General features: G+C 42.7%; 2 protein-coding genes across 4 annotated transcripts in view; one reads left to right on the top strand and one right to left on the bottom strand.

Moving 5' to 3' along the window:
* Window positions 1–20,260: 20,260 nt before the first annotated feature.
* sacs (sacsin molecular chaperone) lies at window positions 20,261–55,633 on the bottom strand. The gene is made up of 12 exons (XM_079514818.1): window positions 55,503–55,633; window positions 55,164–55,286; window positions 53,491–53,641; window positions 46,744–46,834; window positions 46,569–46,654; window positions 44,731–44,842; window positions 43,418–43,564; window positions 40,415–41,616; window positions 38,823–39,112; window positions 37,467–37,558; window positions 34,501–34,530; window positions 20,261–33,355 (listed from the first exon to the last, which is right to left on the bottom strand). Exons 2-12 carry the CDS (start codon window positions 55,187–55,189, stop codon window positions 21,801–21,803), a joined length of 13,782 nt encoding a protein of 4,593 aa, XP_079370944.1. The 5' UTR covers window positions 55,190–55,286; window positions 55,503–55,633; the 3' UTR covers window positions 20,261–21,800.
* A 3,932-nt stretch (window positions 55,634–59,565) lies between these two features.
* Window positions 59,566–72,089, top strand: part of LOC306932522 (tumor necrosis factor receptor superfamily member 19-like) — a 36,115-nt gene continuing 23,591 nt past the window's right edge. For 2 of the 3 annotated variants that reach the window (XM_079514358.1, XM_079514356.1), the window contains exons 1-5: window positions 59,566–60,222; window positions 60,898–60,973; window positions 61,462–61,581; window positions 70,295–70,473; window positions 72,014–72,089. The exon at window positions 72,014–72,089 is cut by the window's right edge and continues 10 nt beyond it. In XM_079514358.1, the coding sequence (XP_079370484.1) occupies window positions 60,911–60,973; window positions 61,462–61,581; window positions 70,295–70,473; window positions 72,014–72,089 (438 nt within the window). In that variant the 5' untranslated portion in view covers window positions 59,566–60,222; window positions 60,898–60,910. The remainder of the gene's footprint in view (window positions 60,223–60,897; window positions 60,974–61,461; window positions 61,582–70,294; window positions 70,474–72,013) is intronic. The other variant, XM_079514357.1, reaches the window with a different exon arrangement.

The raw sequence follows: 72,089 nt of genomic DNA, 5'->3' as shown, positions 1-72,089 counted from the left end.
AGACACAAATGTAGAATGAATTACCGGTAAACTAAAATGGTAAATGGTAAATGGTGCATTTATATAGCGCCTTTATCGAAGGCGCTTTACATAGATTGTGCATTACATTCACCCATGCACACACACATTCATACACCGATTGCGGCGGAAGCCATGCAAGGTACCAACCAGCACATCGGGAGCAATTTGGGGTTCAGTGTCTTGCCCAAGGACACTTCGACATGTAGCCAGGAGGAGCCGGGATTCGAACCGCTGACCCATGGATCATTGGACCACCTGCTCTACCTCTTGAGCCACAGTCGTTCTACACTGTAGATAATACATCTACAGTGTATGTCGGCTACTAAGGCTGTACCCTAGCCCTGTTTTTTAGAATTTTCGAGCGAACCTTCGAATCATTCGTTTCTAATTAATTTGAAAAATAACCTTCGAGCTCCGTAACTTTGGGAAAGTGTCATATAGTAGCTTGTTTACAACTTCCTGTGCATAACTTCCTATATAATAAGAGCCACATGTAATGATTAGTCAACACTAGTTTTATTTCTAAGTCTACTTACAGGACATTAACATCACATTTGAGTTCCTTTTGAATGCCTGTCAGATTTCTCTACATAACTGTCTCAGCAAATGCGCCTTGCATGCCTTTGATCTACGCGCAGAAAACATTTTTACGACGTATGCGCACTGGCGCATCGGTTGTGTGGTCCCCTGATTGAACATCTAACAGACTAAACATGAAACATGTAAACACAACATGAACATAGTACTCTTATTATGCATATCGCATTCTCACAGAGAAATATTTTCGAGTTAAAATAAATAAATAATAATAATAATTTAAAAAAAACCGAATGGTTCAAGCCCATTAATTAAGATTCGAGTGCCAACCCCGAATGTTCGAGGACAGCCTTATCGGCTACACAATAACCCAACTGAAACGTATTTAAGAGTCGCAGCACATGTATATAGCACTCCCTAGTCCCTTCACAGCTGGGTACGACAAAACAAACAGCACACCAGAGGCCTACTCACGGATCCATCATCTTCTATTTATGTGACCAAAACAAAAGCATTCCAGCTATAAGCTATCATCAGTGTCACGCTGATTATGCTTATTATGGAGAACACCTGCCTCAGTGCATTCACTGAGAATTCATTCTTGTGAAGACATTTTGGAAACGATTCTGAAATTCATTTTCTTTCAGCTGTGATTTCTTTCCTTTGAAATTATTCACACTCACACACAAAGAGATGTGAGATAAGCTGACCTGTCAAGGTCCTGGGAATCTAAAGGTCACACAAAGAGGTTAACTACCTCGTCCTAAGTACCTCTAATTTCTTAAAGATGGAGTGCTGCGATTCGTTTTTTTTATTTGTTTAACTTTTTCTGTTTTGTATGTGTCTATGGAGTTAACATTACTCTAACCAGGTGTGGTTAGAATATTCAAATATGTCTTCCTTTTTGGTTTCTTCCTCAAAGCTGAAAGCCTTTGAGTCAAAAGGCTAAAAAAATACACAATTTTTGTGACATCATAACCCTAAGCCATTATCATACAACAACAGTTGTGGGCGAGGCTTAAGTTCAGGTGGGTGGTGCTAAGGTAAAAACCAGGTATACTTAATGAACTAGTGGGTGTGGCCACATAAAAACATAGTTTTAACACTTTCTGTACACTTTTTTTGTAAACACTTCATCTTTAGGCCTAACACACATGCACAACAAGCTGTGGCACAGACAGCTACATACAGTGTTAAGGAGATAGCGGGAAGAGAGCAGCATCTGTTATGTATCTGCTGTAAAGATAACACATCTGATGGAAATAAAATTCCGGCGACCCCAAGGATCGTATTAATGGATAAAAATAAATTATATCTATTCTGTAATGCTAATTAGAAAGGACTGTAAATATATATATCTTCAATAACCCAGCAGGGAGACCAAATACCGTGCTGTATTTACCTTAAAAATGAGTGAGTAGCCCTTTAAATCTTGAATGACAGTCACTCTACCATAAAAAATAGAAGGATACCTTAAAAACGAATTGGAGACAGACGAAATAAAGTTCTGAGAGGAAGTTTAAGGTTTTAACTGTAATTTTTAGTAGGTAATAAAGTCAATTTACATAGAGAATGTGCTACATGGTTCAGATAATAATAATAATAGTACAATACATCACTATAATTTAGAGTATTCAATTGTTCCAATATGGATCCGAACTGCCCCTCTTCACAGCATCTTCCTGGCTTATACTGCATCTGACGTCAGTTGTTGATAAACGTTCATTGGCTGAATAGATAGTTCATTTCCGCAATGTCCCACGGTGGTGCTCGTTGTCGAGCACCCATTGGACCAGCACATGGATGATGAGACTGGTATCGTGTCATCTTCCTTGGTTCAGTCATTGATGGCCATAGACCGGGAAAGCGTGGACGCTGGCGTTGCCAGGCAACCTGTTGATAACTTTCCCTGCACTGAACTTTCGACAGAGAGAAATGCCTGGCTATCTACTTTCTCACTAGGCATCAAGGTCAAATACATGCAGTGTTTATCCAAATAGACCTCTCAATATGCCAGCTAACTTGACTGGGGAAAGACAGTATGGAGACCGAATAAGGAGTCAACAAGATATTAAATGGGACAGATGAAAACATATTTTGGCCATAAACATGGATGACATGACATTTATGATGATAAGAAGAACAACCCGGAGTAAACAGGCAGTAGGCTAAGAGTAAAATGATGATATGGGAGATGACAAAATATGACCTATATGGAACACGGTCTGGGCCCAAGTTCTATATGTGTTGAGCAACAGAATATGATGGAATGGCCAACTTGACATGACGTGTAAACAACATGTCAGAATTTATCTATCAACATCCATCCATTCATCTTCAACCGCTTATGAATATTCATAGTTAGGTTGCGGGGGAAACAGCTCCAGCAGAGAGCTCCAGAAGACTTCCCTCTCCAGAGCAACATTAGTAACTTCATTCTGGGGGATCCCGAGGCGATCCAAGACCATTTTTGAGATATAACCCCTGATCCTTGCAGCGAGGAACTCCCTAGGGAGACCCTTGTGAGGCATCCTTACTAGATGTCCGAACCACCTAAGCTGGCTCCTTTCCAAGCGATAATTAATAGTAATGTTTTTTTTCTTCTCTTGAAAATCATCCCGCAAACCAGATTTGACCCCTTTGCATTTCAGTTTCAGTTTCAGTTCAGTTTATTTTATTGATAGTAGAAAATCACCCCAGGGGGTCTCTGTGCACTTTACAGCATTAATACATCAAAAAACAAACATCAAATCAAAGACACAAATAGCATAGCAATAAAAAACATAGTAAACCAGAAGACAAAGGTTAAAACTGGTATGTGGAAGATGAATCAATGAACAACAATGTCTTATTGTCTTCGTTGTGTTACATTCAGAGATGATTACACTGACTGTATACAGTATACACTATATTATGAGTACGCCTGAATCACTGCCGAGTTGTGTTAATATATTGTTATCAAAAGAGCAGTGCTGTTCTTTTCAATGGTTACACTTTGATTAGTCAGCAGAGAGAAGAGAGATGAAAGTAAAGATAAAGGAAATAAGCATTTAAGTGTTTGTTGTCTCCACCAGGCTGAAGGCATGGGGAGAGAGTATGTTTTGCACTCCGTCCGTCCGTGTGTCCGTGTGTCCGTCCGTCCGTGTGTCCGTCCGTCTGTGAACAGGTAATCTCCGGCACCGTTAACCCGGTCGATGCCAAATTTTGCACACACACTCCCTGGATGCCAACGATGAACCTCTGCCCCAAAAATTCCAGAACGGCCTGTTATAGCGCCACCAGGAGGCCGCTTTGTGCAAAACAAGTTTTTGGACAGTACACCTACAGATTTTGTCCAAACATCACGCAAATTGGTACACAGTCTCTCTAGAGCCATTCAACGAAACAGGTCTTTCAGATTTCTCAGACTCCATCCTGATTGGCTAAGATTGGCTTCCAAAGTTTGCAGGAGTGCTTAGTTTCAAACAAAATGCTGCAAATCATGAACACATCGTCTGATTTCCGTGAAATTGCGCACGCACATTCCCACTAGGCCGAGGAAGAAATGCCACGTTAACATTTTCAACTCAGCCTCATGGTGGCGCTATAACTGGCCGAAAAGTGTTTTTACCTCCAACTGCACGGATTTGTGGATAACTTTGTATGCCAACTCCCTAGAGGCCAAGGAAAAACCTTTGCCTGGAATTTTTCACATCTGCTCTTTATAGCGCCACCAGGAGGCCGACATATGTAAAACACATTTTCTAATATTACTCCTTCAGATGTTATCCAAATTTCACGCAAATCGGTACACATGCTCTCCATAGTCATGTGATCAAGACGGGTTTGTTTGATTTCTCATAATCCACCTTCATTGCCTATGATTGGCTTCTAAACTTTTCAGGAGTAGCCCGCTTTGTACCCGTTTTGTACAAATCGCCACAACTACTCAACGCAGCGTCTGATTGTGGTGAAACTGTGCATGCATATTCCCACTAGGCTGAGGAAGAAATGCCACTTGACAGTTTTCAAATCAGCCTCATGGTGGCGCTACAACAGGCCAAGCCGTGTCACTCACTCACACACACACACACACACACACACACACACACACACACACACACACACACACACACACACACACACACACACACACACACACACACACACACACACACACACACACACACACACACACACACACACACACACTTATATTACTCCTAAACATTTTGCCAAACATCACACACACTCCTATCCTCCTGGTGGGGACCTGTGCCCAGAAGGGCACTTTCTCTAGTTAGTTATGATTTCAACTAAGTGAGATTAGAGGGGTTTCATCTGTGAAATGTTTTATTTATTTCCTTGTTTGTTGTATAATATTTGTTTGTTTTTACACAGAGCACAACGTTGGAAAAAAGTGTTATAAGTATAGACCCAATATGCTTGTGTAGCCCCCAGCCAAGACCCAGCCCGCAACAGCCCTGCCAATCGGGCTCAGCCCTATTGCCAATCGGGCTCAGCCCTATTGCCAATCGGGCTCAGCCCTATTGCCAATCGGGCTCAGCCCTATTGGCATAACAGGTTGCGCATGACAGGTTGCGTGTTGGTCTGGCGAGTGGGAGGCCGGGGTTCAATCCCCGCTTTCCGCGCAATGCTACAATCTGGCGTAGTCGGCAGGACGTGGCGCGTGATATCCTCGTGTGAGGGACATGAGGACGGGCCGGCCCGAGTGCCGTGGACCAGGGGGCACGCAGCGCTTCAAAGACTAAGTATAGAGGAGTCCCAGGGGACATCGTGTGTGGCGGTCCATGGTGTGAAGTGAGAAGCGCGAGGATGCGCTTCAAAGGACTGGGGGGTGATTGTAGCCCCCAGCCAAGACCCAGCCCGCAACAGCCCTGCCAATCGGGCTCAGCCCTATTGGCACGACAGGTTGCGCGTTGGTCTGACGAGTGGGAGGCCGGGGTTCAAACCCCACTTTCCGCACAATGCTACAATCGCAATGAATTTTATTTCCTCATGTTGTAATAAGATGTTGTGAGATCCATGGGCCTGGGCCATGGCTCAGTGGTCCAGGCACCTTGGCTGGTAATCCAGTCTGGCAGAGTGCCGTGGGTTCGACTCCCGACAGCCTTTACTGCATGTCTTCCCCCCATCTCTCTCCCCATTTCCTGTCAGCCTACTGTCTATCCCTCCATGAAAAAAATATAAAATAAAGGCAAAAGCCACAAAAAAAAAAACATTAAAAAAAATTAAAAGATGTTGTGAGATCCTACAATAAATAAAATCAATAAAACAATCAATTAATCAAGTGCCTCAGACAGATCTTTGTCGAAGTAATGCCTCGACAAAACAGAGAGTGCAACACTCACATGGGTGGGGCGGATTAGTGTCGTTTTCTCAGCTAATCCACGCAGGGATCATTTTAATTGCAGAGAATAAACAGTTAACGGATGGATGGAAGAGAATAAACATTAAACATTGTTACAGCCAGCAGGATGGGAGCAGCTCCTCCCGGATGGCAAGGTCAACAACAAATCGGCGATTTGTACAAAATGGGTACAAAGCGGGCTACTCCTGAAAAGTTTAGAAGCCAATCGTAGCCAATGAGGGTGGATTATGAGAAATCAAACAAACCCGTCTTGATCACATGACTATGGAGAGCATGTGTACCGATTTGCGTGAAATTTGGATAAAATCTGAAGGAGTAATATTAGAAAATGTGTTTTACATATGTCGGCCTCCTGGTGGCGCTATAAAGAGCAGATGTGAAAAATTCCAGGCAAAGGTTTTTCCTTGGCCTCTAGGGAGTTGGCATACAAAGTTATCCACAGATCCGTGCAGTTAGAGGTAAAAACACTTTTCTGCCAGTTATAGCGCCACCATGAGGCTGAGTTGAAAATGTTCATGTGGCATTTCTTCCTCGGCCTAGTGGGAATGTGTGTGCGCAATTTCACGGAAATCACACGATGTGTTCATGATTTGCAGCATTTTGTTTGAAACTGAGCACTCCTGCTTGCTTTGGAAGCCAATCTTAGCCAATCAGGATGGAGTCTGAGAAATCTGAAAGACCCGTTTCGTTGAATGGCTCTAGAGATACTGTGTACCAATTTGCGTGATGTTTGGACAAAATCTGTAGGTGTACTGTCCAAAAAGTTGTTTTGCACAAAGCGGCCTCCTGGTGGCGCTATAACAGGCCGTTCTGGAAATTTTGGGGCAGAGGTTCATCGTTGGCATCCAGGGAGTGTGTGTGCAAAATTTGGCATCGACCGGGTGATCACAGACGGACACACGGACGGACGGACGGACACACGGACGGACGGACGGACGGAGTGCAAAACATACTCTCTCCCCATGCCTTCGGCCTGGTGGAGACAAACATGGTAAAATGTGCATAGCTGTATGAATCATACAGATTAAAACTAGGCGTAACCGTAGTGCATAGAAAAAAGGTGTGTTTTTAGCCTTGGCTTAATTATGTCCAGGGAGTTTCTGACATCCATTCTCTACAGATACTATGGCAGCTGATCAGAAGTGCTACCGTGTGCAGACTGCTACTCACTACTCACATTTTTCGTATAAGTATCAATACTGCAATATAGAAATACTCTGTTAAAAGTAAAAGTCCGGAATTCAATATGTACTTGAGAAAAAGTACAAAAGTATTGGCTTCCAAATGTATTTAAAGCACCAAAAGTATTTATATTGAACAAGTATTATGCAGAATTTCCCATTTAAGTTTTCAAATGTATAATAATCGTTTGAAAATAGCAGATAGGCCTAGTTACTTTCCACCACTGAGGAATTGTAAACCCGACTGCCTCGGACATGGTTCTGTGTATGTTTTTCGGCCAAATTCAAGGCTGAGACTATTTTTATCCGAGTGCAAAGGAACCAACAGGAACCTTTGATGGTTCACAGAATGATTATGTCGTAGCGAGGCCAGCAATGTTTTCAACAGCCAACTCCACCCCCAAGCTATTGGGAAAACCCAGCATAACTATCATTTTGTTCAGAATGTTAATCCATTTCATTCAATTATTAAAGTGCTCATCAAACACTTTGTGAAGAATAACGCTAACTATGGATATGTGATTAAAACATAATCACACTTGTATTTAAGTGAGGGGTGCAGTGAGGACACTCAGGACAGTATTTATATATTATATATCAGCCAGATGAACATTGAAGTCCATAGACTTGGCTGGTGACGGGGAATTAATACGTATGCTCACTCCAAATTTGGGCAAGGTTTGAGCCCAATCAGAGCGCGTTTGACCTCTATTAAAACATAAATAAAGTGAACAAAAAAAAAGTAAAACACATGAGTAAACGTGGCAGTATAGTGCGGCCTAGCCTATTGGCAGCGTACATTGCGGCTCTGACTGGTTCAGCTGTTTGCAAGATTAGCCCCCAGACACAGACATTTACTACTTTATATTTGAGCCAAATGTTATGGAGTAAAAGTAGAGGATTATTTATATTTATATATATCTCCTCAAATTTGACTCCATAACCTCCTGGCACATCCTGCATGCTACCACAACGACAGCAGCCCTTCCATGCAGACTCAAGTCCTGCCATCCCTACAATAAAGCAGCACAAGAGATGCTCCGTTCTTTCCCTGAGGGACCTGTCTTATCAAGGCTGACGAGATCTTGGAAGCAGGAGTGAGAGACGGCCGGACCCACGCAGATCCACCAGTACATCTGGTACCCGCAGGGGATGCCATCACAGTTGAAGGCAATGGACCCTCCTGAACCACCTACAGACTGGGGTTGAATGCTTCAAGTCGTCAATGAAGTGGGGCTTGGAAAATGCCCGCATAAGCCTGCCTCTTCGACGTGTAGGACCAGAGACGAGGGTATACGGCTATGAAGCTGGACATCTGACAATATATCAGATCCTCTTGAGTCGCTTGAGTGATGGTGCCAGTGCCACTATTGGACATATTTTACCACACAGTTAAAGTTACGTTCCTATTTTGGGGTTTAGTAATACAAAAACTAAAACTAAATGGTTTGATGATGATGATGATAATAACGACGATGATGATGATGATAAACAATTATTCCGTCATTCAGAAAATGCAGTGCTTTCCATCAACAAAATCACATGAACAGTACTTCACATAATAAATGCATATGAAATGAACATTAAAAACCCAGTCCATACTGTAAACATAGCCTACAAAAATGGCACTTGAATAGTTACGTTTTTCTTTTTTTTTTTTCTTTCAAGCTGCATCCAACACAGTTTCTGGTTGATGTGGACAGTTCTGAACCTTTTGTATGGAAATTAGACAAGAAAACATGTTTAACACGTTAAAACCACTGTTTAACATGGGCGTCAATGGGGGAAACCTATTTTGGCATTTTTCAATATATTCCCCCACTTTGATTTCTAAGGACTTTTGATATGTTATTAGTGACATATTTATGAAACAAAAAAAGTTGAAAGAGTTTGTGTTGCAATTTGTTTGAGGTCCTATGCCTGTACTAATGCTGGACATTTTTGCCACGGACATACTGATACTGTACAAAATGACTGGACAATAATATTGCCAGAAATAACACATAAAGAGCTATATCCCTGAATGACCATTTCAGGTCTGCAACGAGTTATGGTGGTCCTTGCAAATACAACCTTTGAGAACCACTTGAGACCTTACTATAGTTGGACTCCGTTTGGGTCCGTTTACTGACATATTAACGACCCCTGTTGGCCATCATCAGAACAGCAGCACACCAGTGACCACACAAGACCACAGTCACCACACGAGTAGATATGATATCCCTTTAATTTTCCTACCTTTGTTTTAATTATTACATCAAAGCGTTTTCAAAACTGAAAAAAGTAAACTAAATTTCATGAATTACAAACAAAATAAATAAAAATGTAGTGGAAAAACTTGTAAGCGTGTAGATCTGCTATTTTCACTATAGTTTGGGTGCTGGGGAGACATGGAATTCCTCCTTTGGGTCTCTGAGCTAAAAAGTTTGGGCACCACCTTAATGAACATACAGTATGTTGTGTATGTTCAATAATGCAGTGGGCGTAAATGGTAAAGTTAAGCATTAACCAATGAAAGATTTTAAAGACCACTTCATCCACTTCAAATACTTTCTCCCCACTGTACTCAGATTTCAGATTTCAGATTTTTATTGAAGGGACAGCCCCTTGAGATGCGTCATCTCATTTTCAAGAGGGACCCATAAACATACAAAATACAGAAAAGCATACTGTACACAAAACATGCAGTACACAGATACAAACGGATATACATCTCATTCTGATCTCATGGCCGGGTACCAGTAAGAAAACACCTGACAGACAATGACATATAGCTTTATAAAAGCTATAGCTCAGGTCATTTATATGAACACTGACATAACTTACATTTAGGATCAAAAAAGTATCCATCCATGCAGACGTGCTGCCCATAATTCCATTCATCCATCTTCAAACGCTTATCGACAGCTCCACCAGAGAGCTCCAGAGTGACTTCCCTCTCCAGAGCAACATTAGTGACTTCCTCCTGGGGGATCCCCAGGCGTTCCAAGGCCAGTGAATCGATGCGTTTCCTCCAACTGCGCCTTGGTCTGCCCCGGGCGTCTCCTCCCAGTGGGACGTGCCTCGAGGACCTAAATAGGGAGAAGCTTGAGAGGCATCCTAAACAGATGCCCCGAACCACCTAAGCTGGCTCCTAATTCCGACATCCGGTTATTCCGACCATTAGGTTACTGTGAGGTCGTTAGGCTTTGGGTTAGGGCAGGTGTGTCCAAACATTTTTTCAAAGGGGGCCATATTAGAAAATATTAAAACACCCAAGGGCCAACTACATCTCCTCGACTGACATAATGTGCCTTCGGACTATAACAAAGTCACAGACATGCATCTTATTTAAACGATTTTTTTTTTAAATCGTCACGAAGGGGCATAAAACAGTCCGTTCACGTGGTTCATGTACTCGCGCGAGCCCATAGACTCCAATGCATTCCGTAAACTTCCGGTTGTCCCCATTCGTTGTCCCCAATCAATAGAATAGAAGTCTGTGTATGTACAGTGTGAAAAAAGGAAGGGGGGTGATCACCTGTTTAAGGGGGAAGGACCATTTCCTCTCCCTTGGGCCTGCTGAAAGGTGGATTTTCAGGCCCGTTTTAAAAGATCTAAGTGATCTAGCATTTGTGACTCTTTTTGATACAGAGACAGTCAAGAAGAGAAAAACTTTTTTTTCTCTTCTTTTTTCAAAATGAGTTAATAGCACAGGCAGACTCTTCACATACTAGACTAGAGCATGTCTGAAATAAATGTCAGAGCTGAAATCGACATGTAAATATGAAATAAATGCTTAAACATGTAATGTTAGAGTCCACAGAAGTGAACCGGTCTTTCAAGCCTGTTTTTTTGAGGGAGGGAGTCAGGGCATTTCACGCCTGGGTGGCCGTGCTGTATATGTAGAATTTAGTTACCCATATGTTTTGAAAGTGGGTGGTACCAGATCATTGTTCACGCTCCCTCTAGTATTGTGGTTGTGGGTGTCACCCGCTTTTTTGTGGTAGTTAGGTATGCGAGTACTGAGGGCAATTAAGGGTGCATTTACAATTTTGAATGTCAATACCATTTTCATATTGCTTAACTTCTACCCGGAGCCAGTTTAGACTAGCAAAATGGGTCGGAAGATCGGCTTAGTAGGGTTTATTTAGCAAGATGTGTAGCACAATCGGACAGAGTATCCACGCGATATGATAGAGGCCCTTCCCCAGACCCTCCTCATTTTATACTCTTATTCTACGTGACAAAGTTAGCTTGATATTTTGACCGCCTACCTTCCCGTTGTTTGACTATTTTCATCATGTCAGGTGTTCTCTGACTCTCATGTCCCTTCCAGTGATCATGCCCACGATCACAGCTGATCGTGGGCAGCCAACCTGTCTTCTAAGGTGTTCCTTTTAACTTTTAGTGTGAACGATTAGTGTTCTTACTGCTACATGATGTTCTATATATGTGTATATAACACCTTAACGCGAGTGGACTGTTTGTTCCTTGGCAGCCATATCGTGGGAGCACATTGTATGCGCTCCTGCTTAGGTGACCTATACTCCATTGTATTTCTCGGGCCCCATTTCTGCATAGAAACCCTTTCTCTGCCACATACAGTGATGTAAATAGGTTTTCAATGTAATGAGTCCCGGGATGCAGGGATGGTCTTTTAGATGAGTCCCATACAGGGACATTTTATGAGTCCCACTTCAACCATGTTAAGAGTCATATTTTGTCATTTTTACAAATTGCAGCATTTAACTCCCATTTCATTTTATATGGTTATAATGTGGTTATATTCATCTAGAAAACAGAAGAAGAAATGATTATTGTAACTAAAGCTAGCAAAAATAAACTAGAATAAAAAACAGTACAGTAGTGCATCCCGTGGATGCAGAGGTCGTTGTTTTATTGCGTCCCTTAACTATAAACTGCATTTTGGGATGCAAAATGCACCCTATTTTAATCTCTCCACATATGCACGTAAAATATATTGAGACTTGAGAGAGCAGTTGAGTGTTATTTTAAACGTCTGTCAGTCACTCACTCAATCATTTTAATTGGCAGATATGTTTGATTAACCTCACGTCACCAGACTTTCCACCTCGGAGGAAAAGTGTTCGATCGATATGTCTATGCCAAGAGTTACAGGCAGCTCGTCACTATGGTGGACAATCAATGCGGGTTTTGTGAGCTATGGTCTGACTCGTAAGGTCTGACTCCTACACCTTATTTCGCTAAACATTACATTTGTACTATTCACTTGTTGTGTTTGTTTGGAGACAGAAAAAAGCATATAAATAAATAAATAAATAAATAAATACATTTATAATAATAAGAAACCATGTGCTCCTAATTATTGTTATTGTCTTACATACGATTGATTGATTGATTGAATACTTTATTTACACTTTGCAGAAAAAGGTACAGGAAAGTACAGTTCAATACAGCGTCTGCTAAGAGGATCCATTAGCCTGCAAACCAAATGAATCTGCCATTGCAAAAAACACAAAACACAGTGGGCCTCATGCGCCAACCGTTCTTAAGAAGTTCTTAAGAGGAAATTTGTTCTTAGACCCACTTAGGAAGTTTTTAAGAAGGTTTTGGGATCCCTCAATCTTTTCTTAGCTGTGATTTGTTCGTAGGTAAGAACAGAATCTACGCACACTGTGGAGCACTCTTAGGGTGCCTTTTTCGTTCTTAAGTGCAATCTGAAAACATAAAGGGAAAACACAGCGCCATCTGCATGATGCTCAAAGTTTGGTCTGAGGACCTCAAGGGGTCCTTGAGGAAGTTCCAGGCAGTCCACAGCAAAATATGGAATATTTTACCACTTTAATCCCATTTTATACTTTGAAAATAGCCAATCTACAAGCTCACAAACGCGTCCCATTACTGCCCATTTTGAGCTTGTAGATCGGCTATTTTCAAAACATTTTGATAAATCTTCAAAACATTACCTTAGCAGAAAATATTTTCATATGGGGGTCTGCAGAATTTGGGGGTCCTTGACATGAAAATGTTTGAGAACCACTGGTTTAGAGTTCACAACCCAACCCAAACAAACGCACCATACCCACCACATAACCAGTGAGTCTGGTGTTCCACCATATTTAGACTTTAGTTTAGGTATTCTTGACTTCACTCAACTTTATTTCTATGTGTGAGGTCCTGTGAGCTGCAATCACACACAGGTGTGACTGCAGGCAAGGCCATGGAGTCATGCAAAACTACACCCACCTGGGTGAACACAGGTAGGAAAGTGAATTCCCAATGCCTTATATGGGATTGGTGGGGCGGTTCCCTATGGTAATTAGGATGCTAATTAGGATATGTGGGGCGTCTACCTATGATAATTTGAATGAACTGGCACACCCCTTCAAGTTACGAGGATTTGGATTCATCATCATAAGAACATGCTTACGAACAATTCTGCCTACTTAAGAACGTTTCATGAATCTGACTGGACTTCTCTTAGGAATTCACTTAGGTAGAAATGTAAGAGGAAAAGTTAGGAACTTATTGGCGCATGAGGCCCAGTGGTATTAGTCTGGCCTGTGACATACGTACTACTGTCATGTCCAGGGGGTGCAGCCTACTTGTATATCATGTCAAGGGGGTGTACTTGTACATCAAGCTGCCTCACGCTACAGAAACAGGAGATAGGCTCCTGCCCTATGGGCCTCATGGCTCGCTCTGCGAGGCTTACAACAGTACATGCCAGGCTAAGGGCCGATTCATACTCCTATTTTACCGCTGTTTCGGCGCTGTAGTGCCGAAATGATTTCGGCTCGTCAGAAATTTTCAGTAGCACCGAAGAGCCGACTTTAGGATGGTACCCCCCCCCCCCCCCCCCCGAACCTCAAATGACGTCACATTGTAGGCTCTACAGAGCCGAACCGACTTTTATTCGGCTCTAAAATAGGAGTATGAATCGGCCCTAAGGATTTATAACACAAGAAACAGAAAGCACTGAGGCTTGTTTCCATTTGGGTCCTAATGTTAACCTTCGGTTATTTGTGGCTTTTAGTGTTGGCTTCCATGACATCATTCAGCTGCCAGTGTTAGCACATTTTCTAAATACTTACATGATTGCTCCTTGGCGTTCGCAGACAAGTGTTGCTCTCCTCCCAGCTGAACTTCACACTGCTGAATAAACACTGTGAGAACTGATGTTACCAGGGCTTGAATGCTATCTACTCTGGATCCATTAAAGGACGACTTCACCACAGAAAAAAAATAAACTAAGAAGCGCTACGTGGGTCCTTTATATGTAGAGAGAACTGTTGACAGGTGCTCTTTGGAGAGGGTTTCATATAGAAAAGCACAAGAGTTCTTAAAAAGTTCTATACCTTGAGTCAATGTCACTGTGGAAGTATAAGGTGGCGAACTTAAAAGAGGGTCCAAGGCAGCTCTGTCCAGGGGGCCTTCATCAGGGTCAACTGAGTTGACCCTGATGAAGGCCCATGCAGGCCGAAACGCGTTGTTCGTGTTTTTAAACCCTTGTTTTTAATATTTAAACTAATCAATGAAATAAAGGATTTTTCTACTTCTACTGGACAGAGCTGCCTTGGACCCTCTTTTAACTCTTAGCCTGCCGCCATTAATTAATCCCTCGATTGCGTATTGCCATGGTTTAATCACGCGTGACACTTACTTTGAAGAGCCAAATATCCGTAATCGCATTTTACTATGAAACCATTCCGTGTGTGTTGACGAAGCTGGTGCTCGTTCTCTCGGTCGGTGGTGGAAAAAGTGGACCGCGAGTATCACAGCGCCTGCTACAGGCCGTTGAAAACGCTTGTCTGGGACAAAGCGTCCTCTGCAATGTCGCTTCTGTGAGATAAAGCCGTCTGAAAACAGAGCCGACAATGTTAGTGGATGCGCGCGCATTTTCAAAATGGCCGCGCCCATTGTGTCAGAAGCATAACAAAGCTAACTGACGGTAGATTTCGATACGATCGTATTAAAACATGCATTAATGAATACATCGCTGTTAAAACGGCTTTTCCGTTTGTGGCAGGCTACAAGATTCTACGTTTTAAAATTCCTATGTTCCTGGCGGGTAAACGATTAAGTTCGCCACCTTATACTTCCACAGTGACATTGACTCAAGGTATAGAACTTTTTAAGAACTCTTGTGCTTTGACCACTTCACCACTTTTCAACCTATCTTCATATAATAGGTCCTCACTAATTAATAATCATGATAAAATGGCACAATTTTTTTCTACTCAGTCTGTGTCTCATAGGAGGGCTGTGGGCAGTTCAGAAACCCGTCCACCAGTGACATCATCGATGGGGAATCCAAGCTAATAGAAACTGCAGGCGTTCTAGTCCTGAAAAGTTGCAATGCGAAAATGGAAGCCATCGTTCTCACAATAATACAAATCTAAACATTTTTGTTAAAAAGTATCTGCCTTACGATGATGTCACTGGTGGACGGGTTTCTGAACTGCCCACAGCCCTCCTATGAGACACAGACTGAGTAGAAAAACATTGTGCCATTTTATCATGATTATTAGTGAGGACCTATTATATGAAGATGGGTTGAAAAGTGGTGAAGTGGTCCTTTAACCGGAAGAACATGACATAACATTAACGCTAATACAAAACAAAATCACCAAAATGGGCAGGGGAGCTCAGCTTAGTATAATTCGTTTTGTTGGTTTCATTTGAATCCAACAAACAGAAACTTGCTCATGTTTCCTTTTTTGTTCAGAATTGAAAAAATTGTGAAAACCTAATAAAAGAAAACACACAAATCGTCAGTTCCATTTGAATTGTTAGTTCCATTTTAATTCAACAAAACTATAGCCTATAGCGCCCCACTTTGCAGCGAGATCAAAGTGTGTCGCCACTCTCTTAATAGATTACTCTGGATTCCCTAAAGTCACCACTGCTCCATATGTTGTTTCTGAATCAAAAAACAGAAGTCACGACTGGTCCTCTGACGCCCCCCTCTGGTTAAAGATTTAATCAGAACCCTCACTCCCATCTCTGCAGAGCTCAGCCATCACATAAACTGTTAGATCATAAACATGTTGTTCTTAGGAACTCCCTGAAGATTCTGAACCAGATTAGAAAGGGTTTTGCTCTGCCTAATGTTTCTGTATACACTCCTATTCAATTATTTAAACCAGGTATTATGATGGCGTTTTCAGATTGGAGGAGGCGAGGACTGAGCTGGAGATCTTTACAAACTGTCTTTCCTAAAGCACATTTTTCCGGTACCTCCAAATTAGGCACTTTGTGTGAGTGAACATATCCCATAATTTACAGTTAACCCCAACGGAGGGCCAAAGGTTCTCAAACATCCAAACTAAAGTTAGTTAGTTTCTAGCTTTGTTGCTGCCTTTGGAGCGTCGATGGACTCTGGTCATCTCAGATAAGTGTCTATTTGTACGTCTCTAAATGTTTTGATGAATCGAACAAGGTGGACCCTCTTGTAAACAAGTGTAATGCTTTATGCGTTTTTTACCATTTTGAAATACATTTTTGAATAGTTAAAAAAGCCGATCTACAAGCTCACAACGTGTTGATGTAGATCGGCTAGTTGAACAATTTTTATTTTCACCTTGTGTTATTAAATAAACTGAATGATAGCACTCATAAAACTACACAGTAAAATACCCGAGTGTTGATTTAACTCGAGAGTATAAATGGAACCAAATGAACCCTTGCAGGTCCATTTGATTCCATTTATACTCTCTCAGAGTTACAAATGGATAAAATAACACAGAGGTATGTGCTGGTGCAAGGATATCACATATTTTCTAACTCGAAATAAAAGTTTACAGAAGAAAGGGTTACTCTAGGACTAGGTGACAAAAAAATTGAATAATTGCCACCCTTAGATCTCCATATATGGAGCTGACCTGTTCTGACATTCCATATGTTGATCTGATCTCATCAAACCCTGTACACTCAAGACGCTCCATATATGGCCAGTACAGAATTAATTCCATATGTTGATGTGACCCCGCCATGCCAGAGCGCCAGCGCTCGCCCAGCAGTCTGCTGTCACCCAGGCGGATGTCACCCAGGGTGAGGTCGCTTTTAGTTCTCGCCCTCAGAGCGTTACTGGTAATATTTATTATAGTGTATGGCATTGCGATATAACACTGTATGTCAATGTTCTAAGCATCTATCTGTCCCATTTTTTCACCCAGTGTCAATTATCTAATGTAATCCTGGGCGCTACACTTCCTCTGCCAAACTGGTGAGAGCAACGGACTGACCTCATGCTTCCTTCTATGCATGAAGAGTCCAATCTGCTTCTTTTCACGTGACAGGGGGGAGTTTCCCCCATTGGACGTAGCGCGTGGAAGTATTAGGAACACGTTATTCGAATCAGTTCCTTTCCCCTCCATCAGGCTTTATCTGTCTGTCTGTCTATCTAAGGCCCCATTTACATTGCCATGACCTTAGGCCATGACACTTTCATGAGAGCCAAAACTCACACCGGAAGTTCAATGAATACATGGCAGTGAAGAGAGCCGGCTGGACCAGCTCATAACAAATATTATTTCTGAACAATTGAGACCGTTGTCATATAATCGGTTCAGGAATATAAAAGAAGACATATCACAGGTTGTTTTCTAAATCACTTGCTTTTAGATGTGCACAGAGTGCACAGAATATAATTTTATTTGAGGATCTAAACAGCAGCAGGTATCATTTCTGGCTCGGAGGTATCGCAGCAAGATAAGCAACACAAGCAACACAGCAGACCATAATGTGTTATGTCTTGAATTGTCTTCTGTTATTTTCCAGAAGCGATTTCTTTACAAAAGGTCATTCAGAAATAGTGTTTGTTCATGAGCTGGTCACTGAGCTCTCATTGACTCCAGTGCATTCTGCCGAACTTCCAGGTGTTTGGCTCCCATGAAAGCATCCATGAAAGCTTCTCTAAGCTTCCTTGGCTACTATGGCTAGGCCTGGCACCAAATGGGTGGGCACACATGTGCACACGCAAAGCAAGAATCCTTTGATTAATTAATTAATACTTGTTTTTATTTCCTCAAAATATGAAGTCAGGTATCTGGGAGGGGCGAGAAACAGCTGCTACTACAAGACATTTCATGTCTTCATCCCAACACATTCCGCAATATATTATATTAAAAAAACCCATAAAAACAAACAGTAGGCTAAGTTACAAAACACTCTCAGGCAGCCTACTAGCACCATAATACTGTGTTGAAGTGAACACACACACACACACACACACACACACACACACACACACACACACACAGTATATTGCAGAGTGCACTGCACAACAGCTAGTTTCAACTCGCTTCCAAATTAAGCTAGATAGCACCACATAGCATAGACAACATGGGGCACAATACAGCCCAGAGGTAACTTCATCTTCATGGCATGTCCTCATAAATCTCTGGAGCACCTCTAGACTGCAAGAGAGACATTGTGGTTGTGGCAGAAGAGCCAACAGCATCCTCAGGGACTCATCCCACCCAGTTTAGGTCATCATCTGTTTGAACTTCTGCCCTCAGGGAGGCGCTATAACGTCATGAAAGCAGGAACAAGCAGACTGAGAAATAATTTATAGTACCCCAGAGCTGTCGTAGCTTTAAACTCTGCACTACAGAGTAGACTGTGCATCTCTCAGGTCTGTGCAGCATAGACCTATTATGCAATAGGCCTATATGTTTTTTTTCCTTCTGATTCTGATTCAAAATGTACAATTATGACTATGAGTATGACCTTTGATGTCTTCAATCACGTAGTAATCCATTATCAAGGGCAGACGCTGTTGTGGAGGAGTTTGCCTACCTGTTGGCCCAGTAGGTGAACTCCTCAGGAATCAGGACCCCATGGATACAACCGTTTTATGGCTCCTCCAGGGAATGCAGCCTCTTCCTTCCAAAAACTTTGCAATAGACGTCACGTTTGGCATTGTGTGAGGCTATCATTTAGAATACCCAGAGGCTTCTCGTTTGTATTTAATCATAAACAAAGACGCAAGTTTCCGGGAATCCGCGGTGAAGAAAAATCAAACATCTGCTGCATTCTAGAAACAGCAAATAACACATTAAGCACATGGTAGTGTTAGACAGCAGGCATCAGGCATGACCAATCAATCTACGCAGGCAAAATAAAAACCTGGTTGGTTTACTTTAAATAATAGTTTATGTGGCGTAACCCTTTTTAATCTGGATCAGAATCTTCAGGGAGTTCCTAATAACTTTATTATGATCCGACAAAATTATGATCCGTTTACTGTACATGAAGGCAGAGCTCTGGAGTGAGGTCTCTGATACTGCCATGGATTCAATCTTTAACCAGAGGGGGGCGCCAGAGGACCAGTCGTGACAACAAATGGAACAGTGTTGACGTGTCTGTGATGTATGTAAGATCACATTCTAGAGCTATGTTGACTTAGAAAATAAATAAATAGAATAAATAAATATAGAATTTGTTTTGAGAGGACGAAAATCACAAAAAAAAAATTCTATTCAGATTGGACTGACTAATTATACTAAGGTACCCAGTTTTTGTTTGTTTGTTTAATAATTATTATCTTTTCTATTAATACGTTGTATTCATGTTAATGATAATGGTAAACTTGACCTTTGGCCCCTGTACCTATTTTTTTCCACCTACACCAAATATCTTTGCTGAATCTACAAGCTCACAATGCCTTGTGAGCTTGTAGATTGACTATTCTTTGGCGAATGTTTCCCACAGAATAAAGATGCTAGGACTCGAGTCTGAGGACCCCCTAGGGTCCCAGACCCCATGTTGAAGACCCACTGTGTACATTACCCACCATAAAGTAAACTAAGTGTAATGCTTTATGCGTTTTTTACCATTTTTAAATACATTTTAGAATAGTTCAAAAAGCCGATCTACAAGCTCACAACGTGTTGATGTAGATTGGCTAGTTGAACAATTTTAATATGTTTCACCTCGTGTTATTAAATAAACTGAATGATAGCACCCATAAAACTACACAGTAAAAAACCTGAGTGTTGATTTAACTCGAGAGTATAAATGGAACCAAATGAACCCTTGCGGGTCCATTTGGTTCCATTTATACTCTCTCAGAGTCTGAGGACCCCCTAGGGTCCCAGACCCCATGTTGAAGACTCACTGTGTACATTACCCACCATAAAGTAAACTATGAAAAACAAGCAAAATGTATTTAAGGGAGATTTATTATCAATGGCACACAGTGTACGTCAACATGTGATATACAAGGTTTAACCATTTGCTAATGTTAGTAAAATGTGTCATCATCAATGAGATCCCTTGACTGACCTCAACATCAAGGTGTAACAAGACATATAAGAAAATAAGCACATTTGAAATGTGTTTTTGAAGTTGCATTATGCTACAGTATGTTATATCTTGTACTGTAGTACTGTACCGGTACATTATGGCAAAAACAAAGCAAGGTACTTACTATATGTTCCTTAAACCAGAAAATGTCAAACAACCAAATAGACATGGTTTTGCTTTGGCAAAAGTAAACCAGTTAAAATGTACCCAAATTAAATAATCAACATGTAACATAATGTACCAAAAGTATTTGACACTATGCATGATGAGGCCATCACTGGAAAAATAACGGGCTCTTAATTGTCTTGGTACATACAAATGAAAATATCCATAAAAAATTCTCAAAGCATTTGTTAATAGGCTATCTATACCTAGCCTGGTTAATCTATACCATTTTGTCCCATATTTTTTCAGCCAGCTTCCTTCCCTCCAGAGAATGCCATAGAACATGAAGGTAATTTGTGCTAACAATCAACATACAAGCACCGAATGATAATGATCATACAAAGCCATCAGTCACCATGTCATCATCCTGTATATGGAGAGAAATCTGAACAATCAGCTAACATATTATATCTTGAGAGAGGTCATAGTTAACTTAAGTTAAGCTTAGTGTAACATCAACGGACATTCTGTTCACAGTTGAATTTTCCCTAGTTGCTGGGGGAGACACAAGCACTCTACAAGTGCATGAGGAGTTTCAAGAAAGTGCTCTGTCATTAACAAGCAACTGGCTATGATACATACAATTTACAACTTGTAAATATGAAAACAATATGAAATCAACCATCAAAATACAAAATAAGTAATGTACAAATACAAATGTGATTGTAATTTCCTTGACTTGTTTTGAGATCTTGCAAATTGGACACATTGCATGATAACTTGTGACATTTGACAGTTGCAGAGAAATAACTGGTATATAACAGATATATAACAGACTAGAATGACACCCAGTACAGTAAACTGGTTATCTGTGGCAGGAAAAATATATATTTATAAAAGATAAAGTAAAAAAAGCAGCGTATAGTTTCTAATATAACTCAGAGCAAATATATTCAATATGGGGACTTTGGTAGCCAAAATGTATTGCTGAGGCTTTTGTATGTACAGCATCTACAGAACATAATGTGTCTGTTTACACAAGTTATACAGTAGCAACATTATTTTGACAGCCTAGATATGGGAGCCATACATTTGAACACAGTGCATAGGCCACCTTCCACCATCAAAGGTAGAAACAGCAAATGTACCATAAGCTGCCAGCTGGAAACTTCAATTTGCCCCAAAACAATAATATAAATATAAATATATTGCACACAGCCGCTATTGTCCCTCTCTTGCTCAGATGATCTATGCATAATAACTTGATTTAGTTACATTTTCTGATGTGTAACAGCGCTATGAAGACTGTTTTATATTTTTTGCTGCACAAAGGTTTCAAGTTTTATGATAATCCGTGCGGTACATTCCATCACTCTCATCGCCACCTCAGATGTGTATCTGTCATTTGGGATTTGTGGAAACGGAAGAAGATCAGGATAACGAGTTCTTAGGCTGTCCACGCCATATCCCTCCAGGATTTGAACGTCATTGCTAAGTCCTGCTAACTGGGAGGCGTACTCCTCTACTTTCTGTGCCAGAGCTGTGGGTTTCACGTCTTTATCCGACTTTCCTCTGACTGCATAGTCGGCAGCTATCAGTGCCAGCTTTGTGGCCACGTAGCATTTGAAACATACCCACTCATTGGCATTCTTATGGAGGTCATTTCGAGCAGCGGAGAAGTTGGCTCTTGCTTGCCTCATCCATCTGCGGGCCTCAACAGGGTTTCCAACAGACTTAAAGGTTGGGGGGACGAAGAAACGATTAGAATGTGAAGTACCCGCATAACTAGTGTATTGCTCCCGGAATTGCTGCTTGTCCGTTTTATGACTTGTTGCCTCCTGGTTCCATGATGTGTAGAACCTCTGAAAGGAGGACTTCTCTGACTGGAATCGTGTGGAAGACGATGAGAAAGGTCTCCTCGAGGCTCTTTCTGTGTTTTGTTGATCTGTCAGCGTCTGTTTCTCCAACCTGTTGATCTCGTTCTGTAAGTGCTTAAAGACCTCAGTGGCAATGTCCAGATTCTCAGCATTTTTGTCGGGATGCCATTTGAGATACAACCGGCGAATTATCTTCTTTCTCTCCATCTCAGAAAGCTTCCAAGCTTGCTCAACTACTAAGGTCACTTCTTTCAGAATCTCAGGCAATTTGTGAAGCTTTATCTTTTTAGGCGATTGTTTTTGGGTAGAGGGTCTTTGATTTTCCTTGCCGGCAGAAAAAAGAGGAGGCACCATTCGTGGTCCAGTGGAACGACAATCTGGACTGGTTGGAGTTGATGGGGAACTGCTATCTCGTACATGACTGCTTTCATCCTGTCTGGAGAATTTGTACAAATCGAGAGAACTGACTACTTTATATTCACTGTAACCAATATCAATCTGGAAGCATTTCCCAAGGACGCTTGGGTTGTCTTCCTCTTTCTTGTCAACTTCTTGAACAATGATGGCATACGTGTAGGTAGGCTGGTACGACCCATAGATATCCCCACCCTCAGAGTCCACAAGATAACCCACATATTCGCCTGGGTAAAATACATTCATGGGATCCATGAGCAGGAAGTGGTGTATCTCTGTGGGTATAGGGGTGCCAGGAAGTGGAAGCTCAAGTTTTGAGGGTTCTGACGAGTCATACTTTACACCCAGGTTGTCCAGTTTCTCTGTGATTCTGTAAATGTCATTGCAGCCTAACATAGCAATGAGATAGGAAGTGTCAGATATCAAATTGTCTGTAGCCGTCTTCAATGTCATAGCCAACGCCAAGAGAAAGTTTATATCTTTGCTGTCTGAGTGTTGGATATAGAGATGAATCACAGCTGTCCCATACCTCTTCAGAAAAGCCAGTGTTTCACTGCGGCTGTGCGGGATAGGACTGCATCCTTTGACTCTCAGCGTTGTCTGGAGTCTCTCAAAACAAGAGACTTTCAGGCCCTCACAAAGTGCTTTGCAGAGTCGAATGGCCTTCTCCTCATTCACAAGAAATGCATTATCGTTCTCGTGTTTCATTATTCTGATCAGTCCAGTGATGAATTGCTCTGAAGACAGCAGCAGCTGAAGTCGGCCCTGAAGTGAACACAGAGCTCCAAACTGGCACATTTTGGGAGAGTCTTCGTCTAGTTGCTCTTCCAGGATGTTACTCAGGAGTCTTGGTCTTAGCTTCTGTGGAAGTAGCATGATCAGCCTTGTGTGTAAAGCATGATCTTTGCCCAGATAGCATTGGCTCATGTCCACAAGCATTTGAACACCAACATTGCCCTGAATCCTGCTCTTGTAGTGTGGGGCATCATCAAACACCAGGCTGTTAGATTTGGCTAATCTACCATCATGGCTTGGCAGGTAAAAAATTACATCTCTGAGGCTTTCCATCTCTTTACGGATTTCCACTGGATCATTCTGGAGACATTTGAAAAGCCCAGAGACAGCCCTCTTCACAGTTCTCATTTCATTTGGATCAAGCTGCTTGCCCTCTGAATTTCGGTGAATGCGACATAGCACTTCAACATACTGTTTTGTTGATACAACATCTTCTGTGCCCAGGAGTTTAAACAGTTGATGAAATATGCCCAGCTCCAGTGGCAATTTGTACAAGTAGGGCTTGAAGTCAGATTCATTGTCCAAGTTAATGACAACCTCTTCCGGTTTCAGAAGTTTCCAGCCATCTTCAACCATGACAAAGGTCACCCCACGGAGCTGGTAGCGAAACTCTCTTTTATCTGCATTGAGGAATTCATAGGTGGACCTTAAAACTTTGTTCCTTGTTTTCACCATATCATCGTCTGGGGTAGATATGTTGCAGATGTTCTTGCAGTTATTTATGACTTTCTCCAGGGGTGGCTCCATGTTGACATTTAACATGGTCAGTACTTGGTCAAGCTGCTCCTGCCCAGTGAGTGTACTTCCCTCCTGATCGTTTAAACTTGATGGTGTAGCGTTCTCTGGTAGAATAGGACAAGATGTCCAAAGTAAGTGGATTATATCTGTTTGCTTGAATTTTGGATTGACCTGAGAGCCACTAAAACGAATCAGTGGAAGTGTACCACTCATTTCTTGGTACTGTGAATGAAGACGGATGAGTTCTGTGGGAGCTCGCTCAGGACACAAGAATGGTATCATTGAGAGCTCTTTGAGGAAAGCACCGACAAACAGATCAGTCCTCTCATTGAATATGTGATTCAGGAGAACATCAACAATGGTTTGTGCCTTTTCTTTGGTCCAGCTCTCGGTTTGAGCTTTGATGCTGACCTCTTTTGCGAACTGGAGGACTTGCTGCTGTGAGACTTCATACTTAAGTCCAATGTTTCGAAGGAATGTGATCCAGGAGGTTATGAATGCTGTTCCATTTTTGGGTTTTGACACTTGCTCTATTTTCTTGAAGAACTCTTTGGGTATGAATGATTTTGCAGGCAGCATAACTTCAAACACTTTCACTGTCTCATCATAGAACAACTTGGCTGACTTGAGCCTGTTTGTGTAGTCATAGATGAACGACAATGCTTCCAACTTTTCATACAGCTGGTCCTTTATCTCACACGAGTCCTCCATTGACACAAGTCTTTCCTTCAAATAGACAATGTGTTCAATTTTTGCATCATATGAGAGACTTTCAAACTTTGGCAGGAGATGTTTGTGGTAGACTTCCAGATCATCCATTGCAGTGCATCCAAGGAAACTGTACAGTTCTTTGAGTTGTGGATTGTCAGCAAGAAATGCAAAGGATGTTGTGGTGGCCCACTTGTCCATCTCAGCGGTAGGAATGCAATTTGCCAGAACATAGCATGAACCGTAGTTTGCAATGCTTATGTACCTGCCACTCACTGTTTTGAAGCATGGGAGCAGTTTGAGGCTCTGTGCATCCTCTTGTGTGAGATTAACCAGGTTGCAATTAAAATACAACAGAAGAGCCTCTATGTCTTTGTCGGTCAAGCTTGCTGCTTTGAATGCTGACGTCTGAATCATGTACTCCAGTGCTTTCAAGATGCTGGATGGATTATCGATGTTTGCTGTGTGCTGTGCCAGAAAAGACATGATTGGGTTGTCTTTGCCACAGATTTTGTTCACTGCGAGTTGAATGCAGCCTCCTTTCATAAGGCAGTGATAGACTTTATCATTTTGCCCCTGTGGAAAGATGGCAATATTCATCAAACTCAGGGGCAACAGTACATCATGCTCGGGTACAACAAGCTTTTCTCTTGCCATGAATTTGGTGCCAGGCAGTAAAGCCCAGTCCTTCAGAATGTCAATCACTGTGTCAAAACTTGGTTTGACTTCTTCCTGGCCTTCTTTGACGGCAATGTTCTCGCTGATGAAGTTCCACACGCTTTTCAGCCAGGATTCACTTGCATAGCCATCTCTCCACTTTACAGGGATGCGTGTTCTGTACTCTCGAGGGAGAAATGAACTCAGTAAGTCACCAAAGCTGTTGATGTCAAAGGTTTTTGCAACACCGGCTTTCATCAGTAGGTCGCTGTACCTGAGGTACAATGTATTCATGAACATTTCCTTCCTTGGCGCGATCAGCTCATGGTGTGTTGTCAGGAACTTTGGTCTTTTGGAGTCAAATACCTGAAGCATGTTGTCCATTGTTATCAACAGAGGCAACCCCTCTATTTTGATGTCATCCCCTTCTAAGTCCTTGAAGCAGTAGTCGACTAGAAGCTTCAAGCTGTGAAAAAGCTTGTAGTTTGATTGCTGCAGTCGACAGGGGAGTTTCCCAACTTGGCAAGATGTGTCTGGCGATGAATACGTGAACAGAAAGTCGCGGACATCTTCAGATGTCACATAAGTCACTGGAATTCCTGCATCTTCCAAGCAGAGGTAAAGATTTGCTGTCTCGTCGCAGCCATAGACCAAGTTAAAGCCAATGTCCAAGACCAAGTTCTTCAGCCTGTAAACGTTTTCTGCAACAGATTTCCTTGTAGTGATGTTGTACTCTGTGTTTTTCAGGTGTTGGAGCTCATCCTGCATTAGATTGTCAAAAAAGGCTCTGCCTCTGTGTGCAGTGGACGTGTTCACCCACGAGATGTAAATAACAGAGTGCAGGTCTGAATTATCAATTTGCGGTGTCCTGACGACAGGAAGTAGACGCTTCAGGTCAGCATGAATGCAGCTGTACACAGCTTTAACCAGGCAGTACCAATCCGGCTGTATGTCAACCCTGTTGACTGGGAAAAAGTAGAGGAATTTCCGTAATGTGTCTTTAACCACGTGAATTGGGGTTCCCTGTAACACAGTCATGGTGGGATCAGGACCTGGGAAGTATCGACGTTTCAGTTGAACCATCAGTTCCACATAGGCAGGAGCTATCAGTGATGTCATCAAGTTGTTGTTCCAATCACTTCTTACCCCTACTCCGTTGTCATCTCTCCACAGGTTTCTCCTTGCAGAATCTAGAGCAAAATGCCCATTGACGTGAAACGGCAGGCCGGTCTCCAGTGACAGGGGTAGAAAGCAGAACGCTCTGTGAGGTTTCTTGTAGTTGTGGCTTACACATGCAGCTACCCCTCCACGTGGAAAGAGAGTTATGTCTTCATTTTTGTGGGCCGAAATCACACTTTTGGAAACACTTTCAACATTGGGGAAGCCAGATCGGTTGCAGATCATCCAAGTTGTTGAATTACCAGCTGTGTCTTCTATATCCATTGTGTAGGTTATCTGCTGGACTGGAATAGCAGTGAGCTGTTTCTTTTTGAGGACGCTATCGATGACAGAAGCGTGGAACTGCTTGCGTTTTAGACGATCGCCATCAGTAATTTTAGCAGTCACTGAATATAGCACCTTCAGCTCTCCTGTTGCATTCTCAATTTGACAGATTGATATTTTCTCCATGTGGTTGAGAAACATCAGAAGCTCTGCACCGTCAGATTTCAATTTATCCAGAAGGTTTTGTACCATTCTGTCTGATGCCGGAACAGAACTGATCTCAGATGATCTTGCCATTTCTTTAGAGCGTATGGGGAATCTGAACATTGTAGCACGTTCTAGCTTGAAATGAGCCCCCAAATAAAGATTTAGAACATCTGAAAATTGAGATCTGAAGTCAGAGTCCAAATCCCTGAACATCCTTCCGGGACTCACAGATGTTGCCCCAGGTGCGTACTGTGCATGCGGATCAAAGATGCAGAGGATGTCATTGTTTGAGATAAAGGAGGGGCAGTCAGTGATGTGATAGACGGAGTTGAATCCTATGCCATATTGCCCAGTTTTGCCAGGATTGGCTTCTTTTGTTCCTTTTCCTAGATTCTGTATTCCTCTGACATCATCATCTGTGAAAGGCTGGTTGTTGTATACACAGAGTGAGGGGCCTTGCATTGGAATCCATTTGTCATCAAATATTCTGTCTGTGCCATGCGTTCTTGGATCAAAAACAAAGTATATTTCAGTGGCTTTGGCATCATCTGCATTTTGAAGCAGCTCTTTTAGCATTTCCTTCTCTGATGGATATGCATTAAGAATACTTTTAATCCTGCTTGTGAGCCTCTCTTTCTGTCCGAACTCACTCCCAAGTGTAGTGAAGCAGATGTTGGAGGCATATCTCTCCAAGGCTTTGTGCCGTTTGGGAACAGCTCCTAACTTAATAGCAACCTCTCTCGGAATATCAGCGTGGCAGTATTTCACAGTGGTGTCTCTGACTTTAATCCAGGGACAGTCATTGTAGCACAATGACTTTGATGGCAGCAATATCATATGGTTATCAGGTAGGAGAATCTCTCCATCATTTCCTTGGCAGTTTTCCTGTTTTTTGTCCCGGATCAAGCTCCATATTCCTTCACTGATGATTCTTCGGGACAGCTGAAAATTGTCCTCAGTGAGTGCTCTTCGCCCACATTCTTGCTTAAGTATTTCAAGAATGGCTGAAAAATTCTCAATTGTGAAACTTGCTTGGACACCAACATTTTCAAACAACTCACGGCAACTGTTTCTGTACTTGTTGGGCAGCTGGTAAAGGTATGGAGCAGCGTCAAAGTTCAGGTGGAATGCAACTTTGGAGGGATTGACGTATGTGTTCTCAACCAGAATGGAGTTGAAGGTTTTCAATTCTTCCATGATTTGATCTTTTGCACCATCTTGCTGTAGCATCTCCTCATGTAAATACTTATAGCAGGCATTGGTTATGTTCTCCTGGTACAGAGTGACACCGTCAAATGATTTAGACAGTTCTTTGAGTTGACCGATGACTAGTCCAATGATAGGCTTTCTAATCAATCCTAGAAAGTCTTTCACAGCCAAAGCGATAGGACCACAACCTTTGAAAGATGGTGAGTTCTCACTCAGGATTGGCTTGATCAGACACACAGTGTCCTGATGTTCAGTTGTGAAGAGCTCTTTGGCAGAGAACATAGTAGTAGGAGGGAAGTTATTCCCATGCCATGGCAGGGAAAACCCTGCAGGTTTTGTAAGGAATGGAAGGAACTTGATGTCCTGTAGCTTCTCCAAGAGCTCAGCTGCTACTGTCTCTCTAATTTTCAGTTTCTCGTCAATGAGACTGAGCAGAATGCTGCTGCGAACGCAAGCAGCTATGTGATCCTTTTCATTTAGGTCTATCACAGACTCTGTACGTTCAATAAGATCTTCCCATAGGAGGTCATCCTTTACCATTCCCAGTTGCACTAGTTTCACCAAACACACAGGGTCTAGGTAGTCCTTTGGGGTCCCTTTAGGAAATCTTCCATCATCACTGTTGTAAAGCTTAGCCACTCTTCCCTCAGGATGGATCAGCCTGGAAGGTAAAACCAAGTTCTCTTCAGGGCCAGAACATGGGATGCACGGAGTCACTCTTAGAATCGATTCAAATTCGTCCAATTTGTCATTCAGGACATACTGCATTAAGGGATCTCGGAGCTCTTTGTCAATGTCCTGGATATTAGGGAAAAATACATCTGAGAAAAACTGTTTCTCCGTAAGAGTGTTTTCCATTAACCTCCCCTTACATCCAGCATCGTCAAAACCTTCCTTCACCCAATCAGGCAACTCAACGGCACAGAGGTCTTGTGAGCCACTCTTCGTGAGGTATTTTAAGAAAATCTTAAATGCGGCAGGGCCAATGGCTGGTCTGCAAAGCAAAGTGTCATCAAGGAATCTGACATACTTGATTGACACCCACATGTTCCCATCTGAGAAAACCTTTGCCTGCTCATTGTCTCCGCCTTTGGCAATTTCCTGATAGACGCCCTGGCTGACAAGTGTGAAGTCATCATGTACCAGACTTGGGTCGGGCCATGTAGCATAGTAGCTGTAGTCAAGCAGTTCTCCACTCTCAGACATTGATCGTAGCATACCGAGTGCGGACATGTATGACTGGACAATTACATGTCTCATAAACACTGAATTCCAGTGTCCTTTGGTATCGGTCTTCCAGATTTCTTTGCGGTTTGAAGTTACAGCAAAGCAGCCATTGATGTGGATTGGCAAGCCTGTTTTGATCCTGAGTGGTAAATAGCAAAACACCTCTCCAATTGGGTTGGCATTTGTCTTCACAGTCCATTTACGATTCTCCTCTTCGGTGAGGAGAACGCCCACACCTCCACAAGGCACCAGTCCTAATCTTTTTCCACTCTCGCCCAGTGAAAATTTTAGAGCTTCAGTAACGTCCATAGAAGAACAAATTAGCCAGTTAGTGACCTCGACTGCTTTTGTGGGCATTTCATCTGTGAGTCTTCTATTTTGAACACCTTTAGCAGCCATCTCAAAGTACTGATTGGGATCTTCCTCTGAGCCTCTGAAGAGAGGAGACTGGAGATCAACAATGCGTTTGAACACATTGTGAAACTCCTCCACCATAATGCGTATGATGCAGCCAGACTTGGGAACATCAGCTGGGACCCTGTTGGTGCTCGCTACCCTTTTCATGACTTTGGCAGCAGATTTCAGGATGCTCAGTGGTCCGTATGAAGCTTTGGTTGACCACACACTTTTGTTTATGGTGACAACATCTTGGGCTGCAGCAGGGTTTAGCTCCTCAGATTTCAGGTATTTCAACACCATGGTTCCAACGTGCTGAGTGAACAAAATGAGCCGGTGCCCACATATGCTGAACTCATCGACAAGAGAGTAGATGTCTGTAGTGTTGTAGTACATGCTACTGATTTCACTCGCTGAAGCTTCCTGCTCTGTTCTGAATGGTAGCCTGAACAGTGTACCGTTGTATTTGTAAGGGGATTCCTGAGCTAGAGGAAGTTGGCAGTTGAAGACATTAATGAATGGTTTGAACTGGTTGGGGAATTTCCTAAGTCGTTTCTGCTGTTTACTCCAATTGATTTTGATCCCTGGGTTGGACCTGTCTCTGATGTGCTTACTGATGTGATTGATGTTTGGATCAAACATGATCATGAACTCTCTGCTCATTATGATAGGGATGTCAGTGACATGATATACAGAGTTGAAGCCCAAACCAAACTTGCCCACTTTGTCTGCCTCACATCTCTTCATTGATCCTCCCAACCTTGTGATGTTCAGGAAATCAGTGTCGGAAAACACAGAGTTGTTAAAGGACCACAAGGTGGGGCCGTGGCAGGCAATCATGCCGGGATCGAGGAGGTTCTCTCGAATGTCGGTGTTCTTGCGCATGTCGATCATGAAGCTGCACTCTGTTGCATTGGCGTCATCAGCATTCTGGAGAAGTTCTTTGAATATATCTGATACAGATGGATACTCCTCTAGAATGTTCTTGATTCTCACCGTCAGAGGTTCTCGTTGGCCTGACTGCTCAAAGCCCAGGTTCTCTGGGTTTATCAGTCTCGTGCTGAGGCATGGCACTTTCAGCCACTCTGCAGTTTTCATTGGGATGTCATCATGGATTAATATAATCGGTTCTGATGCATCTTCAAGTAAGTCGTTCAGATCATCCACTTTAATGTCACAGTAGGTACATTCATGAATGGGCTTCATACCCAATTTACTTGGGTCTTTGTAATTGAGGATTGGCACGTGCATGTCCACATCCAACGATATCTGACTGCTGTATAGCCATCTCAGGATGTTTATCAAAAGGAGGAGATCATGTTTGCTTTCCTCTTTTGTCATCTCTCCCTCACATCTCTGCTGGATGGTCTTAATAACCCCAAACACATGGCTTGGCACAACCTCTTCCACGGAGCCGCAAAACTTAAAAAGTTTGTGAAATTTCCGAATGGTCTTTGGCAGGGAGTACAGGTAGGGCTGCAGATCTAAATCGGGGATGGACTTTAGCACAGTGTGGGCAGGCGACGAGAATGTCTTCCCTGTCCACACCCAGTCAAAAGGCAATGACTTCATTGCTTCTCGTGCGTCCTCCAGGTGAGCTTGCATGAAGCCATAGATCTCAAAAAGGATCTGTTGAAACTGGTACCAATCCTCGGTGCTGAACGCTTGGGATTTATGCCAGTCGTTCACTGCTTTCAGGTGTTGTAACACTTGATCCACTTGCGGCTCCATCGACAACTTCAGGGCCTTCTTCATCCCTGCAGATGTGCGCTCAACAAGCGATACGGAGGACCCCACGAGCACTGCGTGAGATATATCACACATGTCAGATAGTGAGCAGATGTTGACTGTGTCTCCCAACCAAGCAAGGGATTTGGGGTAGTTTAGAGGTCTCTCTTTGCAAACTGGCACCCATTTCAGTTTTAACAACGATGTCTGAGTGTCTGTAGACTTCACCAACTTAGTTTGTCGGTTAAGTATTTGCAGCAGTGTTTTTGCCTTTTTCACCACAGAATCCCACTCAGGTTCTTTGTTGTTTTTCAACTCCTCTATCTTCTTTGCCACTTGGATGACATCTTTTTCAGTGAGTTGCACCTCGTTTTTCAGTCCCAGTTGTCTGAGTGAATGGAGAATATCAGGGGTTGAGGTAAATGTACTCGTGGGGAACCTGGTCTTCTCCTCCATATAAAACAAGTCCTGTAGAATTTCCAGCTCAGGGTCAAAGAGGTCTGTGGCTGCGACAGGCTTTCCCGGTGAGATGTGAATGAACTTCAGGGTGGAAAGCCAACCGATCACGGATGCATTTTCATTCTTGAGGAAGGACAGATGTTTGAGGGCCCAGAGCATGATTTTGGTGACCTCGTCCTTTGTGTAGAACCCTTTCTCGATATCCGGAATGACAAGCTTCAGACACTCAGTTGTCTTCACCTGTTCTACATTTAGCATCTTGACGAGACGGATTGACGCCTCGTCACTACAGCCCACAACGTTGAGGGACAGCTTTACGTGCGGCGGATATTTGGCGGTGTGATGCAACGCTCTGGCTCCTCTCAGCGAGGTAAACGTCGGGGCTCCTTTCTCGGAGCAAGCTCCCAGTTTCTCAAAGATGGCGAGCTCTAGCAGGAGACGTCTCTCCTTTTCCGTGATGTCGGACAGCCCCGCTAAAAAGTCTCTGAGTGCGACCTTTTCTTTGACGGAAAAAGACGAGACGGTGCTGGCTATGCGCTGCGTCGCCGATCTATCCATTATCTGCAAGAGCACGCTAGGAGAGCATGGATGGACGTAATTCTTGAGAAGAGGGTGCTGCAGAGAAGGGTCCAGCTTTCTCATCACCACGGCTCCCAGCTTTTTCATGATGTCAAGGAGGTTCTCCGAAATTGGTGCTTCTTCCTCGTGATCAATGAGAACAATGGGCGAGGGAGTTTTGAGGCGCATGAGCTCCACTTTGTCCGTGCTGTCCTCGAGCGGCGCACTCGGGATCAAAGGCATGTCTTCAAAGGAGCTTAAATCGTCAGCAAAATGAATATAAAGGTGTTTCCAAACCATCTTTAACCATGAGAATGTCAGATGCTCTTTTTGTTCTGAGTTCCAGTGGACCGTGAAGTCTCTGGATGGCCATGCGGTCGTGAGGATCTCTTTGATGAGTCGAGCGGAGCGCTCTGGAGTTAGCACTTGTAACTGAGTACAGGTTCTTCCTGTTGAGAAGACAGAGAAAAGAGAGATCCATGATTGATAAATGTGTTTATATTACTATTTCTATACATTACAACACTACACATTAAGGCCCAAACTGCACCAATGACTCGCCATGCAACTCCTTGTAACCAAATGGTTGCGAGTACTTGCATGTAGTTGCATGCAACCATTATTGCCAATGGCAGTTGCAAGGAGTTGCTTTGGTGTGACGTGTCCTTAAAACTGTTTTGTTGCAAGGAGTTGCATTGGTGTGACATGTCCTTAAACTGTTTTGCAAGGAGTTGCATTGGTTCCTGTTTGTACCTAAAAGTTGCACAAGTACAATACATGTACACTGAGCATATACAAACTATTAATAATTATTAGTTTGTTCCTTGTTCCATTATCTAATCTGACCAGGTGAATCCAGGTGACATCTGTCACATGTTTTGTTAAGAATTAACTATTCCTTCAACCTATTAAATCCACAAGGAGGAAGTGTAGGTGAAGGCGAGCATAATGTAGTATTTGTAAGTCTTGATAAGACATTTATTCTTCAAAATAGGGTGCAACTAATTGGAATTTGGAAGCGCTCAATCATCATTTTTACATGAGGTTAGTTACTGTTCAAAACCCAAATATTTGCATTACAACAATCACATTTCACATTTTATGATTTGAGAATTGACACACACACACACACACACACACACACACACACACACACACACACACACACACACACACACACACACACACACACACACACACACACACACACACACAATGCTGTTAATTTCACACCATAAACAGACAATGTACAGCAAAGCTGCAGCTTTAAGCCTAAAAGAATGACAAGCTGAAGCTACACCATGAGAAGAACACACTATTAGAATTAGACCAATGCAGTTATGTAGGATATTATGGGGGCCGCACAAACACAAAACACAAACACAACACAAACACAAAAAATGTTACAGGCTTTCAAGGTTTTTATGCCTCCGCCGGCAAGAGCTGTGGCCGGAGGCATTGTTTTGTTTTTGTTTTTTGTATTTCTTTACATGCACATTTGCGTGAGTGTTGTAAAGACATTTAGAATGCTGCATTGGTTTGGATTAATATTTAACATTCAAAACATTCATCATCACACTGTAGAATACCTTACCAGAACACCCCCAAAGATACTGTTGTTGCACTGAAATTAAATTCAAGTGACGTGTTTTAGAAACCATGACACTTACATTTAATCTTTTCACTTTCATTTGACCTGTTTTAGCCTCCTTGCTATTTAATCTAACATAACCTAATCGACATACGGTCAAATTCACACATCCAACATGGCTACTTATTTCAGGCTATTAGGTGGGGCCCTATCTTGAGTGCCTTACCCCTTATATCCCTAAACGTCTTTGACATTTTGAAAAACATTTTAAAATAATCTACAAGCTAACAACGTGTCGATAGATAGTTCAGGGATAAGGGCTAAGGAGGCCTGCAAGATGACTATGTTCATTCATTCCCCCAATAGGCAAGACATACAATATACAAAGAGGATTTAATTTCCCTTGATAGCACCGCAACCTATCAATCTGCTAGCCAGGAGACAGTAATGATGACATAGCAATGTACAGTAGGAGCCCTGAAACTCCTTATGGATTGGTTGGAAGGAGGGGGGCAGGGGTGCTGTGCGCTCTGCCAGGGAAGTGTGTGTGTGGGAGGGGTGGTTGCATTAACAAGATGCTGCTGTGAGGATCTGCCTCAAGCATAGAAAATGCCAACATTTATACAGTGTAACATCCAGTTTGTCTAGCTATTTATATTAGCTACTGTGTGAGCTGTGAACCTTAACATATGTCTCGCGTAGCCAGACAACTATTCCACAATCTCCAAATGCTATACACTGACACCAAGCTAGACAGGAACGCCCAAAAACGTCACATCCGGTTTTAGCCTGGGGTAAGAATTTTCTATGGCTGCCAATGCAACTTGGTCCAATCCTTAATCACATACGGACAAACATCTATGCCGATGCTATCTAACTTGCGGAGATAGCGTGCCTTGTCCACGGGCAACAGATCTTTCAACGTATGGCATTGCAAATACGTTTGATAATCGCTACTCTACTTTTGAAAATGCCGCAAATTGCAAATCACAACTTCCCCAGTGGGTGGGCGGAGTCACAGTTTGAGGCACTGATTACGCGCCGTGGTGTCAGTGTTTAGAGAGTCTGGAACTACACCTCCCAAAATCCGAATCCGGAAGTTGCCATTTCTGTAAACGAAAATATATTTTTAAAATGTCTTTAGAGCTTTTTTTTTAAATTATTTCCATTTCTGCTAAGCAGCACGCTAAACTGTATATATGCTTAGATGATTTCTATTTATATCAAGATACATTTGAGTGACTGTGAAGACAAAACGGAAGTGGGGAGGAGGCTTCACTTCCTCATAATCAGAGCTTCCGTGCCCCAGACTGTATGATGGAAGCATTATTTTGAAAATTGCGAGAGGCAACACTCTGGCCACGCGAGACTAACCTTAAGTCCTTGGCGTTGTATTCAAGTTAACATAGATATAGTGACACGCTAGATCCACAGATAACTCTTGGCTCAAGAAAAGGAACATACTAACTACATACTGTGACCTTTTAAACAGGGTCGGGGGGTTAAGAATGCTATTTCTGATTATGTAACATGTGAAAAGATTATGGAAATAGTAGTTCTGTTCTGTCTTTCAAAGTCGGTTTTAGAGTAAAACTCTGTACATTCAGCATATTCTAATTGCTAGGCTAATGGCTCTTTTGGCAAACTCCAAGAATGAGTATGCAAGTGAGCGTGGCCAGTATCTGAAAGCCTTTCTCTCTCTCTCTCTCTCTCTCTCTCTCTCTCTCTCTCTCTCTCTCTCTCTCTCTCTCTCTCTCTCTCTCTCTCTCTCTCTCTCTCTCTCTCTCTCTCTCTCTCTCTCTCTCTCTCTCTCTCTCTCTCTCTCTCTCATATATCAGTACATCTCTTTCTGGACGCTGTGCAGGCGAATGAGGTGACCTACTGTAGTGTGAGAAGAAGCCAATTCAAGGCCTACATACATCCGCAGAATCTGTCAGGTTTTTCAGCTGCCCTTGAGTGAGAAACTCTTTTACTTATTAGCTCTCTGAAGTAAAAAGAACCACCACTCATCTGCTGAAAAAACGTAAGTGAGGTGCTGGAGTCACAAAGAGATAATGAAAAAAATATAAAGGGAAGCTCTGCACACTCTGTGCACAATCAAAATATTTATTTTGCAAGCTTTTGGTCTGCGGACCTTCTTCAGGCAGCTGAATTACTAATTATTATTATTAGCTCTCTTAAATGCACAATTTAGGCCAATGTATCCATCCAATCCTGAAGGCAGAGGTATGATTGTTAACCCCAATAACCAGGCATTGAGCAGCTATAAATCAAATATTTTCTATAGAAAACAAAACAGAATGATGCAGCATTCTTTGTGACAATGCTTAGCATTAGCTAATGAGAGCCTGGCACTTGGCCTGGCTGTTATGTATCCCTGTACTATCTATCCCATTTATGTCAAGCATAATGGCCAACTTTGCAATAAAAGCTTATTAACTTGGAGCTGGAGCCAGTGATGTCTGAAGCGAGGCTTTAGGACAGTAAGTAATTCTACTTCAGAATGGTGTGTCTGTATAGTACAGTGGTTTTCAACCCTTTTCGTATCAAGGTTATTATGCTGCATTTGAGACACGGACCACCATGAGATCCAGGACTAAAAAGGATACGTTCGAAAACAAATGTATCAATAATTCCATGCTGTACTGATGTGGTAACAGGCAATAATTAAACTATATATATATTTTTTTGTTCTAATTATTTGTTCGACACCATTTTTGTGTTTATTGTCATGATTTGTCAGGAGCAGAGTCTATGGGAAAAATGAATGTGTGTGTGTGTGTGTGTGTGTGTGTGTGTGTGTGTGTGTGTGTGTGTGTGTGTGTGTGTGTGTGTGTGTGTGTGTGTGTGTGTGTGTGTGTGTGTGTGTGTGTGTGTGTGTGTGTGTGTGTGTGTGTGTGTGTGTGTGTGAGAGAGAGAGAGAGAGAGAGAGTATGACATTGAAACAGCGCTGTACGGTTAGTGGTTACCTCTGCTTTTGGATGCAGTCTTTAAGCTGTCCATTACCGACGGCTTAATGTCTTCCAGTAAGAATCGGCCCTCCAGTCCTGGGTAAAGAGACCTTAACACAGGGGAAAACATGTTTTAAACAATATTCATTGTTTTAAGCATTAGTGTTATTGTATGTTTCTTGATGCCAATCAAGTTTAACAGTTAAACATATGAGCTGTTAGCCAAATATGAGCCAGCCTCTTACACAAGCTGTACTTACAGGTCTAACGGCTGGGCTACACTGGGGAACCGTACAGCAGGCGGTGGCTGCACTGACAATTTGTCCACTCCGCGGGGAGTTCCATATTTACAGTTTGCTTTCCTCTGAAGGTGAGGCGTAGGGGCTGCGTAACCACCACGGACACGCAAAAAAATAGAGCAGCACACCCGCGCTCGGTGTAGCCGGGTTCCATTGATTATAGTGGCAGCGTACCATTGGTTCCATTGATTATAGAGCGTCGCAGTCCCGCCCCCTTGCATGACGACGCCAGGCCCAGGAAATGAATCCCAATGCATTTTTCCCATAGACATTTCAAAAAGTATTTATTTAAATACCTTTTAAGCGTCGTACGAAGCCAACTCGAGTCGTGACAAATCATGACAACACACACAATATTTTGGACCAAACAAATAATTACATAGAAGAAAAACAACCTTCCGTAACCTTCCGTTTTTTTCGACTTTCTAATTCTTTGTTTGGCCCGAAAAATGTTGTTGTCATGATTTGTCACGACAAGAGTTGGCTTTGTCTGCGGCGTAAACGTCTTTAAATAAATACTTTCTGAAATGTCTATGAGGAAAATGAACGGAGAATCATTTCCTGGGCCCTGGTAGGGGGTGGGACTGCGACGCTCTATAGTGGCAGTGTGCGTACGTAGCGTAACGGAGCAGAGCAATTCCGGGCCAATTCCGTCGCCAGTGTAACCCGGCCCTTAGAATTATATAAATATTGCAAAAACACTGAGTGCTATATCTTGCGCCACCCTGTACCCCTTACCCCTAAACGTATTTGCCATTTTTTACTATTTTTAAAAACATTTAAAAATAGTTAAAATAGCTGATCTAAAAGCTTACAACGTGTCGATGTAGATCGGCTAGTTCTTAAAATGTTCTTCAAGATAGTGAAATATAATATAAAATAAGGGTAAGGCGCGCCCAAGAGAGGGCCCTAAATCTGCTCTAAAAATGATGAGACTATACATAATTAATGTAACGCCTGTCTGTTACTGTGATAGATCTCTTTTTAGACAACCAAGACATGCATAATAGAAAATGGGCAGCATAGAATTACGTTTTTTTATACAGTATAACATTTTTCACTTTGTTTTATGCACCTGGGGTATTCTTCAGATGCGATATAAACCGCGTCCTTATCGCTGAGGGAGGACGAGAAGGCTGCGAACGTGCCGTCCTGCAGTGGGAGCAGCTCCAGGCCGATGAGGTCGGTGTAGCATTCGTCGCCGAGCACAAACTCCAGCAGCCGCAGCTTCTCCTGGGCGGAGCCTCTGTGTTTGGACTTCCTGACCACCTGCCGTACCAGCGCGGGGGTCAACTTCTTCACCTCGCCGGGTTCGGCCGCGTACGCGGCCATCACGCTGTCCACCGCAGCCGTCACTTTGGCCACCTGCGTGCACAGTGGTGGTGGTGTGGGGAGAAAAGAGTTAACTCACGTTTATTTGCTTAAACCATTTAGGCCTGACGTCGAAATTTCTATATCAGTGGTGCTCAATATTTCATGTCAAGGACCCCTTCGAGAGATGACTTCCGCACACCCGGTTTCATTTTATAGCAGGTGCGTATAGGTCCTGGCAGAACAGCAAAAGGTTTTAAAGAAGGAGGAGAGACCCGCACACCGCCACTTGCTGGTTCAAGAGGTTTATTTTGATAAGAGTCGTAGCAACGTTTCGGCCTTTCGGCCTTCTTCAGGCATGTCAAGGACCCCAAACATTATATGTAATTGGCCACCGACCCCCATCCCGAAATATGTTGTTCCAGGCACCCCCCAGAAGCAAAGATTTGAGTTAAAAACGTTCGCTCTCAAAGAATAATATATTCAAAGATTTGCACCACGTTTTCACAATTTTTCAAAAATAGAAGATCTACAAGCTATGAGCTTGTAGACCTGCTAAGTATAACATAATGCTTAAAACACCAAACGGGGTTTCCGTCCTGAATGGGTTAAGTAAATGTATCAATGCTGCAATGTAAGAGCTACTAGTGTTACAATAAAGTCAAAGTCCGGAATTCAAAATGTACTTGAGTAAAAGTGCGAAAGAATTGGCGTCAAAATGTACTTGAAGCACCAAAAGTAAAAGTACTCATTATGCAGAAATGTCCCATTTCAAGTTTTCAAATGTATACAACCTTTTGAAAATGTGATCTACAAGATCACAATTAGCCCTTCACTAAATCCCACCCCAAAAAGCGATTGTCCAATGCCAATCCAAATAGTTTAGCAACGGTTGCTATGCAGGTCAAGCTTTCTTCGCTGCCAACGTGCCTATTGGACAAGGATGGGTTGGGGAGGGACTTAGTGAAGGGCTAATTGAACTTTTTCAAATGGTCTAAATGTATAGGGCTGAAGTGGGTAATGTATGTTTTGTAATAACAATCAAAATCTATAAAGTAAGTAGTAACTAAAGTTTTCAAATAAGTGTAGTGGAGTAAAAGTACAATATTTGTCACTGAAATGTAGTAGTATTGGAAATCGCAAATGCTCAAGTAAAGTACAAATGCCTCAAAATTGTAACTTAAGTAAATGTACTTAGTTACCTTACACCTCTGCAATTTACAATTTTACAATTTAGGCATTTAGCAGACACTCTTAATCCAGAGCGATTTACAGTAAGCGAGAACAAAACATGGTAATACATCAAATACATAAAAATAGTAAAAACATATAAAGCTTATTAAGCTTCCACTGCACCTGCATTCCTGAGCTTTGGAGGTAGCTGATCACCGTCTCCGCGATGTCCTCGTCTGTGCCGTTCAACTCCGAGAACACGGACTCGTCCATCCGGATCCAGGTCTCGCTCAGGGAGTAGATGACTTGCTGCTGGAGCAGGTCCTCGAACAGAGGCTGGAGGATGGGCTTCCAGCGGGTCCTTACCCGCTCGGGGTCCGGCCAGGCGCCGTAGGTGCCTCCGGGCGAGAGCGGAAAATCCTGGTCCTTCTTGGTCTGGACCCTGCTGATGGCCTCAGTGATGAGGGTGAAGTAAGCCCTGGGGATGACCGTCACGATGAGCAGCTCGTTCCACAAGGCGGCCGGGTCCCTCCACTGGTCCACCTCCCGCCACTTGATGCTCCTGCGGTTGTCCGTCAGGCCGAAGAAGCCGCTGACGTGGACCGGGAGGCCGGTCAGGCTCTCCTCTCCGGGGGGGAGGGGAAGAAAGCAAAACGCTCGCCCTAAGAAATGCGACACGGCACCTTTGTCCTCGTCCGTGTCAATGAGGGTGAGAGGAAGGCCGATGCCGATGTTGGGGATGAACTTCAGGTCATCCGCCAGACTGTCCAGTTCGGTGCACATCCCTCTGCCCCCCACCCCGTTACACACCAGCCAGGTGGTCCTTTGGCTCTCCTTAGCCGCCTCGTCCTGGGTCTCAATGTTCACCTGGTAAGTGGCACACGTGACGGTGCTGCTGGGCACACCGTTGGTGTAGCTGTCGATGGCTTGGTCCAATGTCTTGAGCGAGGTGGGCCTCTCGAGCTTATCCTCGCTGTTCTCTGTCGCCGTAACCTGAAAGAGCATGCGTTCGGTGCCGTCCGACTCGCGCACGTGCAGGGAGACCTTCTGCACACTCTTGAGGAAAAGGAGCACGGTGTCTGCGTCGGCTTTGAACGACTCGAACAGCTCCAAGACCTTCTCTTTGTTGTAAATGTTGGCGCTCAGCTGCGAGGGCTTCGTGCGAAGGGGAAAGCGGAACAGTGTTCCGGGAAAGCTGCCATCCTTGATGGTTTTCTCAGAGCTTCCGAACATCCCGACGTAAGGACTGAACTGATCGTTGAGCTCTGTGATCTCCTTCATGTCTGTCTTCAGGTTCCAGCATTGGCCAGACTCGTGGACACCAAACAGGGTCTGATGAGGGTCCAGTATGCCAATCTGCTCTCCACTGAATATACTTGGAACATCTGAAACATTCAGGATGCAGACATTTGGAACAATAGATGAGCTCAAAACCACAGCATGAAAAACGAATTGCACACACTTAAGATTGTGTGACATAGTTGCTATCAATAAATCATGTTAGTATGATATTTAACCAATAACACAGAAATATTAAATAGTACAAAATGTACGTCTAAAAACGCAATAGTAAAGCCTTATGTGGGAAAAGATAAATACACTTTAATTGCTGGGCCCCCAGGCCGATATAACTTCATGTACGTATGTTTGTATCCTCAGTCTCTCACATCACCAAGAGGAATTCTGGACAATGACTGATTCATACACAGCTCAAATGAGGTCTTTACCATCCATTTCAATAGGCATTTTACTGTGACCCACTTATTCCCCACAGAACTCCATACAGGATGGCATTAATGTTGCTTCAATGACTGTAAAAAGATGCTGTGACAATCCAGAGGGTTCTAAATCGAATTACCAAAAACAATTACCATGAACTTTAACGCAGCAATATATTTGATAAGAGTCGAGGCCTGAACATAATATGTGCTAGTAGTAATTATAGTTATCAGTGAGACATAATGTATCAGTGAAAATTTCCCCTCCTTTTATATTAAGTTGTAATAATTCAGCCCGACACTAACCTCCTCCTAAGAATTATGAAGACTCAGGCGTGCGCATCTCTCGCTCTTTAAAATGCTTCTCACCCCAACACCCATGCTTTCCATTATGACACACAATGATTTATTTTCTAAGGTTTTAACACAATTGTTGTAACCCATTTTTTTCACCCAGTGACAATAGAGCACCAAAGTCCTGACGTCACTGCCCTCTTCTGTCAGTAGAGGGCACCAACACACAGGTTCATGTATTTTTTTATTTGCATTGAGATCCCCATAGGGCGATTTTAGGTCGCTTCATATAAGAACTGTGTTTGAAAAATAAACCGATCACCCCGGCCTTTTCACTCATATGTTAGAAACGAGTCAAACAACCCAGAGACTACATTTACGGGTATGCGTGTGGCTGCATCTCTCCGTCGCACAACAGAAACTGAATGTCAATTACGTTTATTTTTATTTTATTGATATTTAATGTTTCGTGGTTAGTACTTGGGGAGAGCAACAGACTCTCTCCTCAATGCATGAGGAGACCGAGCCGCTTCGTTTCACCTGACAGGGAGGAGTTTCCCCGGTTGGACGTAACACGTGGAAGGAACACGTTACGCTGGCCAGGGGGAGGCAGTTTTTAGAGACCAGGATTACTGCATGTTTTTTGTGAGGGTACCCTACCCTAGGGGTCATGGGGAGAACATGCAAACTCCACACAGAAAGGCCCTTTTGCCAACCCCACCCAGGGTATTGGCGCTGATGACGCGAAGGAGAGAACACGCCAGCGGGAATCGAACCCAAGACCTTCTAGCTGTGAGGCGAGAGCGCTACCGAACAGCACTTCTGCTAAATGGACACTATGACGATCTGCATCCATGCAAAAACAAATAACCAATACATATATGTGATCTACCTACCACTCAACTTGACATGTTAACAAAACTGGTAGTAGAATAGTTTTCTTTTTATTATATTTTTACATTGGATGGGGGAGAGTCAGGAAGGAATGTTGCAGGGCAGGAGAGATCGAGCTTAATATCAGCGTATTATCCTAATTCGCTGTATGTTAATCAGTATGGTCTGCATATCACACAATGCATCCTTGGAAGGTGCACCGTTTCACATAGGACCACACATTCTCTGGAGGAAAACTTCAGTACTGTAATTGGATTTCACTACTCGGGACAACCCTTACCTGTGATATGGTAGACAGAGTTGAAGCCAATCCCAAATCGTCCAACTTTCAGAGGATCTTCTCTCTTTCTGCTCCTTGCAATCTCCTGAATTCCATTCCAATCTTCAGTTGTGAAGACTGCATCGTTATACACATACAAGGCTGTACCTGCAATACAATTTCAGCACATAAAGAAATTGTATTAACCTTTTTTACTTCTACTGTATCTACAGTATTATAATACATAAGTAAGTAAGTCAGAGAGGCTTATTGTCGGTATCAGCCAGGGTGCGGGTAGCCTCGGAAACCCAGACGTTAAAAAAAAAAAAAAAAAAAAAGTCTGGGTCCGAGTCCACTTCAATTCGGCATAGAGTAGCGCAAACATCGCTCACTCTCTGCTGATTTCTGATCGTCTGCACCTTTGTTAAATTGACACACACGCACACATGTACACACACACTCCTCTCTCTCTCTGTCGCTCTAAGTAATTAGTCTCATGTCGCACAGCTGAGCATAGTTTCTCCCGGCGGATCCTGCCGGGAGCTGCCTATGCCATAAAAAGCATAGGTGAGTTCCAGGCTAGGGTGCGGGAGTCTATCCCCATTTCACAATGCGCTAGGAGGCTAGACCCCTGCGAGATGGATTGCTGAGATGGAGCGCAACACCTACAGTACCATCAGCTCCTTGAACCCATGACATTGCGGTCAAAAGGCCAGTGCTCTACCGACTGAGATACCCAGAGACACGTATAATACATATGTGTAGTCTATTGTACCTGTATAAACTTTACACAGCTTCCTTTAAATGTGTTTCACCGGAAGGAAAAATCTTGTCTATGGGGTTTTCTCTTGGCAATATCGGTAGAGGGCGCAGTGGAGTAACTAAAAGTATTTTTCTTCTAGTGAAAGCAAATCCCTTTCTGCCCAAAAAGTGCATGGTGGGGGGCTCAGAGTGCGTCCACTAGTTTGTATTACACTTTTTATTTTCGCTACAGACGGGAGGCTTGTCTGCATTTCATGCGAGCGCAGGAAGAGAAGAGTAACATATAGTAGAGTAACTAATGCAAAGCATTAGAGCTATTATATGGACCAGAGCTAATAGCGGATCTACAAGCTCTGCTAATTTCAGAAAATCTTTCAGAAGATCTTCTTTGGCACAAAATCAGTTTGGGGTTCATTGACATGAAACTGTCACTGCTTTAGGCTTTTGCTGCTCTTCATTGTAAATTAAGTAATAATAATAATAATAATAATAATAATAATAATAATAATAATAATAATAATAATAATAATAATAATAATAATATTAGGACGTGATTAAGAAGGACACACTACCTTGGTACTGAGTCATATTGGGCGACCACAGTGATTCCACTCCATACTCTGTCTCATCGTACAGAAACTTAACCTCTGTCGCTCCAGCATCCTCTGCATTCTGTATCAACTCCTTTACATGAAAACAAAAACAGCAACAAACATGCAACACACAATCGTCAAAGCAAGACTATGGTTATACTTTGATGTAGCGCTGGACAATATATATATATATATATATATATATATATATATATATATAGAATGTGAAATATATATGAAGGGAAATTAATGATAATTTGACACATAACAAATATTGACATTTGGTCCATGTTGCATTTTATTCATATTGGCAAGCACTACTTTTAACTTAAGTAACACATCATTGTGTATAATTATGTATTATTGTAAAAGAAAAAAAAGTGTATCATTAAACTAAAATGGTAGTTAGTTATTACCACATTTTCATATTAGAGATTTAATTTAATTGTACTATTGCTGCTTCTATTGGAGTGAGAAATGGTTACAATTACTTATAGTGACTGGCTTAGGATCAACAGGCCTGACATGATTTCAAGTTTCAAACCCCATGACTCTGCATTTCCTCTCGAGGATTGCCTTTGCCTAGGAGCATTTCTAAACATGGCTGCTCAATGAGCAGTGCTCATTAACACAATAACAGCTAAATAAACTTGTCTGAACTCTGAATCTCCTTGGAGACATCTATTGGCACACTATCTTCAATATAAAGGGCCAAAATGTAACAGACACGGAGTAAACGTTAATTACAGATTGAAGAGACTTTTTGCTGATTCTGAACCTAAATCCCATTGTTCTGATGTGAGATCATACTGTATAGTGGGAAGACAGCATGTCACTATCTCTTCTGTGTATTTGTCAGTGAAATGCGGAGGAGCCCAATTACAATCAAACATGTCGTTGTGACATATACATAGGGGTGCAGTGCTTAGTTTAGACAGTTTTTGGTTTAAGCACACCTATTTAACCTTAACCCATGTCTAACCAATGACTAGTCTAAACTAAGTATGCACCCCATACATAGGGTATTTATAATATATGATTTCCTCACCTCAGAACAACAATATAGGTTCAAGTGGTGAAAATGTCCCTGTAATAACCCATTTAGACCTAAGGCTGATTCAAAAAAAAAAAAAAAGCCTTATAAAACCTAACCTAATGTTTTCTGAAAACCTTCAAATTCTTATTAAAAAAATAATAAAAAATGATGTTGCTATATGAGACACAGAGCCCGATTAAGCAAGTCGAAAAACCCATGCGGTAATACAGATTTTGGCCTCGCTCTGCGCCTTTTCGTATTATGGAAGCCGTGGTGATATGGAATACCACGTTCCTGAATATTTTAGCATTGGGGGAGTGTCCATATGTTAATTATTTTCGCTTTGCGCTATTTGCTATTAAGCCCCTTGACCTAAAAACACTCCACCTGGGTCTGACCACCTCTTAAATGCAAAAAGCACTGTTTGATTTTACACTTGAGCGGCTCTGGAGTGGAGCGGCTCACTGCTGGAGTGTTGCCATGTCTGTTTATTATAAGCGGTTTCTTTTTCTGTAAAGTTGTCGAAAGCGCTTCTTACCATGCCCATAATTGTAATATGACATTGCCCACGCCTCCACCTCTTAAAAACTGTAATATGATATGTAATAAGATTTCACCTGCTTAATCGGGCCCACAGAGGTGTAGGAGACACAGAGGTAGCTTCCGGCAATGAAAGGTATAACAACGTATAGATTACACCACGTTTAAATGGGATCAAAATCAGTATAGAGCTAGACTAAATCCAAGACTTTTTGATTTAGCAAATAGACATTGCACTTACTTTCAAAATCTGTCCACCTTCGGGATACCTCCTGAGAATATCTTTTAGAAACTCGACCAGCGGTGGTGTCGTCTGTCCAAACCTCCCTGAAAAAATTAATGAGTGTAAACGTTTCTGCTACGTTTCTGCTACTGGTCCACTGTAGAAATATGTTCTAATGTGGTTTTATGCTTACCTCCCCCTCTAAGCCCTCTGCCCTCCAGGGTGAAGGATACTTCTGGGCTCCCAGTGGGCACCAGGGTCCCAATCTGCACACTGTCATCCAGCTAAAACACAGTGGGGTGGGTGGCAGGAGAGAACATCCTTTTAGTAACATGGCAGGGAATTTCACAATTAAACCTTTAGATAGATAGAGTTGTGATTCGAAAATAGAAATCAAAAGGTGTCAAAATATTTTAACATGATGGATTTCATTCTATTTTTCACTGATGTAATGTATTTTTTATTGATAATCTGTGTATGTATTGCATTGGAGCTGTTGAACAAAACATTTATCTATCTTATTCACTGGTGTCTCATTTATTTACTTCCCGGTATTCTATTTGATAGCATCCTGCCGTATTAAGGTAACAAACTGGTTATGTTTTGGTCAGAAAATAATACATGTATAAACTAAATGGTTTACTCAGTAAACCATTTATTGCCACCGCAGGTCAGGTCAGTTGGTTGGGTGGTCAGGTCCGGTAGTTTGGTAGTTTATACATGTATTATTTTCTGACCAAAACAGTAAACTTTACTGTCACATAAAATCACATAATATTGTCTTACGCTTTCCAACTGTGAGCTGCAATATGGTAGCAAAAGAGTAGCCTTGGAAATATCTTAAAAGATAAAACAAATGACCTTAGTAATAAACTCTTTTATAAGCTAACTAAGCATCTATCTTTCAATGGGAAAGTAGTGATGTTGCACTCACTCACTCACTCCCCACTTTAAGAACAAAAAAAAAAGAACAATTCCATTCCATCATCTGTCAGCCTGGCGGCCCTAGCTCTAGCCAAATCTTTGGGGCAGTGTTACTGCACAAGCATCAGCGTGACACTCAGTCGTGTGACTGAGCCCACACCGGACCTGATACTTGTGCTGCTGCAACGGCTGCTGTCCGTGGCTCTCCAGTCCAAGGTGAAAGCCTGCAGCATCGCGTCACTGCACTCAGCAGTTATGACACGTGAACATGCTGCCTAGCAGAAAGAGACCGGCACCTTACACAACCAATCGCTATCAGTGCTGCTCATCATTGTGTTGAAGAGCTGCCTGTTTTGAAAGACAACAGTTTCTGTCCCTGCAGGCAGCAAAGGAAAATGTATCTTGGATATTTTTGCAGTGCATTCCACAAACAAAGTAGCAAATCATATACAGTACATCATACAGTAATACTGTATACGTGAATGAATAGACGTAGCAAATCCAGCACACAAACATCATACCAAAAGACCAAAAGGAGACTGCAGGAGACTCTACTGCTTAAAGTTTTAAATTGGTTTAAGACTTTCCACAGACACAGAGTAAACCTGTTACTGCCTTTCAGTGTCCCATACATAAAGCAATACATTCCACAATTAAGTCTGGGTCTGGCACAGTGCCAGCTGCATCACTCTGCTGCACTCTATAACTGAATCAAAGTGGAACAAAGCTCCCAAAATATGTCATCATTACAGGCTCTGCTGGAGCAGGCTTAAAGTAACGAGCACTACGGAAATAGCCGATCCTTTACAATGGCCGTGTATTATCCTATGGATAATCTATCTATCTAAAGTATCTAATCTATCTGTCTATAAATGCACCGCGTATCTGTATGTCTGTACGTGTGTAATGCACGTAACTCGAGAACCGTTCGCCCCGGCTTTTAAAAAAAATCACACCCGTGTGAACTGAGTGGTGCAAGGTCTTATATAGCCTGATCAGCTGTGGTCTGACGTAATGTCTGACGTAATGAAATCACACCCGTGTGAACTGGGTGACCATAGCAACCATGCTCATTTTTTTGGTACGAACAGACAGACAGACAAACAGACAGACACGTAAACTAACAAAGCCAGTTGTAGGAGTGGTTTACACCACTCAAAAAGGCCTCTGCCCGGGATCTGTCCAGGGCCCCTGCCCAGTGTCCATATATGGAGCTGGCCTGTTCTGACATCACAAATATGTTCTGACATCTGCATAGACTCATATTTGGGCATGCCTGAATGCCTGAAAAAGAACTCCATATATGGGAATAAAACATATACTGGCCTGTTCTGACATCATAACACTTCATATTTGGGCATTGCCTGACACATAATTCCATATATGGGCATAAAGGGACACAGAGAGACAGATACAGAAATCTACATATATGGGCATAAAAGGGACAGCTGGTGGAACGGGTACTCTCTATATACGTATATATGGAATGAATTCTGTACTGGCTAACTATGCCCACACCTGCCAGTTGATTACTTACACACTCCACGGGCACCGCTCTAGTTATTCAAAATACACAAAGTAATATGTACAGTAAGTACTTTTACAATACAGTTGTACTGTACAATTCAACATTGTACTGTATAGACAATTGGTTAAATAATAACACAGTAACAGTTTAGTTACTGGGTGTGTACTTATCATCATTATTAGTAAAAAGTGTTCATATATTGATATAGGAGTAATATACAGTTATTTATATTAAGTTAACACAACTGTATATTAATATATTAGATTACTATAGGCCTACTGTACAATGTATATAGTTGTAAAGTGATACTGATAATGTATTTGCCTGAGAACTTCTTAAATCTCAACTCCCATCTGATAGCCAAGGGATTCCCCTTGGGCTGTGGAAGGTTTCCTCCTGAGCTGTAGGCCAGGGTTCCCCAATTAATTTATCTTTTCATTAATTAATTAAAAATTGTTCTCAACCAGTGTTCCGGGGACCACCAGTGGTCCTTGAGGGGGTGCCCAGTTTGACATGCATAGGCTACTGACCCCCATTTAATGCCATTTATATCTGGGACACCCCCCCAAAACAAAACAAAAAACTTTATTTTATTTTTTATTTAAAAAAACAAAATCTTCCAGGGGCCACAAGGGGGCGCTCTGCGGGCCGCAAATGGCCCGCGGGCCGCCTATTGGGGAACCCTGCTGTAGGCTAATGTAGTTGTAGATGTCTGAGTGAGGTGTTCCTCTCTGGGCTGTTCCAGATCAAGTACCACTAATTTGCGGGGTGCTGTTCACATCTAATTTCTGCATGTGACATCAGGGAGGTGGGGCTGCATGGCAGTAATCGTCACCTGCTCCTGTCCCTCAGCAAAGGCCAGAGAGGTCCTCTCTGGGCCATGGTTACAAGGGACATTACAAAGTAAACAAACTGGACAGCCTGGATAAACATCCAGCTCAAGTTATAATAATAATTGTATTTATAGATTGTATTGCCTTGATTGTATTGCCCATTTCAAAATTATTAACAGGCTGTAGAGATTTGTACTGATAACTTGGTACAAACAATTTAGTATATTATTGCAAAATACCTGTGGGCATAACAGCATTTACGTATATAAGCTGTTCTTAAACTAATGCTCATACAGTATGAACAATAAAAAAGCTAATATTATATTCTGGCATTATCTTTACTGTTCATATTCTGAGCGTGCAGAGTAAGCAAGCACTCAAACGGCAAAACTGCATAGTCATGTTTCCAAGAAGATGAAGAAGACCAATTGAATGTATGCCATTAACAGTGAGACTGTGGTCAATAACGACAAATAGCCGATCTACAAGCTCACAACGCGTCGCAGTGCGACGCGTTGTGAGCTTGTAGATCGGCTATTTGAACAAACAACGACCACTAAACAAAACCAGGATTGTTCTGTATTCATCCAACACATACTGATCTGTGTTTCAAAATTGCCATGTGATCCGTTCTAGACCGGATGGTAAAATAAAAATAAATAAAAATAAAAATAAACGTTTGTGGTTTCAGGCTTTTTCGGCTTGGCTTTGTTTTGGAACCCCGGTTTGTTTTTAGTCTCGCCAGTCGCTGCGAGTTGGAATAAAAGATGGATATACCAAACAAACTATTCCAAGAAGCACTTGAAGAAACGTGTTGGATTCATACCACGCATCAAGGCTTTTATTGGGTAGGCCCTAAAATTAATGATGCCCTTGATCACGGGGGATTTTGGGTACTTCTGATTGCGGTTTGTGGTTTCCTGCCTAATGACTACAAACCAGTGACTACGGTAAGTTACCATCCTCTCCCGACAGGATCATGAACCCGAAAATGGTATGCCTCCTAGGCTAGCCCTAAAGCAGTATGCCATCAGCAAGCTGAGTCAACGCAGAACAGTTGGGCAACAACTGTTCTTTTCAAGATGCACACTCCCAGGCAGCTGTCCTGAAGACCTGAAAGACAGCTACCCCCAGCTCACATCCCAGGTTGAACCAACAACCAGAGGTTACCACCGAAGCTAATCTCGCAAACTACCTCCCAATCAATCACACAATCAGCAACAAACTTTTTGTGCACACATGCCAGTAGTGCATTTCTGCCTAGATTTTCAGCCATTTTAAAGGTTATTTTCCTCAGTTCACCTCCTACAGATTTGATCCTACACTCACATAAATTGCTACCCATGAGTGCCAAACATTTCCCAAACATTTGTTTGGGAAACATGATTTAATAACCATTAACCAATATTCACCAAATTAGGCACACGTGATCTCAGGAGTACAATGAGTTCAACTGCATCTCTGTACTCTGTATTATAGGCTGACAGCTTTTTATGCTCCAACATTACAGCACCATCATCTAAAAACACAATATCGACACATAAGGTCATGCCTAGTACAGTTGACCCAATATGGTACATCATCCCTGCAATCTCACATTCTGCCAACCGGCCTGGTGGAGATTTGCACTTTTCTAGTATTTTTGAGTGGTGCAACTATGAGTACCAGTAGGGGCAAAAGTGGCGCTGTTGTGACAAAAACAGAGAGAGAGAGATAGTGCTGCACTGTTGCCTGCTAATGAGAGAGAGGGGGGGGGGGGCAGGGGGAGAGGGGAGTTGCACCACTCAGTTCACACGGGTGTGATTTTTTTAGCTGTATTCAGCTGTTGCTCTTATCCAAAGTGATTACATCAACAAGTGTTATACAAGTACTATAAACCATCAAATTAATAACTACTCCAAAAGTCTATAAAATAATAATTAAGCACGTCAGTGAGTAAAATACATAAATAACAAAATATATGTAAATTGTGACTACAGGAAAAGACACAGATAAACTTCTGTCACAAATGAAAACACAGCAGTATTCCACAGGAACACAGGATTGCTAAATGTGGGAGCAGGCCTCCACTTTTCTTTAGGTCTCCAGTATCGGTGCTGTGGCTATATGACATGAATTTCAAATACTTTGGCCCATTTCCTTTCAGTGGCACTTATTTACCATTAAAGGGATACAGAGTATTACACACAGTAAGTGGCTCCATTTATCTTAGTTTGGAGAAAATAGGGTCAGAGTGACAGAATGACTACTTAAAAAAAAAGAACAGGCCACAATCAAGGATCGCCCATAAATAACCATGAAGAAGTAATCACATTACTAACTTTACTATAGCCTATACAAAGCTTTGGGAAAGGGACACGACTTGAAACCATGTCATGAGTTTAACTTTAGAACCTGCCAACAAATGCCATCAATGGGTCAGATTTACTCTGTACTGGGCAGAGGTACAATCCCCACAGTAATTTGGCAAGTTACAAACACCCACATGCCCTGGATTTTATTAGGTCAGACAAAGAGCTACAATGTAAAAACGGTGGTAATTTCAAGTTTATTCGTCTTCATGCATTGTAACATTATCAAAGCTGTAAGCTGCATTTGTGTGATATTTTTGACAGTCACTCACAGCCTGAAATTAATGTGCGCTTTATGAAGGTTTTATTGACACAGTCAAACGCTAACATCCTTTGTGCACATGCCGCCTGTCACTGGCATGTCCCTCCCTCTTTCAAAAGTGTCTAAAAATCCGTCCCAACTTTAGCTTAAACAGCTTGCCACCTCCTTCATTCTTAAAATCTTTTTGTAAAATATAACTGCATTTTGGCTGAATAGTCATTACAACAACCATCTGTAATGACTGTTTGTTACATAATTGAAGATTAATATGTCATGTCAAATGTATTTTAACTCACTTGACATGACTAACTAAAGAGATGAGAAGAGATGGGGAGTCAGGGGAAAGTGCCACAGTGGAGGGGAGAGCTGGCTTGTCTTGAAACACAATGGCTTGTTTTCATTCCCCTTGTTTATTGGTATCACACAATGGAATTTTACTGTCTGTCCAATGTCAGGAAACAGTAAACAACAAGACATGGGTCCCCCAAGTAGAAAGCAGAAGACAGTAGTGCACTCATGCACTGGCCATAACACAGCGAATAGTGTTGCCTCTCAGTAATCAAATAAATCCTAAACAATGCATTCGTGGAGATGGGCTTGCGTTGCTTTCTGATGCGGTCAGGACATTCTATGCAACATGGAAATGTTCCATTGCTTTTGCTTAACTATAAGACAGACGGAGGGACGGACAGACAGACAGACAGATAAATACTGAACAGCCAGATTGATTAAAAAAGAAAAAAAAGATTGACAGAGGGACAAAATAGATAATACACCAAATATTTCTCCTTTTAACACCATGGAGGCCCAGGGCGGAGATCTCCGTCAAGTTCAAGTTCATGGTCAAGTGCCCACCCACGGCAGAGATTGATAAATAGGACGGAGATTCATGATATCAAAACCGATCGCATCGCTCCACAGCCTAGGAGCGCTTGTTGCCCAATCCTCGATGACGCGCAAGAGTGACACGTCATCGAAAATGTTCCCTGCCTGTTTAGCTGGCAACACAAGCAAGGTGTTAACAGTATCCTATCACACTTACCACTCTCCCATTGTGAGCCAGGTGCTGTTCTCTGACAGGGAGGTCAGTCTCCTCGTAGATAAGATGCTTGATGTCTCCGACAGCTGTGGAGTGAGGAAGCTGGTAGGACCTGGGCCCAATGTAGTCGTGACGAACTGTCACCCATGGTGACCTGAGAAATGCACGCACGCACACAGATGTATGCACGCACACACACACACACACACACACACACACACACACACACACACACACACACACACACACATTGAATCGGATAGCTATTTAACACTTATTTTAACAAAAAGATATCACTTCATTCCTTAAATCCTTCACAACACTTCAGACCCGTCTGATTGAGTGGCACTGTACTGTACTGTACTGTACTGTACTGTACTTGTACTGTACTGTACTGTACTGTACTGTACTGTACTGTACTGTATACTGTACTGTACTGTACTGTACTGTACTGTACTCCTCCCTGGCCTCTGTGTGTGTTTGTGTGTGTGTGTGTGTGTGTGTGTGTGCGTGCGTGCGTGCGTGCGTGCGTGCGTGCGTGCGTGCGTGCGTGCGTGCGCTACTGGCCACTTTAGGTGTTGCAGCTAAGTACACATACATACACATTATGTACGTACGGTCTGTACATTATGTACAGACATAGCTCCGCATAGGAGTGGCTAGCACCACTCAAAAACAATAACATGAATAGAATGCCTGTTCTGATATGCAAGTGTTGATCTTTTAACGGAGAGCTAATTAAATAGGCTAAACACAACCAGACTAACATATCTTGGCTAGGGCTCTAGTTGTTATAGGAAGCAGAACAGTCTTATGATGAAGTCATTATTGATTATGTTTTGGGTAATGAAGAAACCTGAGATGTGCATTTGAATCAGATTTCTCTTTTATTGACTTATTTGTGGATTTTAGCTAGGTAGCTCTAGTATATATTATATATAACAGTATACTATTCAAATAATATGTTATATTAATGTGTTTTGAAAAGTGGCTCCTATAAATATATTGCAGATGGCCTATAGCCTTTTCCTGATGATAATAATAAATATGGTCTCTAGGAAATGGGTTCACCTGCTATTTCGAGGAGCATCTTGTTTTACTTGTGTTTTTCACATTTAGCAAGTCAAGTAAAGATAAACATGTTGACATTAAAAGTGAAAAGGTTTGCTTATACAGCAGGCCACTTGAAGACCACATCATCCACAGTGTACTTATCTCCAGTGTGTGGTACCGTATCGTATCAACAAAGAAATGATCCTCACACAGACACCATGCATTACAGGAGACATATGACTATCACACCGCATACAGTCAAGCTAGAAAAGAAGCCAGTGCATGTTCTCTAAAATCATGGTGTTATTGAGGAAAACATGATGTAATTTATTCTGCGGTGTGTTACTTTTTTTTCCTTTCAATCATGCCCTGTATGCGATATTTCTTAGGCGATTAAATCATCAATACTTTTAGGGCATATCAAATAAAGATAGGCTAAAGGTGTTTGTGTTGTTATAACTAATTTCAGTCTTATAATAACAGACGTAGAAAATGTTATTGGACTTGGTCATTCATTTATGACTTTAATAGGACCATATTACATAGCCAAATTACATGATACTGTACTACTGCCAAATAAAAGTTGTGTTTCGCAGTGAACCGGTAACGGTAACTAAACTTACCATGGGCGTGGAGGACAGTTCTCCATCTCTTGTGAGCTGCTGGGTTGTCGCCGCTATGTGTCCTGGAGGTTCACATGCATCTCCTCCTGCCCTGAGAACAGCCAAACTCCGCCCGGACAACCACTAGTCGCAAACACAAAACAATACGACGTGAATTAGGTTATTTCTCAAAACACCTGCCTCTGCACGATCTGTAGGCCTACAATTAACATAATAACAACATAATAGCCTATAGACTGTGTTACGGCTACACAGATAACACAATTATGTTTCAAATCGGTTTCCACGCGAGCGTATTTTCCCCGTTATTCAGCCTTTTCGAGACCGTTATATACTCACTTGTTTCCCTGCCCGGTCCACCGCGGTTCTTCACGTCGCTATGATGCATTTCAGAAAATAATAAGCTAACTACCGTGTTTCTGGAGCAGGCAAACAATAGCGGGGCAACAACATCGTTACTTCCTTTCCATCCACATAGTAATTCCTTCAAAGGCGCTGTTCTAATAATGTATCCATTGCATGTGATGATAGCTGGCTGCGGCTGTTGCCTGTTTGGCTTAGTAGTCGCTGGTGTGAAGCTGCCAGCTGAACGCTGGTACTTGTAGTCACCAGGCAGCAGGCAGCACACTAATGGGATTGGGGCGCTGACTGACACATTGCAGTGCCAGTCAGGTTGCGCACATCAACTTTATGAATGGCTATCTATTACTGTATGTGCGGCTGTGCCCTGAATTGTTCAGAATCAGCTGTGATTTTATTTAAATAGGCCATCATAGCCTATTGTAGGATTATTTATTTTTGACTCATTTCAATTAATTGCCTGCCCTAGGCATATTGCACTTAGACTATAGGCCAATCATAAGATATATTTGAAGAATAAATACAAATTGTTATCTTAACTTGACATCATGTCATTTTGTTAATGTTGGGTCGCACAACAGGCTGTAGTTTGTTGACTCGTATCGTAGAGCCCAAATGTCTTGTAAGTAAGTAGCCTATTCAATTTGTTCATTAAAATATTAAAGCCTAATGCTTATTGTAAACACACATATGTAGCCTAAACCTATTGTCTTGTGGTGCAGCACTGGGCCTATAGAAAGATGCAACGTAGAAAAATGACATCATAATTTCAAAGTCAATTAGGATTTCCATCCACCACGTAGGCCCATACAGCTCTTTAAAACTTAAAACTGCACTCGATCTCAACGTCAATGACAACATTTATGCTTTAGTAGGAGGCTAAAAGAAAACATGCACTCGCAGAGCTCAAACGAATGGATGGATGGATGACTATTAATGAAGAGAAAAGTGGGCATCATTTCACAAACGTGCAAACTTGGCAAGATGGAAACATAGGAGCAGTTTGTTATGTTATCTCTGCCGCAGTGATGAGGCAATTAAGGATATACTTACGTTGTTAGGACACGCCGGCCTGCAGTGACCGTCACCAGTAGCAGCATCCCGGCTCACGCCTCACGCACAACACGCACAGTGCGGCATCCGTGTCCGCCCCTCAGGGCCTACATCAGCGGAACACTAGCACCCACCCACAGCCCACACGCACGCACACACACCCAACCAGTTTGCACTGCAGCCCGGTCAGCAAAAAATAAACACTATACAATTAAAAGAGAGGGACAGAACAATTCAATGCACTCCGCAATTAATCCACTATTTCCGAGATGCAGTGTTGATGATGAAATGGTCCTCTATAATCCAGATGAAACAATGTGACAGTCTTTCTTGTACCACTGCTGTACTGACACGGTGACACCTTAGGCTTCCACTGAACACATTCCATACTGCAGGTTGCACCGTGCACGCCACGCACTGCACATCTCTTAAAGCGACACGGTTGGCCTCAGTGGAGATGCATACACTGTCCATTTGGTTCCATATAACACTGACTCTATAGTCTGCAGTAGCTCTGGTCCATAGAGCTATGGTCCAGGGCTAATAAGTCTGCAGACAACTGTACAATAGAATATAATAGAACAGAATAGAAAATAGCCTACTATTCTAGTATTCTACTATAGTAAGACCGTTATTGATTTGCACTGTGGAAGTGTGGATACATTCATGTGGAATTGGGGTTCAGTTCGGTAGCCTATAATCATAATGCATGATGGTGCACAGAACATATTTCTCACTTTAATGGCAAGCGCTGCAAACATCTCTGAAACAGCCACTAGATGGGGCCAAAGCTCATATTCTCGGCATCTGTCCCGTTCAATTTTACCAAACTGCCGTCATAGGAACCTTCCGCCACTGGATGGAGCCAACACATAAAATATGCCACCTGACAGTGCCACACGTTTATTGAGGAGTGAGGACACAGAGGATATGTCCTCAATAAACGTGTGGCATTGCACTGGCAGGTTACGAGTGTGCGGCTATACATTTTTTTTGATTGATTGGTTGAAGTATTTATTAACAGTTTGCAGAATTACAGTACATTTCAAGCACAACTCAATACAAAAACTGTTAACTGACGACAGTCACGACATAGGGTCCACCATTTTCAATTAATTAACATTTAGCAAATATACACTTCTATAGCCTATAGCCAAAAACAGGAAATCATATAAAAGGAGGTAAAAAGGGGGAAAGAAACATACAGTGAGGGGAAAAGGGCCCGTCCGACTGCCCGTTCTAGTCATGTGAGTCCTTCCCCCCTATAGGCGGCGGCGCTAGATGGCGCTAGATAGTCAATACACAGTGAATGATGCGTTGGCGTTGCGTATATCTATTCCAAAGCCATGCAATATCTAAGGCTCTGATCTATTCTACGTCCGAGCATAGACATGCGGGTAACGCCCCGCCTGCCTCTGATTGGCCTACCGACACTGCCGGCCTTACCAGACTTTCCTCCGAGGTGGATGATAGTCTGCCGCGAGGTTACTCCGTGGTGGGAAAGGTATCCATCACAGGCAGGATGCACCTGCACTATAGGCTCATGAGTCATGGCCGAAGATGAATTGACAATTCACTATAGCCTACTTAAGTAACGTAAGTTTATACTGCCAATTTGTCAGTATAAACTTAAGTTATACTTAACTATAGTGATAATAACTCAGCAAAAATAATGTTTTGTGTTGGGCTGTCCGTTCTGTCTGACCTATTCTGTAAATTGAAACACATTAATATTGAAGAATGCCAGTTTAAACAGTAGCATATATAGTCACTCACATGTCACATCTGCAAAAATGATAACATAACAACAAAGATAACACGTCCCATTTGAACATGCCCAGACATGTAGGCCTAAAAACTACAGAAATGAACTTTTGCCCCAACTGTCCAGTAGGTACCAGTACACCGTGCCACCCCCCCCCCCCCCTCTCTCTCTCGCACACACACACACACACACACACACACACACACACACACACACACACACACACACACGCACACGCACACGCACACACACACACACGCACACACACACACACACACACACACACACACACACACACACACACACACACACACACACACACACACACACACACACACACACACACACTTGATTTTAATGGCATCCACTGATCCAAGTGCCAAGTGGGCTATAGTCACTCACAAAACAACTTGCCGAAACGAGTGTGTGTGTGTGTGAGAGAGAGAGAGAGAGAGAGAGAGAGAGTGGGGGGGGGGGACAGTGGGAGGACGTCATTTCATCTGTAGCTCAGAGATGAAAGGTAGCGCAGTGGCTCCACTTCAAAAGGCTGTCCCATAGCCCGGAGGGACACTTGCATGGGGTGACCAACAATGACATCGCCCAATAATATTGCATAATTGCATTGGATAATACACTAAATAAAATAAAAATCATCAGAAGATAATTTAATAGGCTATTATATGGCAATGACAGAGGCTCAGGCTGCCTACTTAAGACAATCCTAATGGTTTACACATTAAACTGCAGTCTGAACTAAATAGACCTACGTTACGTAGGTAGGCTCCTACATTTCCTCACTCTCTAGAGTTGCAGCGGTGGTTCTTAAAGTGCACCCCCATGCAGGGGTCCTTGGGGGGTCCCCAGAAAATGTGTTAATTTAGCATCAATTTAAACCTATTTTATAGGCTACTAGGCTATTCGAAAATAACCGATCTATAAAAGCTCTGAGCTTGTGGCTATTTTAGAAGAAAAAAAACAATTTGGAATAATTGAGAACATTTTAAACAAACAAAATCTCTAAATGAGGTCTCGACTCTACCCTACGAAACATTTTCAGAGGAGGAGGGTCCGCAAAGTTTGCGAACCACTCACACTGGTTGCCCCTGACAACCAACCAGCGAGCCAATAACAAAGCGACGGACCGACCGTTCGGGCGTTGGGATCTTAGACTAGAACTTCTTCAGTTCAAATCATCTCCCTTTGGTCCCAGAGAGAGCAGAGCAGGCATCAAAGAGCCACAGCCCTCCCTCTACTCAGATAAACCAAACAAACAGTGACTGCAGTCAGTCAGAGAGAGAGGGAGCACACTACAGCACAGGGAGAGGGAGGGATAGAGGGAGAGATAGAGAGCCGTTTACTTTAATGGCTCACCATTTCAATGCAGAAACGGATTGGGAATAATAAACTACTCAATTCTAATTCCATCGTGCATTTCCTCCCATTTTTTTCTCCATCCAGTCGGTTTTTAAAATAAAGACAGCAGTCGCTTGGAACTTGGAAGTTAACTTGTGTGTCATCACATGATCATACTATAATAATGGTATACTGTTGTTTTTCGGAGTGTCCGTCCCTGATCCGCCGCTCTTTGCTTTGCGCTTTGATGTAGCCTCAGCCTGACTGTGCTGCTCGGTGCTGCTGATCGGAGATCAGATTACATGCTTCAGATCCTTTGATCTCTCTCCGCGGTGGAAGGAACCAACCCGCTGGTTGGTTGGCTTGGAGCGGAGCGGCACAGACGGGACGGGTACGGCGCTCGCTGCTGCAGCAGTATAGGACTGGGTCTGGGATGGTGTCGTGCAGACCGGTGGTGCACGAAGAACTGCTTTAGAACCACTGCTCCTGTGTTGTGTTCCACCAACACCACCACGCGTTTTCTAACAGGTAAGATAGTTGTTGTTATTGTTATTGTTGTTGTTGTTGTTGTTGGTCATTTGTTCCTTTGATATTGTATCGTTAAACTGTGCAACTGTAGTGCAGTAGTGGTAACTTATGATGCGGCAAAGTTCATGCATATTGACACCTTTAGGATTTCCATGCGGAGTATTAAATAGTTGTCCTACATTAGAATGAGTGAAATGAGAAAATGGGTGTGATGCCATTTGTATAAATAATTATTACAAAGTTGTTTAAGGAGGACGCCAGATGTTTAACATGCATCATCATACGATAGCCCATGTCTTGCAAACGTGGAATCACATGTTGGGATTGTCTACCAAAAAGATTAGATTTAGCGATAGATTTTGTGTGGCCTATACTTTTGCCCTTATAAATTACAGTTTATTTTGTTTATGATGGAATATTCCAAATGTATAGGATTTTGGCTATTTTAAGTAGGCCTAGCTAGAGCTATAAATTGAATACTTGTTGAGCTCACCTCTTCCCTTCCCAATGGCGCACGCACACACGCACGCGCACACACACACACACACACACACGCACACACACACACACACACACACACACACACACACACACACACACACACACACACACCTTATACCGGTACATGCTTTATGTCAATTATGTGGTATTTCTTCCTGTAACCTTCTCAAACAGCAGGTCCTTCAGAATGGCCTGGCTGCTTCGGCACACCTTCTTACTGCTTACCGTCCATGTGATATACTCATCTCTGGTAAATATAGGCCTACTCTTATTCAATACAATCATTGTCCAATAACAACATATGGCTTCCATCAAATCACTTTTTTATTTTGTTTTGATAATGTGCTATTACACGACTGTTTATAATTATAAATTATTACCATAGTTTCTGGCTGCATATAGCCTTTGGATAATTGTTAAGCCATTCCCTATCAATCAATCAACTCATGATTAGGTCTACATTTATTGTAAACATCTGTTGTCTCTTGGCAGTAACTGCTCACCCCCGTCACCCCGTGCACGATGGGAAGATAATATGCAACTGTATCAAACCTTTCTTTCAAGAGGAGTCAAAGCCCTGCAGGGCCAGAAATACTGAAACTATTATGAGGGGGGGATTATGATGCTGCATAGTTCTGGGTTCAGTACCGCATTGTATGTTACTGATGAAAGCCGTGATGAAACGCAGGAATCCCTAAAACCTGCCCCCCTTTGCCAAATCACTGTTGGTCCTCTCAGGTTCCCGTGAGGGCCAGTGAGGAGGAGGAGACCAGGGAGTGCAGGGAACAGGAGTACAAGGACCAGCTTGGCAGCTGTAAGCCGTGCAAGCAGTGCGACGCCGGGCAGGAGCTGTCAAAGGTTTGAGCCCCCTTCCTAATCATGATCTGTTGACTAAAAGCAGTGGCTCATTCCCAAACCCATTTGTGGGTCGTGGACACATTTTCACGGGTGCCCTTCTTTTTTATGTTTCCTACATTTTGTTTTAAATTATTATTTCAAAACATTTTCAACAGACGTTAAAAAATAAAATAAAAATAAAAATCACAATGATTTTTTTCAGTAATTTCATGAAGAAAATCAAAGAAATTCCATAAATTATTTTAAAAGAAATAGCCGATCTACAAGCTCACAACGTGGTGCGAAGCGACATGTTGTGAGCTTGTTTCACTATAGTTTTTGGGTCCCATGCAGGGAGACATCAAATTTCTCTTTTGGGTCACGGGCTAAAAACTGGACTAAAGCGTAGTAGGGGTTTTAAATGGCCATGTTGTTGCTCCATCTTTAGTGGGGAAGTAGCTGGTGCAGCTTCTGTTCTGCCACACTGTGTAAGCTAACTGGCACAACTTCCACAAAGGAAAGAGTAGGTAGGAAGAGATCAGAAACCTGGTACTTTGAATCACCCTGTTATTTCCTTGAACTAAAACTCGGATAAATCATTCCCTCTGTGACTAAAAAAGAAAAAAGGACCTTCTCTCTCCAAACACGGGAAAAAGACCAGAACAGGAACAAAATGGACGTCCTTGTTTAGAGAAGTGCGTCTTTTCCAGGGCACCTAAAATTATTTATTACTTCCTCCCTTTCATGGAACGAGCAGCCAAATAATTATTAGCTTTCGTGAACACGGCCCTTCTTTAATCCGTCACACCCTTTACTTTTGACCTTCTGTAGTTGAATGGACTCCATTGTTTTTCTCCCTTTCCAACTCATTGTCTCTGCTGCCGTTTGAAATAAGCCATGCCTTATGCATTCTGCTGCTGCACACCGCAATATCTTTTTCACCACCTTTTGCCATGTACTGTATGGCTGTGTGCTTTGTACAAACAGGCCTTGAATGGCATTAGTTGAAGTTTGGCAAGCAAATGAAGGGCTCGATCCCTATACACTACATATCCATCTCAGGAAAATGTTGCTCATTATTTAAAAAAAAGGGGGGTAATTCTATTTTGGTGTTCTTTGTAAGTGCCTAGAGAAGGTCAATAGACCGAAAGCTTGCAATAAAAAATACCCGATTGCACACAGATTTGAGTGTGCGGAGCCTACTCTTCATAAGTGAAACACATTAAACCTCTATAGCTAACAGATGACGTGCCATTTTACAAGAGAAAGCTATGCAGCGGTACGTGTCCTTTTCAAAACACTTTCCTCTATAGGTGCAACATACTCATTCACCAACTTAAACATATGCACAGGTACATGCAGGTGGAAAAAAACACTAAACTACAGTATCCGATCTTACACCCCATCACCCCTTGACATCTGTTGCACACATGCTGTTTAAGCCTAGCTGCCTTTCATCTGGGTTGGCTCAGACATGCACTCTGTGGTCTGTAATACGCTTCAGTAGTCCTGAAGTAGTCCTCGTGTTCCCGTGGCAGATCAACAGGCACGAATGAAGCCAGACGCCCCAGGGTCCTGGTTAATAATTGGCTGCGCCTTGGCTTGCTCATTTTTTGAAGGTAGCACAGGATGCCTGCCTGCCCCGCAATAGAGACCCGGCCCCCTGTATTCAGAAGGCTTCCCAAAGTAGTTTTCCTGTTCATGCGAATACTTTGAAGACTTTCTGATGTCTGTTTTGTGTAGAGTAATGTTGCGTTCACTTCACACGGTGCAGACGCAGAAACACAATCTACCGTTCATTGTCAATGGAAGTCAGCGACGTGAAGCTACACGAAGCAAATCCGACGCTTGTAGCTGCTGCGAAAGCTACAACAGCTACAAATGCACTGTGTAGCTTTGCATCTTTGCGTCTGCCTGTGTGAACGCAGCAAAAGAGGGGCGGGGTGGTATGGTTGGTGTGTGTGTGTATACCGGTGTGTGTGTGTGTGTGTGTGTGTGTGTGTGTGTGTGTGTGTGTGTGTGTGTGTGTGTGTGTGGTCATGGTACTTAAAACAGGCACATGACACAGATTGTAAACATGATTTGAACCGGTGACTGATTCTTTGAGTGAAATTATATATATGTGTGCTTTAAATTATACAGTGTGTTTCATATCCAACTTTAATTATATTTAGTCATAGAGTAAAATCTATTTACATCAGTGGATCAGTCATAGGAAAAAATCCTGTTAACCTGTGTCATGTGCCATCCCCTCTACCATTTCACACGCGCGCACACACACAGTCACACAGTCACACACACACACACACACACACACACAGAAGGAAAAAAAGTTAAATCTCTATCTTCTGTTAGTAACCATTGCTTGAGTGTTTGTTATCTATAGCCCTTTAGTAGGCAGAAACTACATTACAAACAGAACCTGCAAAGATAATGTATCCAGAGAAGCTTTCTAGGTGTATAAGACCTGCCACCTTGATCAATATGTGGAAATTCTGACAAACCTTGTACTACCAGTACTACATTTACAGAAATTAATCAAAATGACAATAAAGTATCCTTGCAGTCTTTGTACAGACGAGTAGCACCACTCATAGAGGGCCACAGTGTGCCCTGGTAGCTGAGGGGAAGCAGCAGACTTTCGACGTTCCTCTGTTGCGGCTGCCATAGAGATCCCAAAGGAATGTGCCCCAGTTTGCTCTGGAAGTCTGCCTGTGTGTGTGTGTGTGTGTGTGTGTGTGTGTGTGTGTGTGTGTGTGTGTGTGTGTGTGTGTGACCGTGTGTGTGTGTGACCGTGTGTGTGTGTGTGTGTGTGTGTGTGTGTGTGTGTGTGTGTCTTTCTGTATTAAAGGCAGGCTGACAAACATCAATTAGCTCCTCTACACTGACTGAAGCTAAAAGAACCACCCACGCAGCGGGATCGTCCTCTGTCTTTCTCTTTGCATTTTGTTTTTGATTGGTTTCTGCTCTCCTGTGTGGCAAGTTGATCTTGTTTTTATTTGTAAAGCAACTTTGAGTATCTTGAAAAGCGCTATATAAATTGTATTATTATTATTATTATTATTATTATTATTATTATTATTATTATTATTATTATTATTATTATTATTATCATCGTCTCCATTGGCTTTGCATCAAAAGAAAGTGGAGTAGTATAAGAGTTTGCACAGTAAAATCCTCAGTGTTCATTTAACTCTGAGAGTATAATACACACAACACAGAGGGTTTTACTGTGTGGCGACTGACTGACTGCCTTCCAGTGCGCGGTGGTAACGTCGGCTCCTGGCATAGAGGCAAGATCTCTTTGATGATGTGTCGACAGCATTGAAAAGAGCGTAGAATTTCCCATGGTCACCCTTGTGGGGCCGAGGAGGACTCCTGGCTCGCATTGGAGAGACAGAGTATGTCGGCAGATGGGTTAGTTAGAGGGAGAGAGAGAGCCATATAAACAGTGAAAGAAGGTTTTAATTTACCCCTAGTAATTCAGCATTCATTCTCAATGACTCAAAATAAGTGTCAAACAAGCTTAAGTTTGTCAATCACCAACATTAAAGCAACCAATTATTTAGGACGGGGTCAAAACCCACGGTATACGGACAAATGACAGTATTACTACAATATTTGTGTATAAGAAAGGCATGCAGAGAAAGTTTTTCGTGTGTGTGTCTGTGTGTGCGCGTGTGTGCGTGCGTGCGTGTGTGTGTGTGTGTGTGGTGTTGATTTGTTTGTGTGCGTCTTATTGCAGAGAGTGGCAGAGAAAGTGTGTGTCTGTTTGCAGCAAGGCTAGGAGGGCACACTGCCTTTTAACAACCCTGCATTGTTTTCCGCACCATTTCATAAGCAGATCAGATGACTGGCCTCCCCTGGAGAGCCGTGTGATTCCCTCTTAATCTCTGAAACATCTCCCCCCGTCTGAACATGCTCCAGCTCCCAGCCAGCCTCCCTCCCCTCTGTCGCTGTTTTGCTTGGCATTCTCCCGCCCCCCACACCAGATAGGTAGAAGATTGGTGGAAGGGAAAGGAGATTTTAAACACAGCAGGGCTTCATCAAGGTCAATCAGTGAGTCAGTCAACACCATAGCATAAGCATACACACCAGTATACAGTTAACTGATTGGCTAATTGAAGCACACTGTTGAAGTGAGTCCTGAATATAGAGCGTCGCAGTCCCGCCTCCTACCCTGGACCAGGAAATGAAACCCAATGCATTATTCTCATAGACGTATTTATTTAAAGACGGTTACGCCGCGGACAAAGCCAACTCGAGTCGTGACAACTCATAACAACACAAACAATATTTTGGACCAAACAAATAATTACAAAGAAGAAAAACAACAAAAAAAGTGTTGTAACCTGCCGTTTTTTTCTTCTTTCTAATTATTTGTTTGGTCCAAAATATTGTTTGTGTTGTCATGAGTTGTCACGACTCGAGTTGGCTTTGTCCGCGGCGTAACCGTCTTTAAATAAATACTTTAAGAAATGTCTATGAGAATAATGCATTGGGTTTCATTTCCTGGTCCAGGGTAGGAGGCGGGACTGCGACGCTCTATACCGTCCGTGACTACCGTACTACTGGTCGATACAGACATGACTCAAGCAGACCTTTGTTCTCATACATACTGTATGTTCTGACTGTATGTCTTACGAGAGATCAACATTTGGAAATAGTTCTTATTAACCCATTTTGGGCGGGAACCCCTTTTGGTGTTAGCTATTGAAAAATAGCAGATCTACAAGCTCATAGTGCGCCACCGAGTGGCGCGCTACGAGCTTGTAGGTCTGCTATTTTTGAAAAACCGAAGAACGACATAGAAACATAGCTTTTTCAGAAAACTGTCAGGATGTAGAAGACATTTTTAGAATCTGATCTCAGAGGTTAAAGGCTATATAGTTTGCTTTTTAATTGACCATTTCATCACTAAATCACTGGAGATCTTCTCTCACTTTCAAGCCGCCACACTCAATCAGGTTAGGGTGTCAGCCCTTCTTCTGTTGGGCTTTGTTGTTAGCGAACAAAGAGATCACTCCTGAGATGTGCTGTGCTGCCTGCATAGAGCGGGGTGGGGGGGTAGCATGGTGCCCTGCCCTGCTGTCTGTGTGTACGTGGCAAACAGGCCCTGGTCCTGCCATGTGGTGGTGCCACATGGGCAGAGGCTGAAGCCAACACTGAGCTTAGTGGAGAAGGATTCTCCATGCATGGGCCCCATTACTTCGTCGTCTGGATTCATAAAATTGGCATGCGCAACCCCCAAAGAATCCATATATCCAGTCTGAAGCACCCTGCAGTCGAGATAGATGGTTATACTGTAGCTTATGGACAATACTATGAACAATAAATGGTGCATTAATATAGCGCTTATCCAAAGTGCTTTACATAGATTGTGCATTACATTCACCCATTCACACAGACACATTCATGGCAGAGGAAACCATGCAAGGCAACCACCAGACACTAACTCTGGGGGAACCCGGGATCGAACTGGGAACCTCACGGTTCCCACTTCCCATTCGACGGTTCTATACCGGCCACTCTACCTCTGAGCCACTACCTCATTATTGCAGACATAACTCTAATTATGATGTACATGTACAGTACATACATACATGATTAACTGTACAGCTCTACCCTGGCGGTTGGCCCCTTGCAGCCCTCATAAGGACCATGTTTTAGTATGGTGCAGTGGCAACCTATCTCCTCTACTGTGCTGCCTTGGCTTCTGGCCCATATCTCTATACAGGAAGACAAAGTTTGAAAGGCTTCTTTCTTGTAAATGGTAAATGATGGATTTATATAGCGCTTTTATCCAATGCGCTTTACAAAGATTGTGCATTACAATGATTACATTCACACACACACACATTCATACAACGATGGCGGAGTAAACCATGCAAGGCTCCAAGCTGCACATCGGATGAAATTAGGGGTTTCAGAGTCTTGCTCAAGGACACCTCGACACTAACTCTGGGGGGAATCGAACTGGGAACCTCGCGGTTCCCATCTGACCGCTCTACCCTGAGCCACTGCCGCCCTTGCCACTGCCCTGTCACTTTCCCGCTCCCTCTGCCCCCCCCCCCCACCCCAACCTCCACTGTTCCACTGCCCTGCCCTGTCCCGCCAGAGAGCAGAGCCTTATATGGAGAGCTGGTTCATAACAACAGCTGCGGTGGTCGACCCCAACCCTTTAGCTAGTTAGTTCACCTCCGGCCAGGCCTGGCCCAGGGTTCAATGTCAGGCTCAGATGTGTTTGGCTGGAAGGACCGAATTCCTCGTGTTCTACCCCGACTCTGCGGTGCCGTCACGCAAATTATCACATCTTCCCATATGTCATTTCCCCCCCCCTTGCCAGCCTGCTTAGCCCAGAATCTAAACACTCGCACGCATGCATGACGCACGCACGCACACACACACGCAGGCACGCACACACACTTCATAGCCTTGTGCCCACATTCCGGCATGACTGCAATGCCCAGGCAGTGAAATGGGACACGGGCGAAGAGAGGAGCGCCCTGTTTGAAGCTGACCTTCACTTTAATGATATATGAGCCCCCCGCTGCCCACCACCATCCTCCTGGCTTGGGAATGTGGTGCGGTAGCAGTGGCGGAACAGTGGGGGGGAGGGGGGGGGGGGGGGGACGGACGATGGGAGGGGGGTGGGCAGCTGCTGTTGAGCACATACAATGAATGATGTCATTCTTGCTGGGTCCTATTTTATTTAGAGTGGTATACAATGATATCTGCTGGAATGCAAAATGTAACTGCATACGTCTATTTGGTCGTCAAGGTTAATGGCCCTCCACCATTTTACCAACGAGTGTGAAGGACAGAGGAAAAGCTATACTATTATATAATATACTGTAGCATAGTGTCCGACACTCGACACATTGTTAACGCATCTGTGTCACCTTAGCTACTACCACATTGAGTTCCACCTGGTGGATGAAAGTGGTGGTGCTTGGGTGCCACGTGATGAGATTAAATCGCGATCACCAGATAATCACAAACGACGTCCGAACATTGGCGATTTGTTCAATCAAAACCATGTAAAAGTGGCTAATAAAGAAGCTAATGGCTATGGAGAAACAGAAGCAGTGCTGGCGAGGCCTTAGCAAGCGCCCGTAGCAACCGAGTAACCACTTTAACTCATTCACCGCCACCAGGGGGCGCCAAAAGTCCCAGACCGCCACCATATATTTTTATTTTTATTTTATTATTTTCTATTTAAAAAAAATATATATATATGTTATGTTACAAAACACGAAAAACACGTCCTTGGCGCTCCAGCACAGCATGAAAAAGAAGTTAAATAAGTCCTTGGCAGCTATTGAGTACCATTATTTTAAACTTTAGCTTTTGAAAAATAGAAAAAAATAAAATAAAAATGAGTTTTTCAGAAAACTCATAGTATGGAAACTCACACTATTTTATACTTATGTAAGGCGTATGGCTGCCTTCTAAAATACTTTGGTGTACGCCAAACTATAATTTTTTGCACGATTGAAACCAGCACTTTATTTTACTTTCTCAACACGTTACAGAATACAGACTTAAATTTGGTAAAGAGGAGGAGGAGGTAAAGAGGCATTAGATCAGTCACACCACAGTAATAGGAAGCTGTGCTTTTTAACCCATTTTAGGCGGGAACCCCTTTTGGTGTTTCAAGCATTCTGTTATACTTTAGCTATTGAAAAATAGCAGATCTACAAGCTCATAGCGCGCCACCGAGTGGCGCGCTATGAACTTGTAGGTCTGCTATTTTTGAAAAATCGTAAAAAATGCGGCACAAATCTTTGAATAGGTATATATTCTTTCAGAGCGAACGTCTTTTTTTATTTCGACGTCAGGTCTAAATGGGTTAAGTGCACTTCCCATTGTAGGGCGAAGGCTTTGGGTATTCATCTCATTCTGCCCGTGTACTTCTGGATAATCCTCTGGCGTACTCTCACAGCGGCTCAAATAAGTGCTTGCCTTTGCACACTGGCCTCTCAATCAACAGGGACACTTGCTGAGTCTGCTCCAGGGAGAGAGGGGGAAGACAAAAAAGAAACCTGCAATAAACTTGCAATAATACAACAGTGGGTGTCCCCGGTGGCCTTTATCATTCAAATCACTTGCCATTCTGGACCGTGCAGCGGAAGGCCACTCATTCATGCCACAGAGAGTCAGGGAGATTATTGCCAGTGTAAAATAGACTCTCCAAAGAGTCGGGCCATTGTTTCGCCTTTTCCGATCCCGTGAGCCAAGATCCTTCTTTAACCCATTCAGGCCTGACGTCGAAATTTTAAAAAAATGCCTTTTTAAAATGTATTTTTTCTGAAAAACCTCATGTTTCGGTATCAGTGGTGCTCAATATTTCATGTCAAGGACCCCAAAAATTATATGTAATATGCCGCCGACCCCCATCTGAAAATATGTAGTTCCAGGGACACCCCAGAAGCAAAGATTTGAGGCACATTTTCACGATTTTTCAAAAATAGCAGACCTACAAGTAGATCTGCTATTTTTCAATAGCTAAAGCATAACATAATGCTAACAACAAAAGTGGTTCCCGCCCAAAATGGGTTAATTCCAAACCCCTGGCAGTCCACATTCAAGAAGCCCCCACTTTTCATCAAGCTGCACCCACATCACACCCACCCACCCCTACATCATCCACCCCCCCCCCCCCCCAAAAAAAAACCCATCACAGACCCCACCTCTTACCCAGGGGGTATTTGTCTCTGTTTAATCCCTGTAGGAATGTGGCTTCGGTTACGGAGAGGATGCCCGGTGTGTGCCCTGCCGGAGCAGCCGCTTCAAAGAGGACCGGAGCATGCAGAAGTGCAAGCCCTGTCTGGACTGCGGCCTCATCAACCGCTTCCAGAAGGGCAACTGCTCCACCACCAGCAACGCAGTGTGTGGCGACTGCCTGCCCGGGTGAGAGAGAGAGAGAGAGAGAGAGAGAGAGAGAGAGAGAGAGAGGACAACTGAACACTTACCGCGACAAAATGTTTACCACTAATTCCAATTAGACTTGGTTAACGGACCTAATGGGTGAGAGGACAACTGATCACTCAGGCTTCGTACACACATAAAGAACAACTGTGCTGTGCTCTGCCTGTGTTTCATGGCCGCCCCAACGCTTTTCCAATGGAAGTCACGTGGTTTGACCAAACACTTGTGTTTGATTGCCCCCCCCTCCCCCCATCACACACAACTGTTTGGTCAAACCACGTGACTTCCATTGGAAAAGCATTGAGGCGGCCATAAAACACGGACAGCACAGAGCATGTTCGTCTGATATGTGTGTACGAAGCCTTAGGCCTCATTCACACGTACCAAACACCAATCAAGCAATGTTTGGTCGTTTTTTTGGGCCACCACAATGCTTTTACAATGGGAGTCACATGGTTTGACCAAACATTTTTGTTTGATGAGGGGGGAGGGGCAGAACACCACCAGCAATCAGCAATCGAACACAAATGTTTGATCAAACCATGTGACTCCCATTGGAAAAGCATTTTGGTGGCCCAAAAAAACGACCAAACATTGCTTGATTGGTGTTTGGTACGTGTGAACGAGGCCTTAGCACGACAAAATGTCAACCACCAATTCCAATTACTAGGAATGTGTAAAAGTGTCCAAAAGGAACATCGATTTCTAGGCAGGCCTAAGCTAACAAAATAAATGGTATCCTCTGAGTCTAAAATATAGTTACTATGGGCAGGGTTTGGATGACAATATAGCCTTTGCAACATATTTTCTTTTTATATACAAAACAAAAATATATACATATATATATTCTTTTTTTAAATAGTCAATTTTGATCCTATTAACTTAACTGGACCCATCCCTACAAATTATACTTATTAAAAAATAATTAAAAAAAGCCTATCTACAAGCTCAGAGCGTGTGGTGTTGCGGCACGTTGTGAGTTTGTAAATCTGCTATTGGTATAGCTAAGTATAGGGAATGATGGGGTTCAAGTGGTTAATTTAAGCACATTAACCCTGGTTTCCCTATTCTGGGCTCTTCCAGGGCATTAGAAGTGAAAACATTTCCCACAATTTCTGGAATAGCAAAAATATCCCAGCTTGTAGATTGGCTATATTTTGAATAAGGCTTAAAGCAGAATACCACTCATTAATATATGTATATTATATAATATATTCATATTAAGTGGTTAACTCTGAGTGGGGAGAAAAAATATATATGAGGAATAGAGTAGAATTTCCCAGAATAGAAGTGTAATCTCTATTCAAAAGTTTGAATACCGGTAGTTAAGAGAGATTTGCCTCAGCTGTTTACTCACCAGCTTTTAACATTGCAGTACCGTGCACAGCACACATGGCTTGTCTAATCTATTATACAATTGTATTATGGTCTAGTAAAAACGTTTCACACTTTAAAGACTCAACTATGCACAATAAACATGTTAAACGTTTATAATAAAATGTATTATGTGCTTTTCTGACAGATATTACAGGAAGACGAAGCTGAGTGGTTTCCAAGACATGGAGTGTATACCGTGTGGGGACCCTCCACCTCCCTAT

The sequence above is a fragment of the Electrona antarctica genome, assembly GCF_951216825.1.
Source record: "Electrona antarctica genome assembly, chromosome: 11".
Lineage (NCBI taxonomy): Eukaryota > Metazoa > Chordata > Actinopteri > Myctophiformes > Myctophidae > Electrona > Electrona antarctica.
The sequence above is the reverse complement of the archived record's forward strand: the minus strand, read 5'-3'. Positions and strand labels throughout refer to the sequence as shown.

Excerpts from the sequence above, each read along its gene's own strand:
- sacs (XM_079514818.1), bottom strand. The coding sequence starts at position 55,189 with ATGGAGAACTGTCCTCCACGCCCATG. Across the intron at positions 37,559-38,822 it reads GCATCTGAAGAATACCCCAG|GTCTCTTTACCCAGGACTGG; the intron begins GTGCATAAAACA and ends CCCTGTGTTAAG. Across the intron at positions 33,356-34,500 it reads GTATCTTTGGGGGTGTTCTG|GAAGAACCTGTACTCAGTTA; the intron begins GTAAGGTATTCT and ends TCTTCTCAACAG.